The sequence below is a fragment of the Muntiacus reevesi genome, chromosome 10, assembly GCF_963930625.1.
Source record: "Muntiacus reevesi chromosome 10, mMunRee1.1, whole genome shotgun sequence".
Classification (NCBI taxonomy): Eukaryota; Metazoa; Chordata; class Mammalia; order Artiodactyla; family Cervidae; genus Muntiacus; species Muntiacus reevesi.
In genome coordinates this window covers 8,902,468-8,974,556 of record NC_089258.1, presented here as the reverse complement: position 1 = coordinate 8,974,556, position 72,089 = coordinate 8,902,468, and the positions used below count along the sequence as shown (strand labels likewise).

At 39.0% G+C, this 72,089-nt stretch overlaps 1 non-coding gene across 1 annotated transcript; it reads right to left on the bottom strand.

The window, feature by feature from the left end:
• Positions 1 to 29,989: 29,989 nt before the first annotated feature.
• Positions 29,990 to 30,062, bottom strand: TRNAC-GCA (transfer RNA cysteine (anticodon GCA)). Its single transcript has one exon. It is a non-coding gene; the product is annotated as a tRNA-Cys (tRNA).
• Between the last annotated feature and the right edge of the window lie 42,027 nt (positions 30,063 to 72,089).

Genomic DNA, 72,089 nt, shown 5'->3' with positions numbered 1-72,089 from the left:
TCTAACTGTTGCTTCCTGACCTGCATACAGATTTCTCAAGAGGCGGGTCAGGTGGTCTGGTATTCCTATCTCTTTCAGAATTTTCCACAGTTTATTGTGATCCACACAGTCAAAGGCTTTGGCATAGTCAATAAAGCAGAAATAGAATTCTGGAACTCTCTTGCTTTTTTGATGATCCAGCAGATGTTTGGAATTTGATCTCTGGTTCCTCTGCCTTTTCTAAAACCAGCTTGAACATCTGGAAGTTCTCGGTTCACGTATTGCTGAAGCCTGGCTTGGAGAATTTTGAGCATTACTTGACTAGCATGTGAGATGAGTGCAGCTGTGTGGTAGTTTGAGCATTCTTTGGGATTGCCTTTCTTAGGGATTGGAATGAAAATGGACCTTTTCCAGTCTTGTGGCCACTGCTGAGTTTTCCAAATTTGCTGACATATTGAGTGCAGCACTTTCACAGCATCATCTTTCAGTATTTGAAATAGCTCAACTAGAATTCCATCACCTCCACTAGCTTTGTTTGTAGTGATGCTTCCTAAGGCCCACTTGACTTCACATTCCAGGATGTCTGACTCTAGGTGAATGTGAGTGATCACACCATCATGATTATCTGGGTATTTTTTGTACAGTTCTTCTGTGTATTCTTGCCACCTCTTCTTATTATCTTCTGCCTCTGTTAGGTCCATACCATTTCTGTCCTTTATTGAGCCCATCTTTGCATGAAATGTTCCCTTGGTATCTCTAATTTTCTTGAAGAGATCTCTAGTCTTTCCCATTCTATTGTTTTCCTCTATTTCTTTGCAGTGATCGCTGAGGAAGGCTTTCTTATCTCTCCTTGCTATTCGTTGGCAGAGCTGAGTTTTTAATAAGGGACCAGGGGATTAGTGAAGGAGGTTGCTAATTTGTGTCACTTAGCTTTTTTAGATAACTTACTCCTTGGTGTTTGTGGTAAGCTTTTCCATAGGCAGCAGAAAGATCAAAGGATTCCAAAACCAGGGGCTGTCAACTTTGGCCCAAGGGGCCAAATTTGGAAACCAGCAGTTTTTACAAACAAAAGAATTTGGAATATAGCCATGCCCATTTGTTGACATGCCTGTGTCGGCTTTCTTGTGACAGTGGCAAAGTTGAGACATTGGACAAAGACCGTATATATGACCCACAAAATCTACTGCATTTACTGTTTAAAGTTTCTTTAAAACTTTCACAGGAAGTTTGTTGGCTTCTTTCTGAAACATTAGACTACCTGATTCCTCCACTTCCAGGGTAATTTCTATGGAGGGAGAACACTATGGATCCTTTTGCTCCTAAGTGTGAGATTAGGGGCTTAATTAGAACTTTTTTAAAATAATGCTTAAACTTTCTTGAAAAACAAAATGAAAAACTAAATAGTATCAAATAAAACAAAAATAAATTTTGGTTCTATTTGCCTATTCTCCCAGGTGTTTATGTAAATTATATGGCTGTAGAAACATGTTAGAAATTAATGGCAAGCTCATAACAGGGGTTTTTTATGTTTCACATTTAATACATATTGTTATTACCATTTTAAGTGTATATACTGAGTCTGCAAATTCAAATTTTCCTCTGGTGAAGCAAATAACCTCTTAATTATTTGTGGCTCACTTTAATTAAAGGTCATTATAAGGTTATGATTTTAGGTGTCAGACTTTCCAACACTGGGACAAATGTTTGGAGAAGGATGAAAACAAACAGAGTAACTCTTTTGTGGAGTTAGAGAACTCTTTCAAGAGACCTTTACTCTGCAAACAGTTGCTAAGGCAGCAACTCTAATTTCCACCGTAGCTTCATATTCACTAAACTGAGAAGGGGGAAAGTCCAGAATAAATAAGGATCCCCTGAGCTTTGGAGCCACGTGACTGTTTCTGAGCAGCCCTGTGTGGCTGCCACAGGCCAGAGCCTGTCAGGAGTCCCATTGAGAGAAAGTGGCTGAGACCTCCAGTTTGCCTGTTCTTCTAGGCACCCTCAGACTCTCCCTGATTTACATTCAGGCATTCAAGAGCTGAGTCTCCCCACTTTGCATTGTCAGCTCAATGGAATCTCATCTGGCCTCTGGACATTATTGGTTTCGATTGAGAAACAGCCCTGGGAGATTCATGCTTTCTGGAAGCTTGTTGTTGAGAACATCACACTTGACATTATACAGCCTCTTTCTGTGTCTCCCATGGGCAGGTCTTACTACCTGAAATAGTTGTGCTTCTCCTGACTCTTTTATTTTGTCTCATGACACTGAATTGTGTAATTGTGCCACTTTAGCTCTCTAACATGTGTAAAGGATTTGGTGGTGTTTTTTGTTGACCCCAAACGTGGCTTAGCAGTAAAGAATCCACCTGCAATGCAGCAGACCACCTGAAATGCAGGAGACACGGATTCGACCCCTGGGTAGGGAAGATCCCCTGGAGAAGGAAATGGCAACCCACTCCAGTATTCTTGGCTGAGAAATCCCATAGACAGAGGAGCCTGGTGAGCCCCAGTCCATGTGGTCGCAAGAGCTGAACATGACTTAGTGATGCCACCACCACCACCAAACAAATACACAGACTACCAGGTATTTCTCAGCAAAGATGAGTTTATTCGGAATTAGCAGAGAACTGCAGTCCAAGTTCTGCAACCACAGTAAGCCATGTGCAAGTCCCCACACAGCAAGGGGAAGAGACTGCTTTTATAGAGGGGGAAAGAGGCTAGGAGAGCTGTAGTAAACCAAGAGTCTGTGGCTTTTCATTGGCTGAGTCCTTGCCAGAAAAGGAATCTTTTTTCTTCTGGATGGGCTCTGCTCTTCTGGCAGGGTGTGAGAGCTCCCCCTTCTGGTCTCTTTATCCTATTTAACTGAGGCTTCTGGTTGTTAATTTTTCACATTATTTTGTTGACCAAGTATATTGCTAGCTCTGGTACGTTTTCCTATCCTTGTTTTCTCTTTACATCATTTTTTGTTTGTATATAAAATACTTTATACACTTTAAAATATTTATACCCTGTAATGTCTACAAGCCCTCATAAGCTGCCTGAATTTGTTTGGGACTCAGGCTTTGTAAAAAGCAGTGATCTTTAAACTTGATCATGAGTTTGACTTACCTGGTTATTGTTCAGTCACTAAGATGTGTCCGACTCTTTGCAGTCCCACAGACTGCAGCACACTTGGCTTCCCTGTTCTTCAGTATCTCCCAGAGTTTGCTCAAATTCATGTCCATTGAGCTGGTGATGACATCCAACCATCTCATCCTCTGTTGCCCCCTTCTCTTGCCCTCAGTCTTTCCTAGCATCAGGGTCTTTTCCAATGAGTCAGTACTTCATATCAGGTGGACAAAGTATTGGAGCTTCAGCTTCAGTCCTTCCAGTAAATATTCAGGGTTGATTTCCTTTAGAATTGACTGGTTTGATCTCGTTGCAGCTCAAGGGACTCTCAAGAGTCTTCTCCAGCACAATTTGAAAGCATCGATTCTTCAGCACTCAGCTTTCTTTATGGTCCATCTCTCACATCCATGACTACTGGAAAAACCATAGCTTTGACTATATGGACCTTTGTTAGTAAAGTGATGTCTCTACTTTTTAATATGCTGTCTAGGTTAGTCATAGCTTTTCTTCAAAGGAGCAAGAGTCTTTTAATTTCATGACTGTAGTCACTGTCCACAGTGACTTTGGAGCCCAACAAAATAAAATCTGTCACTGTTTCCACTTTTTCCCCATCTATTTGCCATGAAGTGATGGGGCTGTATGCCATGATCTTTGTTTTTGGAATCTTGAGTTTTAAGTCAGCTTTTTCACTTTTTCACCCTCATCAAGAGGCTGTTTAGTTATTCTTTGCTTTCTGCCATTAGAGTGATATCACCTGCATATCTGAGGTTGTTAATATTTCTCCTGGCGATCTTTTTTTTTTTTTTTTTTTTGGCCTTACGGCATGCTGGATCTTAGTTCCCTGACCATGGATCAAGCCGACACCCCCTGTGGCAGAAGCGTGGAGTCTTAACCACTGGACCACCAGGGAAGTCCTTCTCTGGGCAATCTTGACTCCAGTTTGTGATTCATTCAGTGTGGCTCACCTGGAAACCTTGTCAAAACACAGATGCCTGCCCTCCCCCATAGTTTGTGATTCCGTAGGTCTGGGTAGGGCCTGAGACTGGGCATTTCTAGCACATTTCCAAATGTTGATGCTGTTGGTCCAGGAACTACACTTTGAGTTGTTGTTGCTTTGCAGTCACTAAGTCACGTCTGATTCTTTGTGACCCATTCTATAGCCCACCAGGCTCCTCTGTCCATGGAATTTCCCAGGGAAGAATACTGGAGTGGGTTGCCATTTCCTTCTTCAAGGGATCTTCCTGACCCAGGAACTGAACTCACATCTCCTGCATTAGCAGATGGATTCTTTACATCTGAGCTACTTGGGAAGCCCTGAGTACCACTATCAAAAACAGTTTTTGATTATTATATTAGCAATCTGCTAATCAAGTAGTATGGTGTTTTTAATCTTATTATGTACCTGATCAACTCTTCACATCAGGTGACCAAAGTATTGCAGCTTCAGCTTCAGCATGAGCTCAAGAGTCGACTCATTGGAAAAGACCCTGATCCTGAGAAAAAGCAAAAGGAGAAGGGGGGTGACAGAGGATGAGATGGTTAGATAGCATCATTGACTCAATGAACATGAATTTGACCAAACCCTGGGAGATAGTAGAGGACAGAGGAGCCTGGAGTGCTGCAGTCCATGGCGTCTCAAAGAGTTGGACATGACTTAGTAACTGAACAGGTACAAAGTATTGAACTAGGTATTGTGGGGTAATGGCGCTTGTCTTGAGGAAATTTTCTCATTGGCTGCACAGATGAAAAATACATATAAATGAGAAAGAAGGACAATGTCTAGCCAATTGTTGATCAGGGCGCGAGCAATTCAATGTGAATATGAGTCTTTAAGAAGGAACACAGGATGACATAGGGCTTGAGCTACTCTTTCAAGTAAGGATGAGGTTTGAATGGTGAAATAAAGGTTGGTGAGGAGGGGCCTTGTGGTTAGAGGATTCACATGGGCAAAGGGCTAGTACTGGAGAAAAAACAAACCATAAAGCCATGACCTGCTGCACTGCACTGAACAGAGTTAGAATCTCTAACTCTGGAGAGCATGATACCCTTCTTAGCCACAGGGAAGAGCATTCCCCCAAGTTGGAACTACCCTCCAATGTCATCCGCTTGCTGCTTTCCATTTGGTCAGATTCCTCACTGTTCCCTGACAACTTTCTCTACTTTGCAAGGCCTTTTCTCATCCTTTGTCCCTTTCCTGGGCTCCTTCACCTGACCTACAATTTTTTTCCTTTTTCTACCATCCCATACATGGCACAGCTCAGATGCTCCCAGGGACTTTATGAAAACACTCTGGTTCCTCCCTAAACGCTCCATGAGTGATTAGTGAATAGCTTACATTGACGAGAATATCATTCCTTCCCCCACTTACCCGTGTCCAAGTTGTTCTGCATGTATGCTAAGTCGCTTCAGTTGTGCCCAACTCTTTGCAACCCTGTGGGCTCTAACCTGCCAGGCTTCTCTGTCCATGGGATTCTCCAAACAAGAATACTGGAAAAGGTTGCTGTGCCCTCCTCCAGGGGATCCTCCCCACCCAGGGATCAAACCCATGTCTCTTTTGTCTCCTGCATTGGCAGGCAGGTTCTTTACCACTAGCACCACCTGGGAAGCCCATCCAAGTTGTACTCATCATCTGTAAATTGCAGGTTTCTCAGTTCTTCACCTGTGACAACTCCAATTCTCAACATGTGGTCCAGAAACCAGCAGTATCAATCGGCCATATCTGAGGACTTGCTGGAAATGCACATACTCTGCATACCCCACTTAGACATGAATGGGAAACTCCGGGTTGGGGCCCAGCAATCTGAGGCTTCATAGGCCTTTGGGCAATTCTGACAAATGGAGAAAAGCTGATTGTTGGCAAATGGCCCCTGAATCCGCCCCAGAGGGCTGCCTCCCCCTTGGTGAAATCCCTATTCTCTCATTATTAACAGTCTATTTTAATCATTGAGATTTTGCATTTATTAGAAGATGTACAGTGATATTGGCCTATAGTTTTCTTTTTTTGTGGCATCTTTGTCAGGTTTTGGTATTAAGGTGATGATGGCCTCATAGGAAGAGTTTGGAAGTTTACCTTCCTCTGCAATTATCTGGAAGAGTTTGAGTAGAATAGGTGTTAGTTCTTCTCTAAATTTATGGAAATACAAAAAGCCTCAAGTAGCCAAAGCAATCTTGAGAAAGAAGAATGGAATTGGAGGAATCAACCTGCCTGACTTCAGTCTCTACTACAAAGCTACAGTCATCAAGACAGTGTGGTACTGGCACAAAGACAAAGATATAGATCAATGGAACAAAATAGAAAGCCCAGAGATAAATCCACGCACCTATGGACACCTTATCTTTGACAAAGGAGGCAAGAAATGTACAATGGAGAAAAGACAATCTCTTTAACAAATGGTGCTGGGAAAACTGGTCAACCACTTGTAAAAGAATAAAACTAGAACACTTTCTAACACCATACACAAAAATAAACTCAAAATGGATTAAAGATCTAAATGTAAGACCAGAAACTATAAAACTCCTAGAGGAGAACATAGGCAAAACACTCTCCAACATAAACCACAGCAGGATCCTCTATGACCCACGTCCCAGAATATTGGAAATAAAAGTGAAGATAAATAAATGGGACCTAATTAAAATTAAAAGCTTCTGCACAACAAAGGAAACGATAAGCAAGGTGAAAAGACAGGCTTCAGAATGGGAGAAAATAATAGCAAATGAAGCAACAGACAAAGAATTAATCTCAAAAATATACAAGCAACTCAGGCAGCTCAATTCCACAATAATAAAAGACCCAATCAAAAAGTGGACCAAAGAACTAAACAGGCATTTCTCCAAAGAAGACATACAGATGGCTAACAAACACATGAAAAGATACTCAACATCACTCATTATCTGAGAAATGCAAATCAAAACCACAATGAGGTACCATTACATGCCAGTCAGGATGACTGCTATCCAAAAGTCTACAAGCAATAAATGCTGGAGAGGGTGTGGAGAAAAGGGAACCCTCTTACACTGTTGGTGGGAATGCAAACTAGTACAGCCACTATGGAAAACAGTGTGGAGATTCCTTTAAAAACTGGAAATAGAACTGACATGTGACCCAGCGATCCTGCTGCTGGGCATACACACTGAGGAAACCAGAATTGAAAGAGACACGTGTACCCCAATGTTCATCGCAGCACTGTTTATAATAGCCAGGACATGGAAGCAACCTAGATGTCCACCAGCAAATGAATGGATAAGAAGTTGTGATACATATACACAATGCAATATTACTCAGCCATTAAAAAGAATACATTTGAATCAGTTCTAATGAGGTGGATGAAACTGGAGCCTATTATACAGAGTGAAGTAAGCCAGAAAGAAAAACATCAATACAGTACACTGATGCATATATATGGAATTTAGAAAGATGGTAATGATAACCCTGTATGTGAGACAGCAAGAGAGACACAGATGTACTAAACAGTCTTTTGAACTCTGTGGGAGAGGGCGAGGGTGGGATGATATGGGAGAATGGCATTGAAACATGTGAGTTATCATATGTGAAACGAATCGCCAGTCCAGGTTCGATGCATGGTACAGGATGCTGGGGGCTGGTGCACTGGGATGACCCAGAGGGATGGGATGGGGAGGGAGGTGTGACGGGGGTTCAGGATGGGGAACACATGTACACCCATGGTGGATTCAAGTCAATATATGGCAAAACCAATACAATGTAGAGTAAAATTAATTAATTAATTAATCTTTAAAAAATGAAAAATAAATTAAAAAAATAGATGAACAGTTTTGATTTCCTCAACAGTTTGCTTTAAAAACAAAATGAAGCTGTTTTCTTTGTAAGTTTAACATTTCATTGACTTTATCATGTAGTACAAATGACCACTTTTTAAAATGATTATAATTCAACCATAGATAATGAATGCTTTGGAGTGCTATAACAAATTAGATAATAACAATGATTTGATAGAAGTCAAGCTAGTTAACAGTAGAAAGAAAAACCCTGCTAATTAAATTCATTTTTTAAAAACTGTGTTCATTTAAAGTAAATTATTTCCATATCTAAAATCCTCTAATGCCTTAATTTTTGTCTAGTATTTGTCTACTTTCTCATGAGAAGAGTTAAAAAAATAATGAGAAATTCAGTCTAGAAAACTGCATTGTTCAATGATTTGCAGTGTATTGCTTATTGTCCAGTGAAATGGTAATTGCTTGACCATGCAGATAGAATATGTAAGAATGCTTTTTCTATATAAATTTGTGCATATATGTTGGGTTAGCCAAAAAGTTTGTTCAGGTTTTTCTGTAACATCTTATGGAAAAACTCAAATGAACTTTTTGGTCAACCTAATACGTAATTCAACGAGCTTTAATGGTTATACTCCTGAAACCACCATCACAATCAAGATGTAGAACACTTCTGTTACCTTCCAAAATTTCTTTGCATATTCTTGCATTCTGCCCCACCCTGTACCCCTGGTCTCAGGGAACGTGTTGTTTCTATGGATAAATTAACATTCTATAAAAATAGACCCATACAGTTTGTACTCTTTTATGTCCGGCTTCTTGAATTCGGCATGATAATTTTGCCACTCATCCATATTGTTGTATGTAGTAGTTACTCATTCTTTTTCATTGCCGAGTCATATTCCACAGTATAGAGGTACCATGTTTTGTTGATCCATTTACTTATTGGTGGACATTTTTACTTTTTTGACTATGGAAAATAATGCCTCAATGAACATTCATGTACAAGCCTTTGTGTAAATGCCTGGTGAATGGTAGGTCATATGCTACATGTAAAAATGTTAACATTTTTTCTAGAAACTGCCAGTTTTCAAAAGATTTATATGATTTTAAGTTTCTACCATCACGTGTAAGACTTCAGTTGTTTTGCACTTAGTGTCATCAATCTTTCTTATTTTTGGTCACTCTGATGTGTGTAGTGGTATCTCCTTGTATATTTAATGTGCATTTCCCTGACAACTAGTAGTATTGAACAACTTTTTACATGCTTATTGACCTTTTGTACATCTTCTTTTTTAAATTATTCAAATAGTTTACCCCCTTTCTTTCTTTGAGTTTTTTTTATTAAATTGAAAGAGTTCTTTATATTCTGGATATAAGTCCTCTAATGAGATACATATTTTACAAGTACTTTCTTCCACTTAGTGGCTCGTCTTTTTGTTTTCTTAATCATGCCTTTCAAACAGCAAAACTTTTTCATTTTGATAAAGTTCATCTTAATTTTTTTCTGTAATATATGTTTTTTATATCCTATCTAAAAAATCATTGCCTACCACTAGGTCAGAAAAATTGTTTCTTTATTTTTTTTTATAGAATTTTTTATAGTTTTAGCTTTTACATTCAGGTTGTCTATTCATTTTTAGATAATTTTTGAGTGATGTTCATTTTATTTCCATAATGATATCCATTTGTTGAAAGGACAGTCCTTCTCCCCTGTCCCTCCCCAATAGCCCCATTATCTTTACCAAAAGTCAACTGACCACAGAAGTGTGCATCTATTTCTATACTCTCTATTCTGTTTCATTAATCTATATGTTTATCCTTATGTTGATTCTGTACTATCTTCCAACTCATGAACATGGTTTATTTCTCCATTTATTTCACTTTTAAAAATAGTATTTCTCAGCTATGTTCTCAACATTTTATTGTACAGGTTTGCATTTGTTGTTATTTAGTCGCTAAGTTGTGTCTAACTCTTTTGCTACCCCATGGACTGTAGCCCACCAGCCTCCTCTGTCCATGGGATTTCCCAGGCAAGAAGACTGGAGTAGGTTGTGATTTCCTCCCCTGGGGGATCTTCCCAATGCAGCAAGGATCAAACCCATGTCTCCAGAGATTTGCATATCTTTTGTTAAATTTATTACAAAATTTGTTATCATTTTTGATGCTACTGTAAATGAACTTAGTTTTGTAAATTTTATTTTTCTAACATTTGCTGTTAGTAAAAAAAAAAAGCCTACAATTGATTTTCAAATGTGACATTGTGTCTTGTTACCTTTTTAAGTTCACTTTTATATAGGTATATAATACTTGTTTTTAAATTTCTGAGAATATAAATAATGATGTTATCTGAATATATAGACAATTTTGCATCTTCCTTCCAATATTTTTGCCTTTTATATTTAGTGCAGTGGGTAGGATCTTCAGGACAAAAACTAGAAATGATGAGAACATTCATTCTTGCCTTTTTCCCAGTCTTAGGGGGAAATAGCTTAATATTTTACCACTAATGTTGATTGTTGGTTTTTAGTAGATGACATTTATCAGCTTAAGGGTTTTATGATAAATTAATATTGCATTTTATCAAAGGCTTTTAATGCATCTGGTAAAATGATACAGTTTTCTCCTTTATTCTGTTAATATGATAAATTACATGGATCTCAGAATACTAAACCAAACCTTCATTTTAATATTAAATATAAGCACATCATGGTACATGATCCTATCCATTGAGTTCTTTTTTTTAATTTAGATATAATTGACCTATAATGCTACATTAGTTTCAGATGTGCTACATAGCGATTTGTATAGATTATGAACTGATCACCATGATAACTCTAGTAACCATCTGTCCCTATATAAAGCTATTACAATATTATTGATCACATTCCTTATGCTGTATATTCCATCCCTGTGGCTTATTTATTTTTTAACTGGAGATTTGTACTTCTTAATCCCCTCTACCTGTTTTACCCACTCCCCTCATCCTCACCCATTGAGTTCTTAACATTTTTTTCTTATCTTTCAGTTCTAGAATTTGTTTCCTTATCAAATCTGCTATATCATCTTTAAAGTTTCCAGATTCATTCTGAGATTTTATTTTCTGTTTTTTTACAAGATTTTGTTCATGTTAGCTCCTTATAAGCTTTGTTTTCTTTGATCATTTGTGAAATGTTGTTTCTGAAAAGTTATCTGTTGGAAAGTTTGAAGCCAGGTACTTTTATCTGATTCTGCTTGACCCCTGGGCTCACTACTAACACAGTATCAGCTTTACCCAGTTTCAGTGCTTGAGATTTTCTTGGCCACCTAGAAAAGTCCAAGTCCTAGACTCACCCTAGAATTCAGACTAAACCCATGAGTGACTGCCTTGGGAATATGTCCTGTCCTGATCCTTTCAGGACTGGGTGATTTCTTGTGATTCTGTCTATCCCATGAGACTGAGAAAATCTCTGCTTGACCTCTAAGCTGCCTTTGTTGGATGGGTTTATGCCTTAAGGAAGAAGGAGTTTCAAATGCTAGACTCTGCACTCTGGGTTATGGCTTTCCCAGGATTTCAGCAGGTAGTTTCTCACCATTTAGTTAGCTTTTTAGCACTTTTGGTAACTTTTAAAAATGGGTTTTACTTAGCTTTTTCAATTGTCTTCAGTGGGAGATGTGGTTTAAATTACCCAAAACAGATGCCCTGATGTTGCCTCCCTGACCCCTTTGAAAATACCCCCTAGGTGACGGTCACACTGTGGATTCTGTGTCTGTTCCCCATGTCGTGTGCTTTGACCTGCTCTTTGGAGGAAAGGAGTCATTTCCCAAACATAATTCTCCAGTTTTCTTCAGCCTGTCTCTCCCTTGAGGGCATCTTTTTATTTAGGGTTGAGTTGAGTCGATACAAATCCGTCCTGTTCTACACACTCCAGGATGAGCATCCAAACTCCTTGAGAAATCTTAAATTATTCCTCTCTAGGCTTGAGAGGAGAACTAAGTACATGGTTGTTACCCACAGTACATCAACAACTCTTTCTAAAGAAATTCTCTCAACTCCAACTTCCAGCCTCTTCAACTCCAGTCCTTTGATCCTCTCAAAGTAGATAGATGAGTGGCTAAAGGCTGCAAAACTGGTTTTCAGAAACTCCCCTTAATAAACATTTAGAGTCTGGGTGATTGGCACATATTGCCTTGGTTGCTGAAGGTGAAATATTTCAACATCCTATGATGTATGTTACAAATGTTTTCCCAGTTCATCATTAGCATTTTGATTTTTCTATGGTGTTGTTTTGGTGTAGCAATGTTAAATTTTAATATAATGAAATCTTTTTATGGTTTCTGACTCTGTTCTTTTTTTAAAACACACACACCTTTTGTACTTCTGACATTGTTTAAATGTTTACCTATATTTTCTTCTGCTACTCTTATGAATTCCTTTTCTACATTTAAATATTTAATCCACCTGGCATTTGACAAGTTATGGACTATATAATAACTTTTTTTCCAAATGGTAAACCACCCAAATACTTGTATGCATTTTTTTCTGAGTTTTTGTATTCTATTCCATCGATCTGTCTGACCATTCTTCTAAGGATAATGTAATGGATTAATTGAAACCAAAATATGGATGCATTTGTCTAAGTGTTAACACTAATCCAGTGATATTCTTTGTTAAACAGTTGTTTTTAATTAAATAGCCTTATTGAAAGTGTTTCTATGAAACTGTACTTTAAAAGTAAATCACAGATTCCCTTTGATTTACAGTGTAGTTTTGATTGTCCAGTGACAGTTGGTGATAGTATATGTGTGGGAAACTCCCAGTTTTCATGATGCAACCAAATGAAGCTTTAAGCCGTAAACAAAACATTTTGAGGTGGTGCCAATGTCCGGTGACGAGTTGGAATTTCACCTGCTACTAGTCAAAGATTCTGGTTTCTGTGACATTCTCATGGTGAAATTCAAAGCTAATAATTAACTGGCTGTGTTAACAAGACTGAATGACTGGAAGCAGCCTATTCTTGTGGCTCAGACACGGTGCATTCGTATTTTAAGTATCAGGAACATTGTTGTTAATAGTGAGCAGGACTCCTGGGCTAGGGTCCTGAAAATGAGCCTAAATACTTTGAACAGTTGCATGCTCAGAGCACCCAAGGGGACTGTGTGGTCATCTTTGAGCTATATTAGAATCTCCTTCATCTGAAATAGAATTCAACCTGCCGTGAATAAGAGTATTATTCATTTTGGGATATCCTGAACCGGTTATGTTTCCCTATTTGCAGGAGTGGATAAATATACAGAAAGGAGTTTGTACAATATTATCATGAATTTTCATTTTTATTTACTAAATTATATAAGAAGATAGTTTTATAAGTACTTAGAAGCATTTTGATACATTATTTATTTATTCCCTACTTTTTTCATAAAATGATTTGAGATATTTATAAAAATGTAAGAAATATAAGTTTCATTTTGTAAGATAGTAATATCAAAGCAAAAGAAAAATAAGAGTCAGATAGAAAAAGTCAAAGGGGAATAAATACAGAGAAATGTACACTCTTTTTTCATAATTTTAATGTCACTGCCCAATGGACTCTGAATTTTACTGGGCCGAGGGAAAAGAGGTGAATATGCCATATCATTAAATTCTCATTGCTCAGAAAAGAAAAACAAACCAGTTACTTAGAGAAACAGCTTTTCATAGGAGTATACTCTTTGTTTGGGAGACACTTCTGCAGTGTTTGTTTGTTTTTAGGGCAGTGATGTTACTGCCTATGTTCCTTTTTCTGATGCTGTTTAGGTTCTGTGTTTTATAAACAAGTTTTATCTTATATATGATGAATACATCCATCAGTCAATTTCACAGACACTGTTTCTAACACATATATATTAATCAATTATTTAATAAGTGCCTCTTTGTGCACACTATTGCTTCATACTAAGAGACACAAAGATAAAGACCTCCAGTTATCACATTGCCTTTTGAAATAAATCTGGATAGACAAATAATGACACTCATGGTGATGATGATGGTGGTGGTTATTACGGTGAAACTACAAAGGTAGTTCTCAAATGACTGAAGTTGGAGAACGTGGCTGAAGGTGATAGTGGTACTAATGAAAAGGTTTTGGTAAGGGATTAAATAATCAGTTTGTGGTTTAGAAAGATCACTTTGGTTGCCATGTAGAGAATAGATTGGCAGTGAAGAAAGATAGAAGTTTGGCCAACAATAAAATCCTGAATTAATGCAAAGACATTATTTGAAAAAAGGCCAACTCTCTAATGTGAATAGAGAAGGGAGGAGGATCAGAGGAAAGTTCCCAGATTCCTGGCTTGGGTGAATAGACCCTTGGATATAGCTAACCAGAATATGGAGTAGATAAATAAAGACCAACAGACTTTGGAGAAAAAGAGAAGTTCAGTCTTAGCTGTGTTTATTATTATCACTGAGGTGTCTGTGAGTCATAACAGTAATGTCCAGTAGGCAATTGGATTCATGGTTCTGGAGTTCAGTGGGAGCAACTGAGGCATGATATATACAGAAGACAAAATACATAAACGAGATATTGAGTATAAGATATATAGTTTAAAAAATGTGAATGGATTAAACAATCTAATACAAAGGCAGAAAGGTGTGTCAGAGTGGCTAAAATAAATAGATCCAACTGTATGTTATCTATTCAACATACTATAAATTCAAAGACATGACTTAAAGGGATGGAAAAGATGTATCATGCAAACCACGGTCAGAAGAAAGCAGAAGTGGCCTTACTCATATCATACAAAAAGATATTGAAGCTAAAAAATTACTAGAGATGAAAGTAAAGAAAGAAAGAAAAAAGAAAACAGTAAAAAGATGTACCCATCAAAGAAGATATAACAGTTATAAACATAAACACACAACAGAGCCCCAAATAAATAAATCAAAACCCAGCACAGTCAACGTGAGAAATAGACAATTTAGCAGTAAAAGTTGGAGACTTAAAAATTCCACTTTCAATAGTAGAATTACTAAGGAAAATATCAACACAGAAAAATAAGAACTGAACAACACTTACACAAACTATATTTCTATAAAGCAGTCTACTCAACAAAAGCTGAATACACATTCTTCTCAAGTGCACATATAAAATTCTCCAGAATATATCAGATATTAGGCTAATAACCAAGTCTGAGTATATTTAAAAGAACTGAAATAGTACAATGTATATTCTTTAACCACACTGAAACTAAGTGAATATAGACACAAAGATTGCAACAAAGTACTAGAAAACCAAGTCCAGTAACATCTAACAAGGATTTTATACCTTGACCAAGTAGGATTTACCAGAAAGGCAAAGTTGGTTAACACAAGAAAGAAAAATCAGTTAATACTATATACTGTATCAATAGAATAAAGACAATAGCCACATGTTCATTTCAATAGATGCAGAAAAGTGACTGACAAAACCCAATACCCCTCATGATAAGAAAAAACAAAACTAAAACTAGGAGTAGAACTTGCTCAATTTGAAAAAAGCGTGTCTATGAGAAATCCACAGTTAACATAATACTTAGTGATAGAAAACTGAATGGTTTTCTCTATGATAAGGAACAAGCCAAAGATGTCTGTTCTCACCACTTCTATTCTAACAACCAGAGCAATGAGGAAATAAACAGAAAAACCAGGCATCCAGATTGGAAAGGAAAAATAAAAACTCTTATTCACAGGTGACATGCTTTTGAACTTGGAAAATTTCAAAGAATTCACTTAAAATAGAAAAATAGAATTAGTTAATTCTACTAACTAATAGAATTAATTAACTAATAGTTAATTTCTATTAGTTAAAAAATAGAATTAGTTAATTCTATTAGTAGAACTACTAAATGAGTTTACTAATATGATAGGATACAAGATTAATATACAAAATTTAGTTTTACTTCTATAATCCTACATTGAGTAATCTGAAAGTGAAATTAAGAAAACAATTCCATTTGCAAAAACATCAAAATAATAAAACATTTGGAGATAAGTTGAACAAAAGAAGTGCAAAACTTAGAATATTACAATTATAAGACATTGTTGAAAGAAGTTGAAGAGGATCTAAGTCAGTGGAAAGACATCCTATATTCATGTACCAGAAGACTTGACATTGTTAAAATAGCTGTAATCTCTAAATTGATCTAGATTCAATGTAATCCTTGTTAAAATCTCAACCAGCTTCCTTTTGCAAAAATTAAGAAACTGATTTTAAAATTCATGTGGAAAATCAAGGAACACAATAGCCCAAACACTCTTGAAAAGGAACAAAGTTGGAGGACTCATACCTCCTGGTTTAAAAACAGGTGTCTGATTAAAAAACAAGATGGTGTGATAATGACATGAGGACGGACTCACCGTTCAATGGAGACCAGAAATAAGCTGTTACATTTATATCCATTTATATTTGACAAGGGTGTCAAAACAATTCAATGGAGAAAGAATTGCTTTTTCAGTCAATGGTACTGTGACAGCTGAATATCCATATGCGGAAGAATGTGTAGTTGGACTCCTTCACACCATACACAAAAATTAACTCAGAATAGATCAAAGATGTCACATAAGAACTATAACTTAGAAGAAAACATAGGAGCAAATCTTCATGACCTTAGACTAGGCGGTGGTTTCTTAGCTATGTCACCAAAAGCACAAACAAGAAAGAAAAAATAGATTAACTTGATTTCGTAAAAATTAAAAATTTATGCTTCAAAGAGTACCATCAAGAAAGTGCAAAGACAGCCTATCAGTTAAGAAAAAATCTTTTCAAGTCATGTATCTAATACAGGATTTGTGTCTAGAATACCTAAAGAACTCCAATCACAAAGATATAAAGACAAATTACTCAATTAAAAATGGCCAAGGGACCTGGCTATGTAAATAGCCAATAAACACATGAAAAGATGCTCAGTTAGCCATTGGGGTACTACAGATCAAAACCACAGTGAGATAACATTTCACACCCATTAGAATGGCTATAATTAAAATAAATAAATAAATAACAAGTGTTGACAAAGATGTGAGAAATTGAAACTCTTTTCACTGCTGGTTTTCCTCGTGGCTCAGATGGTAAAGAATCTGCCTGCATTGTGGGAGACCTGGGTTCAATCCCTCAGTCAGGATGATCCCCTGGAGAAGGGAATGGAAACCCACTCCAGTATTCTTGCCTGGAGAATCCCATGGACAGAGGAGGATGGCAGGCTACATTCCATGGGGTGGCAAAGAATCAGACACGACTGAGCTACTAACACACTTCACTGCTGATGGCAATGTTGGTACAGGCTCTTTGGAAAATACTTCGGCAGTTCCTCAAAAGGTTAAAAATAGTATTAATCTTACGATTCAGTGAGCCCACTTCTACATATATATTCAAGAGAACTGAAAACATACACCCACACAAAAATTTGTACATGAATGTTCGTAGCAGCATTATTCATAACAGCCAAAAGTAGAAACAACCCAAGTGCTCATCAACTGATGAGTGAGTAATAAAATGTAGTGTACCTATACCACTGAGTAAAATATTCAGTAATATAAAGGATTCCAATATAAAGTATTGATCCAACATGAATGAACCTTACAAACATTATCCTCCATCGAAGAACCCCATCACAGGGAATTCCCTGGTGGTTCCAAGGTTAGGACTCTGCACTTTAACTGCCAAGGCTTGGGTTCAATCCCTGGTTAGGTAACTAAGATCCAGCAGCCACAGTGCAGCCAAAAAATAAAAAACAAAAGAACCCTCTCATAAAAGACCATGCATTGTATGATCCCATTTGCATGACATTTCCAGAATAGTTAAATTTAAAGACAGAAAGTAGATTAATGGCTGATAGCTCTGAGGGAGATGTGAGAATGGGGAGTGACTGCTAAAGAATATTGGTTTTCTATCTGGGAATGTTAAGAGCATTCTAAAATTGGTTTTGGTGATGAGTGTGTACAACTCTACAAAGTTAATAACAACCTCTGAATTGTACATGTTACATGAGTGAGTTGTATGAGAATTATATCAATAGGGAAAAGAAATATAGGTGGTGTATCCCCAACACTTATAGAACACTTTTTTACAAAATGTTGCTGTGTCTAGCATCTCATGATCTTTTATCACCATCTTAGAAAGAGATTGATTATTGCCAAACTAACCAAGTTGCAAAAAATAAGGCCTAAAGACTTTCAGTGATTTACCTAAGATATTGGCTGGTTTATGGGGAAGCCAGGAAACAACAGCCCTCATCCCTAAAGCCAAGTCCAGTGTTATTTCCACGTGCTATTTTCTCCCCAGGGTTATCTGCTCACACATTTACTTTGCTTCAATTACTTTATTTCAGTTCAGTGTAGTCATTCAGTCGTGTCCAACTCTTTGCAACCCCATGAACCGCAGCACGCCAGGCCTCCCTGTCCATCACCAACTCCCGGAGTTCACCCAAACCCATGTCCATTGAGTCAGTGATGCCATCCACCCATCTCATCTTCTGTTGTCTCCTTCTCCTCCTGCCCTCAATCTTTCCCAGCATCAGGGTCTTCTCAAATGAGTCAGCTCTTCGCATCAGGTGGCCAAAGTATTGGAGTTTCAGCTTCAACATCAGTCCCAGTGAACACCCAGGACTGATCTCCTTTAGGATGGACTGGTTGGATCTCCTTAGGTCCAAGGGACTCTCAAGAGTCTTCTCCAACACCACAGCTCAAAAGCATCAATTCTTCGGCGCTCAGTTTTCTTTATGGTCTAACTCTGACATCCATACGTGACTACTGGAAAAATTATAGCCTTAACTAGATGGACCTTTGCTGATTAAGTAATGTCTCTGCTTTTCAATATGCTGTCTAGGTTGGTCATAACTTTCCTTCCAAGGAGTAAGCGTCTTTTAGTTTCATGGCTGCAATCATCAGCTGCAGTGATTTTGGAGCCCAGAAAAATAAAGTCAGCCACTGTTTCCACATCTATTTGCTATGAAGTGATGGGACCAAATGCCATGATCTTAGTTACCTTGTTTAATTACCTTACTTACTTACCTTATTTAGCGAATCATAAATTAGTCTAACTTTGTACCAGGTGCTTTCTAAGTCCTTCAGGTATGTTAACCACAGTTGTCTTCAGGTATCCATGGGAGAATGGTTCCAGAACCCCAAGTATACCAAAATCCATGGACTCTCATGCCCCTTGTATAAAATGGTGTAATATTTGTGTATAAACTTCACACATCCTCCTGTATCTCTAAGTTGCTTATAATACTCTAATACAATGTTAATGATATATAGATAGCTGTAAATACAGTGTAAATAGTTGTAAATACAGTGTAAATGCTATGCAAATAGTTGGCATGAGAGGGCACTCAGTCAGTCTGTCAGAATCTTTGTGACCCCATGGACTGTAACCTCCCAGGCCTACTTCAGGGGATCTTTGCTTCCCAGGGTTTGAACCCATGTCTCCTGTGTCTTCTGCATTGGCAGGCGGATACTTTACCACTGAGCCAACTATTTGGGAAGCCCAAATAGTTGACAATGCACAGCAAATTCAAGTTTTGCTTTTTGGAAAATTCTAGAGTTTTTTTTCCTGAATATTCTTGGTCCATGGTTGGTTGACTCTGTGGATGCAGAACCCATGGATACAGAGAGCCAAGTATAATTAAATTCTTCTAACAACCCTCTGAAGAAGGTGCTACCTTGACCCCACTTGCAGATTAGGAAAAGGATGCACAGAGATGAACTGTTCCAGGCCACACAGCTGGTCAGTGGCGAAACTAGGATCTGAACCCAGGGAGTTTGGCTCCAGGCTGTATTGCTCTCAAACGTCTACACTCTGCAGAGACCTGCTCTTCCTTGATGGTTGTATCTTGGATCTCAACCTCAGTTGTAGAAAGAGAGGAAGAGAGCCACTCTGTCTATGCAGGTGTACTGAGCTCTGACCCTGGTAACCCTACTTGAGGATGCTGGTGGCACTGGCTTCACCAACACTAGAGTCAAAGGCGGGTGGGATCACAGAATGAATAACTTGCAGGCCCAAAGCCTGGAGCAGTGTTTACTTTGCAGCTAAGCAAATCCTTCATCTGTCAGGTGATCCAGCTGCAATGGGGTGTGACGGGTAGGGGAGGGGAGGAGCCAGCAGAATTGATAAGTATGTACTCGATCTTAAGAAAATCCCACCTAGAAACATACCACCACTGAAGAAGAAGCCTGGACAAGAGCTATGAGACTCAAATCTCCCTCACTGCACATATGTGTGTGCCTGCGTGTATAAATACACACACATGCACTTCTTGTGATGGCAGTAATACAGTCCTCATGGTGTCTAACTGCTGACACGGCCACAGACTTGCATGTTATTTTACACTCTGGCTCCCAGGATCCTGCGTCAATGGGCAGCCCACAGCTAGTTCCTGGACTTGTCTTTCTGGTTGGTTGTTTAGAAAAGGCTTACGGGTATAATAGTGCTTTTCCTGTGACCTTCATCTCTATTAGCAACTCTGCGTGTCAAATGTAATTATGGATTCTTACCAGGTCACACAGGCTGCACCTGACCGTCAGGGGGAGGCCTAGCCACTCTTGTGTTTGCCTTGTGGACAAGGGCCAGTTTGCGTCTTTCATGATATGATGGGGCTCACAAACAGTTAAACGTGCAGCTCCAGGCTTGGCATGGAGGAATGGGCAGTCTCCTGGCACCGACTTGGGAGAGCAGAGCTTCACTCACCTGCGCTAGAAGCTGTCATACTTGCTATTCAGGTGGTGATTAAATCCAGGACCGTGCTCTTCATTCAGGGGACAGCATGTAGCCTCCATGAGGATTAGTAATGTGCCTTTAAGAGCATCCTTTTAGAGACAAGACTTTGTTTCTGTATAATCTGCTGTTTCTACAGTTTGTGTGCTTAGTCACTCAGTCGTGTCTGACTCTGTGACCCCATGGACTGCAGGCTCCTCTGTCCATGGGGATTCTCCAGACAAGAACACTGGAATGGGTTGCCATGCCCTCCTCCAGGGGATCTTCCCAACCCAGGGATCAAACCTAGGTCTCCCACATTGCAGGCAGATTCTTTACCATCTGAGCTACCACTGAAGCCCCCAAATACTGGAGTGGATAGCCTATTCCTTCTCCAGGGGAACTTCCCGACCCAGGAATCAAACTGGAGTCTCCTGCATTGCAGGCAGATTCTTTACCAGCTGAGCTACCTGAGAAGCCCTTTCCTTTTAATATACCTGAGCATATCATCTCCTTGATGTCTTCTTTACTCTTTATTTAATTTTGAAAACAACTAAAATTTGAGCTGTGATTTTATTTTAAGAAAAAACCATTTATAAGTGCTTCTGTACGGAAAGTTGAAGAGTAGCTTAGAAATGTTGGTAGAATGAAAGGACAATTTCATTTTATACTACTTCTAGTTTATCGTTGTTTCTATTGACTGCAGCTTCCACCACACTCTGAACTGTTCTCTTACTTTCATTTAGGTCTTAGTTAGCTAAGAGGAAGAGTGATAAGAGATAAAGTGACAGGTAAATTGAGCCAGTGTGTAAAGGTTTTATGACAACATTATAAGAGTTGTAGTTTTTAATGTGGAAGGAGATAAGAAGAAATTGGAGATTATTGAGCAGACATAAAAAAATACTTGCAATCCCATTATCATACCCCACAAATCAAGTATTAATAGCTATTAATAATTAATAAAAATTGTTAATTTTAATAAATTAAAATTAATAGTAAGCCATTAATATCATCACACACCCTACCAATATTCATACTTCTAATTATCCCATGTCACACTTTGAAGTTTTTTTTTAAATCAGTATCCAAATAAGAGACACACCTTGCAGTTGGTTGATATGTCTATTAATCCTTTTGAATCTCTGGGTTTCTCTCTCTCTGCATCTGTCTCTCGCTCATTCTCTTTTTATATTCTTAACCTTTTAGTTTATTTGTGGAAAATCCAGACTGATTTTGCTGGGTTGGGGGAGAAAGGCCTCTGTCATGCCAGGGGAAGTATGGAAGGCAGCTCAGGATCCCCATGATGAAGAAATGAAGCAAAAGGGGCCCCGGTAACTTGCAGTGGGTACAGACCTCCTCTGAGATTTTGACAACATAGAGATGGGGACAATTTCACAGTGCCTTGGAAATTTTAAAGTAAATAGTGAAAGTGTTCATTCGTGTTTGACTCTTTGTGACCCCATGGACTGTAGCCTACCAGGCTCCTCCCTCCATGGGATTCTCCAGGCAAGAATACTGGAGTGGGGGGGAGGAGGAGCCAAGATGGCGGAGGAGTAGGACGGAGAGACCACTTTCTCTCCTAGAAATTCATCAAAAGAATAAGGAGGAGGAGCCAAGATGGCGGAGGAGTAGGACGGAGAGACCACTTTCTCTCCTAGAAATTCATCAAAAGAATAACTGAACGCAGAGCAAACTTCACAAAACAACTTCTGATCGCTAGCTGAGGTCATCAGGCGCCCAGAAAAGCAGCCCATTGTCTTCGAAAGGAGGTAGGACAAAATATAAAAGATAAAAAGCGAAACAAAAGAGCTAAGGACGGAGATCCGTCCCGGGAAGGGACTTAATAGAGGACGTTCCCAGACACCGGGAAACCCTCGCACTGGCGGGCCTGGGGGAAGTGTTGGAATCTCGAATTTGAATCTGACTGGGAGGGATAGAATAAATAAAACCCACAGATTACGAGCCTAAAAGCAACTCCCAGCAGAAAAGTACCCCAGACTCCCGCATCCGCCACCAGCAAGTGGGGGCGGAACGGAGAGGGGCGGGCGGCATTACTTGGGGCAGGGTCCGGGCCTGAGCGCCCTGAGGACAATCGGAGGGAGCTTTTGTGAGTTGCCAGCTTGAACTGTGGGAGAGCAAAGAGAGAGAGAAAACTAACTGGCCCGAACACACTGCCGGCCGTTCGCAGAACAAAGGGACCGAGATTCTGGGCGACCGAAGTCCGCCGGGAGGGTCGCGGCGAAACGGAGGGCGCGGGCGCCTGACCGGCGCGGGCGGGAACTGGGGCTGGGGACGCAGAGGGCAGAGGGCGCGCACGCCCGACTGGCGCCGGCGGGGACTGAGACTGGGACCGCGCGGGGCAGAAGACGCGCCGCACCCGGGGAGAGAGCGCCCGTCAAGCGCCTGGCTGCCTGGGCCGCTCGGGCGGCGTGGGGACGGAGCACGGGCCCAGCTTTGTGTGCCGCGCTTTTGTGAATCGCCCGAGGGCTGGAGCCGCGTGCAGCGTGGCGCGCGCTTCAGACAGAAGAGCCTGGAGCCTGAGCAGCGCAGACCGAGAAAAGAGCGCAAGCCTCTCCCGGGAGCGCCGGCCCCTCCCCGCACGGCCCCTCCCCGCACAGCCCCTCCCCGCAGCGCGACGGAACTAGCTACCTGAATAAGAATCCACCTCCGCCCCGTGTCAGGGCGGAAATTAGGCGCGGAAGAGAGACCGGCAACAGAACCCAAATAAAGGGAACCGCTTCAGAAGGGACCGGTGCAACAGATTAAAATCCCTGAAGAAACCACCGACTGACTACACCGAAGGGCCTGTAGATATCGAGAAGTGTAAGCTGGAACGAGGAGCTATCTGAAGCTGAGCCGAACCCACACTGACCGCAACAGCTCCAGAGAAATTCCTAGATATATTTTTTCTTTTTCTTTTCTTTTCTTTTTTTTTTTTTTTTTTTTAAGTAAGGAAAAAAAAAATTTTTTTTTCTTTTTTCTTGGTTCTCTTTTATTTTCCTTGAAAAATTCCTTATTACTCCCCCATTACTCCTTAACTTTCATAGATTTTTACGATTTTTTTTAATTAGGCAAAACAATTTTTTTTTCTCTTTCTTTTTTCTTTTTTTTCTTTTTCTTCTTTTTTTTTCTGTTCTTTTTTCTTCTTCTCTTCTATTTTCTTTTTCTTTTTCTCTTATTTCTTTTAAAGCCCTCTAGCACTCCTTTTACTACGCCTTAATTTTCATTTTCAATCCACTATAACCTTACAGAAGAAAGGGAAAAAAAAAAAAAAAAAAAGAGAAGCCCTATTTTTATACCAAACTTCATATATATTTCTAAAATTTCTTTTGTGTGTTTTGGTTTTTGTTTTTAATATAGTATTTTTAAGAGTCTAACCTCTACTCTAGATTTTTAATTTTTGTTTTTCAGTATATGATATAAATTGTGAACATTTAAGAATCCAATATTCAGCTCCCATTTTTATTCACGAATGTGTTGATTATTCTCTCCCAATCTTGACTCTGTTTTCTACCTCAGAACACCTCTATTTCCTCCTTTCCCCTTCTCTTCCCAATCCAATTCTGTGAATCTTTGTGGGTGTCTGGGCTACGGAGAACACTCTGGGATCAGACAACTTCGTAGATCTGTCTCTCTCCTCTTGAGTCCCCCTCTTTCTCCTCCTGCCCATCTCTATCTCCCTCCTCCCTCTCCTCTTCTCCATGTAACTCGGTGAACCTCTCTGGGTATCCCTAACGGGGGAGAAACTTTCCACCATTAACATAGAAGTTTTATTATCAGTGCTGTATAGTTGGAGAAGTCCTGAGACTACAGGAAGAATAAAACTGAAATCCAGAAGCAGGAGACTTAAGCCCAAAACCTGAGAACACCAGAAAACTCCTGACTACATGGAACTTTAAGTAATAAGTGACCGTACAAAAGCCTCCATACCTGCACCAAAACCAACCACCACCCAAGAGCCAATAAGTTTTAGAGCACGACATACCACGCAAATTCTCCAGCAACGCAGGAACATTGCCCTGAACGTCAACATACAGACAGCCCAAGGTCACACCTAACACATAGACCCATCTCAAAACTCATTACTGGGCACTCCATTGCTATCCAAAGAGAAGAAATCAAGATCCGCACACCAGAACACTGACGCAAGCTTCGCTAATCAGACAAGCCAATCGTCTAACCCCACCCACTGGGTGAAACCTCCACAATAAAAGGAACCACAGACCTGCAGAATACAGAAAGCCCACTCCAGACACAGCAATCTAAACAAGATGAAAAGGCAGAGAAATACCCAACAGGTAAAGGAACATGAAAAAAGCCCACCAAGTCAAACAAAAGAGGAGGAGATAGGGAATCTACCTGAAAAAGAATTTAGAATAATGATAATAAAAATGATCCAAAATCTTGAAAGCAAAATGGAGGTACAGATAAATAGCCTGGAGACAAAGATTGAAAAGATGCAAGAAATGTTTAATAAAGATCTAGAAGAAATAAAAAAGAGTCAATTAAAAATGAATAATGCAATGAATGAGATCAAAAACACTCTGGAGGGAACCAAGAGTAGAATAACGGAGACAGAAGATAGGATAAGTGAGGTAGAAGATAAAATGGTGGAAATAAATGAAGCAGAGAGGAAAAAAGAAAAAAGGATCAAAAGAAATGAGGACAACCTCAGGGACCTCTGGGACAATGTGAAACGCCCCAACATTCGAATCATAGGAGTCCCAGAAGAAGAAGACAAAAAGAAAGGCCATGAGAAAATACTCGAGGAGATAATAGCTGAGAACTTCCCTAAAATGGGGAAGGAAATAGCCACCCAAGTCCAAGAAACCCAGAGAGTCCCAAACAGGATAAACCCAAGGCGAAACACCCCAAGACACATATTAATCAAATTAACAAAGATCAAACACAAAGAACAAATACTAAAAGCAGCAAGGGAGAAACAACAAATAACACACAAAGGGATTCCTATAAGGATAACAGCTGATCTATCAATAGAAACCCTCCAGGCCAGAAGGGAATGGCAGGACATACTGAAAGTAATGAAAGAGAATAACCTACAACCTAGATTACTGTACCCAGCAAGGATCTCATTCAGATATGAAGGAGAATTCAAAAGCTTTACAGACAAGCAAAAGCTGAGAGAATTCAGCACCACCAAACCAGCTCTTCAACAAATGCTAAAGGATCTTCTCTAGACAGGAAATGCAGAAAGGTTGTATAAACGTGAACCCAAAACAACAAAGTAAATGACAACGGGACCACACCTATCAATAATTACCTTAAATGTAAATGGGTTGAATGCCCCAACCAAAAGACAAAGATTGGCTGAATGGATACAAAAACAAGACCCCTATATATGCTGTCTACAAGAGACCCACCTCAAAACAAGGGACACATACAGACTGAAAGTGAAGGGCTGGAAAAAAATATTTCACGCAAACGGAGACCAAAAGAAAGCAGGAGTCGCAATACTCATATCAGATAAAATAGACTTCCAAATAAAGGATGTGAAAAGAGACAAAGAAGGACACTACATAATGATCAAAGGATCAATCCAAGAAGAAGATATAACAATTATAAATATATATGCACCCAACATAGGAGCACCGCAATATGTACGGCAAACACTAACGAGTATGAAAGAGGAAATTAATAGTAACACAATAATAGTGGGAGACTTTAATACCCCACTCACAACCATGGATAGATCAACTAAACAGAAAATCAACAAGGAAACACAAACCTTAAATGATACAATGGACCAGCTAGACCTAATTGATATCTATAGGACATTTCACCCCAAAACAATCAACTTCACCTTTTTCTCAAGTGCACACGGAACCTTCTCCAGAATAGATCACATCCTGGGCCATAAATCTGGTCTTGGAAAATTCAAAAAAATTGAAATCATTCCAGTCATCTTTTCTGACCACAGTGCAGTAAGATTAGATCTCAATTACAGGAAAAAAATTGTTAAAAATTCTAACATATGGAGGCTAAATAACACGCTTCTGAATAACCAACAAATCATAGAAGAAATCAAAAAAGAAATCAAAGTATGTATAGAAATAAATGAAAATGAAAACACAACAACCCAAAACCTATGGGACACTGTAAAAGCAGTGCTAAGGGGAAGGTTCATAGCATTACAGGCACACATCAAGAAACAAGAAAAAAGCCAAATAAATAACCTAACTCTACACCTAAAGCAATTAGAGAAGGAAGAAATGAAGAACCCCAGGGTTAGCAGAAGGAAAGAAATCTTAAAAATTAGGGCAGAAATAAATGCGAAAGAAACTAAAGAGACCATAGCAAAAATCAACAAAGCTAAAAGCTGGTTTTTTGAAAAAATAAACAAAATTGACAAACCATTAGCAAGACTCATTAAGAAACAAAGAGAGAAGAACCAAATTAACAAAATAAGAAATGAAAAGGGTGAGATCACAACAGACAACACTGAAATACAAAGGATCATAAGAGACTACTACCAGCAGCTCTATGCCAATAAAATGGACAACTTGGATGAAATGGACAAATTCTTAGAAAAGTATAACTTTCCAAAACTGAACCAGGAAGAAATAGAAGATCTTAACAGAGTCATCACAAGCAAGGAAATCGAAACTGTAATCAGAAATCTTCCAGCAAACAAAAGCCCAGGACCAGATGGCTTCACAGCTGAATTCTACCAAAAATTTAGAGAAGAGCTAACACCTATCTTACTCAAACTCTTCCAGAAAATTGCAGAAGAAGGTAAACTTCCAAACTCATTCTATGAGGCCACCATCACCCTAATTCCAAAACCAGACAAAGATGCCACAAAAAAAGAAAAGTACAGGCCAATATCACTGATGAACATAGATGCAAAAATCCTTAACAAAATTCTAGCAAACAGAATCCAACAACATATTAAAAAAATCATACACCATGACCAAGTGGGCTTTATACCAGGAATGCAAGGATTCTTTAATATCCACAAATCAATCAACGTAATACACCACATTAACAAATTGAAAGATAAAAACCATATGATTATCTCAATAGATGCAGAGAAAGCCTTTGACAAAATTCAACACTCATTTATGATTAAAACTCTCCAGAAAGCAGGAATAGAAGGAACATACCTCAACATAATAAAAGCTATATATGACAAACCCACAGCAAGCATCACCCTCAATGGTGAAAAATTGAAAGCATTTCCTCTGAAATCAGGAACAAGACAAGGATGCCCACTCTCACCACTACTATTCAACATAGTGTTGGAAGTTTTGGCCACAGCAATCAGAGCAGAAAAAGACATAAAAGGAATCCAGATAGGAAAAGAAGAAGTGAAACTCTCGCTGTTTGCAGATGACATGATCCTCTACATAGAAAACCCTAAAGACTCTTCCAGAAAATTACTAGAGCTAATCAATGAATATAGTAAAGTTGCAGGATATAAAATTAACACACAGAAATCCCTTGCATTCCTATACACTAACAATGAAAAAACAGAAAGAGAAATTAAGGAAACAATACCATTCACCATTGCAACAAAAAGAATAAAATACTTAGGAGTATATCTACCTAAAGAAACAAAAGACCTGTACATAGAAAACTATAAAACACTGATGAAAGAAATCAAAGAGGACACAAACAGATGGAGAAACATACCGTGTTCATGGATTGGAAGAATCAATATTGTCAAAATGGCTATTCTACCCAAAGCAATCTATAGATTCAATGCAATCCCTATCAAGCTACCAACGGTATTTTTCACAGAACTAGAACAAATAATTTCACAATTTGTATGGAAATACAAAAAACCTCAAATAGCCAAAGTAATCTTGAGAAAGAAGAATGGAACTGGAGGAATCAACCTGCCTGACTTCAGACTCTACTACAAAGCCACAGTCATCAAGACAGTATGGTACTGGCACAAAGACAGAAATATAGATCAATGGAACAGAATAGAAAGCCCAGAGATAAATCCACGAACCTATGGACACCTCATCTTTGACAAAGGAGGCAAGGATATACAATGGAAAAAAGACAATCTCTTTAACAAGTGGTGCTGGGAAAACTGGTCAACCACTTGTAAAAGAATGAAACTAGAACACTTTCTAACACCATACACAAAAATAAACTCAAAATGGATTAAAGATCTAAATGTAAGACCAGAAACTATAAAACTCCTAGAGGAGAACATAGGCAAAACACTCTCCGACATAAATCACAGCAAGATCTTCTATGACCCACCTCCCAGAATATTGGAAATAAAAGCAAAAATAAACAAATGGGACCTAATGAAAATTAAAAGCTTTTGCACAACAAAGGAAACTGTAAGTAAGGTGAAAAGACAGCCCTCAGATTGGGAGAAAATAATAACAAATGAGGAAACAGACAAAGGATTAATCTCAAAAATATACAAGCAACTCCTGAAGCTCAATTCCAGAAAAATAAACGACCCAATCAAAAAATGGGCCAAAGAACTAAACAGACATTTCTCCAAAGAAGACATACAGATGGCTAACAAACACATGAAAAGATGCTCAACATCACTCATCATCAGAGAAATGCAAATCAAAACCACAATGAGGTACCATTACACGCCAGTCAGGATGGCTGCTATCCAAAAGTCTACAAGCAATAAATGCTGGAGAGGGTGTGGAGAAAAGGGAACCCTCTTACACTGTTGGTGGGAATGCAAACTAGTACAGCCACTATGGAAAACAGTGTGGAGATTTCTTAAAAAACTGGAAATAGAACTGCCATATGACCCAGCAATACCACTTCTAGGCATACACACTGAGGAATCCAGATCTGAAAGAGACACGTGCACCCCAATGTTCATCGCAGCACTGTTTATAATAGCCAGGACATGGAAGCAACCCAGATGCCCATCAACAGATGAATGGATAAGGAAGCTGTTGTACATATACACCATGGAATAGTACTCAGCCGTTAAAAAGAATTCATTTGAATCAGTTCTAATGAGATGGATGAAACTGGAGCCCATTATACAGAGTGAAGTAAGCCAGAAAGATAAAGAACATTACAGTATACTAACACATATATACGGAATTTAGATAGATGGTGGCGATAACCCTATATGCAAAACAGAAAAAGAGACACAGAAGTACAGAACAGACTTTTGAACTCTGGGGGAGAACGTGAGGGTGGGATGTTTTGAAAGAACAGCATGTATACTATCTATGGTGAAACGGACCACCAGCCCAGGTGGGATACATGAGTCAGGTGCTCGGGCCTGGTGCACTGGGAGGACCCTGAGGAGTCGGGTGGGGAGGGAGGTGGGAGGGGGGATCGGGATGGGGAATACGTGTAACTCTATGGCTGATTCATGTCAATGTATGACAAAACCCACTGAAATGTTGTAAAGTGATTGGCCTCCAACTAATAAAATAATATTTAAAAAAAAAAAAAAAAAAAAAAAAAGAATACTGGAGTGGGTTGCCATTTCCTTCTCCAGGGATCTTCCCGACTCAGGGATCGAACCTGGGTCTCCTGCATTGCAGGCAGATGCTTTAACCTCTGAGCCACCAGGGAAGACTAAAAAAGTAAAAAGTAAATAAAAAGTAAAAGTAAATAGTGGGTTCCCTTGAATGCACAGGGAACAATAAGTTTCTCATAAGCAATAACATGGTCAAACAGGAAATGTCTTTATTGGGGTCAAGATCATTTAATAAATGTCATGGGGAGAGCAGTAGGTCTGACGTAGAGAAAGGGGGAATGGGAGGTGGTAAGGGGTTGTCTAGGATATGTCAGGGGAAGGGATGATGTTCATAATAATATCTCACTGTGAGTGAGTGAGTGAGGGAGTGAGTGAAAGTCACTCAGTCATGTCCAACTCTTTGCAACTCCATGGACTATAGCCTGCCAGGCTCATCTGTCCATGGAATTCTCCAGGCAGGAATACTGGGGTGGGTCACCTTTCCCTTCTCCAGGGGCATCTTCCCAACCCAGGGATCAAGCCCAGGTCTCCCACTTTGCAGGCAGATTCTTTACCATCTGAGCCACCAGGGAAGCCCAATATTTCACTGTAGGATAGAAAACTGACTGAATTTACAGCAGTTGAGTTATAACTGATAAAATTTGCTTTTCATTTCCACTGTATTTTATACTGCAAAACAAGTTTTCTGAAGCTGGTTGTGTGTGTGTTGTGTGGCAAGATTAAGCAGCACAGAGTCTTTTGATTAGGCCAGAGTAGAAAACTGGTCCATTCCATTCTCCAATGGCCTGTTTTATTTTGTTCTGAGTACATCATCACTAACTTCAGTGGAAGGAGTGTATGTAGCTAGCAAGGTTTAGTCTTGTTAACAGTGCTAAAGTTTTCTTATCTCTTTGTCACAGCTGACACTTTTAATGCTGCACAAGGGATTGGGAAGATTGACAGGAAGTAAATAAGCAGAGTTTCTGAGTGATGCTTCAGTTACAGTTTCCGTTGTGTATGTATGTACATACATATTCAGAGAATCAAGTGGCCTTCACTGATCATTTTTAGTTTGTTATAACATGAATGTGAAATTCCCAGGAATGAACCATAATGACACTTTAAAAATTTTATTTTTAATTGGAGGATAATTGCTTTACAGTATTGTGATGATTTCTGCCACATATCAAAATGAATCAGCCATAGGGGTATATATGTCCCCTCCCTCTTGAATATCCCTGCCACCCCTCTAGGTTGTCACGGAGCACCAGTTTGAGCTCCCTGCACAAAATATGACACTTTAAAGGGAAACTATTGGGGGGAGGGAAGTCCTATAAAAAACAGTTTCATTTTAGTTCTATACATGAAGAACGATGGTGAACTTATAAGATGAATAGTGGCCTGGGAGGGAGAAGATGTAGATTCAAATCCTGACATCTTCTCTGAAATAAAGGCTCATTTTCAGCCTGAGCTTCCATAGAATGAGGGGAGTAAAGCAGAGAGATGGTGTGTAAGGCCCCTTCAAGTTCTGAATTTTGAATCTGTGATTCATTCGGATGAATGGAGAGCAAAATGCTACTTATCCTGGAACTATCTATCCTTTCTGTAGAATTTTAGAGCTAAAAGACAACTTTTGGGACAATCTCAGATGAGTTAAATTATTTTATTGAGGCTACACGTTTGGTTTTTCCTAGAGCTGGATTTAAGTCCAGGTAATTGATTCCTAGCCTACTGTTCCTTCTAGTCCATCTGATTTCCCATCATTTTGCAATTATTGGGCACCTACCACGTGTGAGACCCTGTGTTTAGGCACTGGGGATGTTAGAAAATCCAGTCCTGTTCTCAAGGAGATCCTGGTCTAACTGGGGAGAAAATACACCTGCCTCAGGAGGGAGCCATTGACACAGTACAGGTGGCTTCTGTCTTGTCTTGGTTATAGTAATACCATGCTTTCCTGGTTTTCTTCTATATCTTCTGGCAGCCTTCCTGGACTTCTTGAAACCATGCTTAATTTTTTTAAAAATCTGTTTCTAGAGAAAAGAAGTCTGCCTTGCTGCCTTCATACCACCTGCTCTTTAAGTCTAAATTCCAGCTGTCCCAGAGACTGTGACATCTGTAGGCAGTTGTTCCCTGGTGTGGCAGAGTGACAAGCCTTATGTTTCTTTTCAGCATCTCCAAAGGATGGTCCTAAAATGCAATTTGGCTGAGTTACTGGGTGCACATAATGAGCCAAAAATTAACCCTAGGTCTTCTAACTTGCTTTGGAAAAGTGATGGAACCACTTTGGTTTTCCAGTTGCAAACTGGAAATAATATTTGGCAATGGATCCTCTTTTAAATATTAAAGTCATCATGATTGAGAACAAATGATTGAGAACAAATGCCTCTCCCCAGGCAATTGCATCCATTCTTACGGCTTCAGTCCCCCTCTACATACCAGTGAAATAGCCATCCCACTGGGTATCCCCTCTGAAATGCTAGGGTCTAGAATGCCCTTCTTCCTGCCCCACCTGCATATCCGCATTGTCACCAAGCCCTAGCATCTAACACCTACATCTCTCTCAAATTCACCATCCCAGTTAAATCTCTATTTTCTCTCCATGGGCTTTTTTCCTAGTGGCCTCCTCCACACCACTGGCTCTCCTTCAATGCATCTTTCACACCAGTAGTGTCCCGAGCACCGGGGGAAAGGGAAGATCTGCCCAGGTGCAGTCAGTTGCTGGATGATCTGACTGTAAAGGATTGAAAAACAATAATTATGTATTAAAAGTCAGTCTGTTGTTTATTATCACCATGCACAGGAAATTCTAAATAATTTTGGCAGTGAAATACTAATCCCTGAAAAAAATCTTTTTAAGATGTAAGTTCAATTGCTGTGGTAGCTGCTGAATTTTAATAATTTTAATAATGATTATATAAGCTTTAGTTAGCCATTTTAATACTTATCCTCTAATAAACATTCCATTCTATTGATACATGGAAATTACTCAAGACATGTCCTAGTTACATAGTAGTCTCCTGAACACAGTGGACACTTCAGACCAATCTGCATTGATTTGAAAGTTGAGTTCATGACGAATCAGGATCAGAAACTGTGGATTATTTCTAGTTTATGTCTCTAGTCCTTATGTGGCTACGCATGCAAGCATTTAACCAGTAGATCCAAACTAAACAATAACATAGGGATTATAAAGATAAGGAAACAGAACTTGAGTTACTTCAGTTCTATTATTCTATGTGACCTCATGGAGACATCATACTTTTAACATTTAAAACAGCAAAACATTGATGCATGTACTTTTTTGTTCATACACAAAGTGATTTACTACATTTCAATAATGTCTTTATAATGGAAAATACATTTTTAAAGCTATCGGGGCTTCCCAGGTGTCGCTAGTGGTAAAGAACCCGCCTGCCAATGCAGGAGACATAAGAGACGCAGGTTATGCAGGAGACTTAAGAGATGCAGGTTCGAACCCTGGGTCAGGGAGAGCCCCTGGAGGGGGAAACGGCAACCCACTCCAGTATCCTTGCCTGGAGGATCCCATGGACAGAGAAGCCTGGCAGGATATAGTCCCTGAGGCAGCAGAGAGTTGGAACGTCGGAGTGAGTAAGCACAGCACACAGCACAGACCTAAAGCTCAACAAGTCCAGAAAATAATAATTACTATAGAAAATAATTTTGCCCTGTAGAGGAGGAGCGGTTGTTAAAAATGATTTATATAACCACTGTGAGGTAGGCAGAGTGACATTTTTTTAAATTCAAATCTGATCCTTGCTTAATCCCATTGAGTTCAGCCTTCATCGTGCCCTGCAAAGCACACGCAGTGTGACCTGACCTATCTTACAGCCTTGTCCTGGGTCACTCCTCATCACTGTCTAAATGCTAGTCACCCCAGCCTTTATTATTTTCTCCGTGCCAAGCCTTCTGGCCTCAGAGCCTCTTTCAGTGGACCCTCCCCTTTTGACATGTGAATTCCCTCCTCCTCCACTCAGTATAAATCTCTCTCCACCCCTCCTCTCAATGTAAGTATCTCTTCCTAGGGAAGGCTTCTCTAACTTTCCAATGTCACCTTGTGATATTGTGAGTTGTAAGAAATGTATATTTGGTCATTCAGATGGGCAAAATATGTTTATTATATATTTTTGTCTTTGTCCATGTTCCTGGCTCACAGCTCCCCAAATCCTTGGAATGTCCTGAGCGATAAGAGCAATGGGAATATATTTTGTTATCATATTTGGTCTCTTGTCTTCAGTTCCTGAAAATGCTTCAGAGCCATAAAGGTGGAACAGGTATCTTATTAGTCATAACTTTTCCATCACAACTGGTTTACGTTAATGAATGACTTTTGGAGACATGTACAGATAGGGGCTGGGTGCAGAGAAACTAACCGTACAACTTGGAACTTCCAACCCGTGACCTCTGGAGAGGAAAGAAGGGCGGGACTCTGAGCCAGACACCAATGGCCAGTGATTTAACCAATCATGCCCTTGTAATGAAGCCTCCATAAAAATCCCAAAGGTTTTTTCAGAGAGTTTCCAGGTTGGGGAACTGGATCTCTTCCAAATACCACCTGTTGGGCCTCAAACTGCCCGAGGACAGAGCTCCTTTGTTCAAGACTTCGTCCTGTGTATCGCTTCATCTGGTTGTTGATTTGTATCCTTTGATGTCCTTTGTAATAAACTGGTAATCTAGTGAGTAAAATGGTTTCCTGAGTTCTGTGAGCTACTCTAGAAACTTAACTGAGCCCAACGAGGGGTTCATGGGAACCTCTGATTTATAGCCAGCTAATCAGAAGCAAAGGTAGCCCCTGGCCTTGCAGTTATCATCTGATGTCAGGGACAATCTTATGGGACTGAGCCCTTAGCCTGTGGGATATGACACTGCTCCAGATAGTGTCAGGACTGAGTTGAATTTTAGGTCACTCAGTTGGTGTTGGGGAATTGCTTGGTGGTTTGGGAACTCTCCCAAACACACAGTAATTGGGTTCAGAACCCTGACTCTCCTAATATAATCACCCAGCGTCTTATACTTTAGCATTTATCAGGGTTGCTAATTCAGTTTTGCATGTGACCACCTGATGAAGGCCAGCCTCCTGGCTAGTCTCTGGGTGGCCTGAGGGCTGGTACCATTTCTGTGTGGTTGCATGTTCTCCGTTGCCTGAATTCCTGACACATGTTGGTGGTTAGGAACCTTTGTGGCATGAGTAGCCCTTTTCTGCGTTATTGTTGAAGGGAAGGCTTTGAAGGTTTATTTATTATTGTTTTTTAGCGCCACCCCCCCAACTACCTCCCCAGGAAAGCAGGTCCAGATTGCAGACTGCTGTGTCCTGAAGAATCACTGGCTGGTGGCTCTGGTTCACCACCAGCCCAGCTCTCTCAACCCTGCACCGCTGCCCCCATATTGCCCGGGCTATGATGGACCAGGGCCTGAAGTGACTTTTCCAGCACTTCGGGGGTGTTCTTAAAGTATCACCACAGGCCCCCTTGTAGAACAGTTTTTGCCCTGCAGGGAATTGCATGGATTGGATTCTAATGATTTTCTACCCACTTTCCGCCTCCCTCCCCATAAAATAGTATTTCTTTTGTGTGGAGTTATATAAAAATGTAATATAGTGAACATGCCACTACATTAACTCGGTTTAAAAAATGAACATGGCATAAAAAGGCATCCTTTGAGAAGTTTCACTCTCATCCACATTGTATTAACTTGCTTGTGCTGTGTGTGCTGTGCTGGGTAGCTTCAGTCGTGTCTGACTCTTTGCGATCCCATGGACTGTAGCCAGCCAGGCTTCTCTGTCCATGGGATTCTCCAGGCAAGAAGACTGGAGTGGGTTGCCATGCCCTCCTCCAGGGGATCTTCCCAACCCAGGGGTTCTTCACCACTAGTGCCACCCCAGAAGACCATTAATTTGCTTAGAGCTGTTTTAGCAAAGGTCTGTAACTTGAGTGGCTTCAGCCACAGAAATTTATTGTCTTATGGTTCTGGAGGCTGAAAGTCTGAGATCAAGATGTCAGCAGGGATGGTTCCTTCTGAGGCTGTCAGGCAGAATACGTTCCAGGCCTCTTTTCTTGGTTCTGATGTTTGGTTGATAATCTTTGGTGTTCCTTGGCTTGTAAAGCATCACCCCGATCTCTGTCTTCATCTTCACATGGCGTTCTCCCTATGTGCACGTCTTCCCGACCCAGGAATCGAACCGGGGTCTCCTGCATTGCAGGAAGATTCTTTACCAACTGAGCTATCAGGGAAGCCTTATAGGTATTCCCTCCCAAAACATTATGGGAAAGACACACATGTTTATGTATATTGTTGGGGATGAAGAAATTTTCCTCTACCTTTCTAAGTTCTTCTGGCTGCTCTAAGAATTAAATTGGCATTAGATAGAGTAATAGGAAGACAATCACATAAAATTATAATAACATGTATACATGGGAGAGGCCCAGAAAGACTGAGTAACTCACCAAAATGACTAAAACCCTCACCTTAAAAACCATCTTCAACTAAAGAAAAAACAGGATGTTGAAGGTAGTGGTTTGGGACTTCAAAGGGGAGGAAGGTAAATTCCATAAAGATGGAAAAGCAGATGTTTGCTGGGCCATGAGAAACAATGGGACACAGAGTGGACTCAGATCTCTAAGAGTCCCCCCACCACACCCAGCCCATACTCACTGCAGATGTCTCTGGTGACAGCTCTGTTCTGTAAGAGATCACAGCCTCTTTCTAAATTCTTCAGGCAGTTAGGTGGAAGGTTAAAGTTCCTTCCTGAGTTTTTTAGGCCTTGATTATTTTCAACTCAAAATCATCTGCAAGTCAAAGAGAAATTTTAGGTGGCAAATTTTGTTGCCCTATAATATACACACCCATACATACATATATATAAATATATATATATGCTATATATATGATATGTATATAAAGATACATATTTGTGTTATCTGGGAGGTGCTGAGCATAATGACATTATAAAATGTCTTGGAGATTCTACTATAACCATTTAAAATTCCTTCTTAGATTATTAATTTTTTGCTAGTCTCCCTTCATTTATTCTCATTCAGTTACTGGGGGCTGTGCCTTTTCTGCACAATATTGCCCCAAGTTTTCAAAAGCCCAACACATTTTAGTTATGTCTTCAGTTAAGGGTTTTTAATAGTGGAAAATATGCCTGGGAGTTTGAACACAATGTCCATTTAAAACAATGGGTTCTTAAGTGCCTTGTTTAGCACGTGCACCTGTACACAAATTGGTTTGAAAAATTGTCTGACAGAAACTGTCAACAAAGAGTTTTGAATATTCAAGAAGAGTTTCCAGGCTTTATCTAAGTTCAGAGATAAACAGTTTAGAAGGACAGAGGGTGTCTGCTCTCTGTTGACTTTCATGGATCATTGGGTGTGCAAATACTGGACTCTTTCTGGCTATAGTAACAGGCAAACAACAGCAAGTCTACTCTTCAGAATAGCAAAATGATAAAATACTCACTCAGAGGGCATGTGTGTCTTTGTGTGTGTGTGTGTGTGTGTGTGTGTGTGTGTGTGCATGTGTGTTTAGAATTCTTTTTATCCAGGAAACAGCACATAGAACACATAGTAGGAGCTCAGTAAGAATTTAATCAAGAATTACAAACATTTTTTCAGAGCTAGTAAGACATCTCTTAGAGATTATCTAGGTTATTCCATCTCCTTATCAGCTCCCCCCCTTTTTTAAAATGATGAACCTGAGGCCCTAAGAGATTGACTGAATTGCTGGTGATTGCTCAAATACTTGACATGTTTTGAGGGATCTTATAAAAAGCAGTCGTCTTGCATTTTTGTACCGATGTCTTTGAGGATTCAACTTGTGAGTCTCTGTGTGGCTCCCCAAGGAGTATCACTCTCAAGAATGCTTTGCTTTTTGCTTGTTTAGCATTTTATTGGCCCTCTTCAAATTTCATGGATTATTAAACTTTCAAGGCAAAATATTCTTTATAGCTATGTTACAAATTGTCCTCTTTATAAGGGTTGTGAAATAAATTTCTCAAAAAACTCAGACTGAGGAATATTTGTCATTCTTCTGACTAACTTGTTTGTGTTTACTTTATGGAAGTATGATTATGCTTTCTTCTTCAACTTTGCTGTAAGGAAATCCAGACTCAGATTTGTGAAATTAAACATGTTTTTTAATGTATTAAGTATTTGTTTTGTGTATATGGTAGTTCTTAGACCCTGTAAGTGAAATTAAACATCTTAATAAGACATAGCATGTTATGACCTTATATTTTGTAAACTAACCTAAAACTTTGTCCTCAGTTTTTTCTGCCTTTTTTTCCTGTTTATTCTTATTTTCTCCCTTCTTGTTTTTATCTTATCAAACTATGGATATTTTGAAGCTGTATGAGATCCTTTTCAATATTATGCTTAACAAGCATCTTCTACTATTTATTGCACATCAAAGTATGTGAGACACTGTCAATAGACCAACTGTAGAATTTGTGGTGAGACAAATTTAAAAGATGGAGAATCCAGTTACACTGTCTTTTTAGTAATGGAAAAAAAAATTGGGAGCCCTAATAGGTGGGGTCGCAAAGAACTGGATACAACTGGGTAACTGAACAACAACAATAGGCAGAAAGAATATAAACAGAATAGAGGGTTCTTTCAACTTTAAAGGGGCGCTAAATGGGAAAATAAATACTGTATTAAACACATTTTTAAAATATGGCATACTTTACAAATATACAGTTGACTGAGAGTGTGGGGATGGAGCAGGAAGCTGGATAGTTTGTAGAATCAGGACTCAAACCCTAGTTCTTTTGATTCCACATATTGTGATCTCTAATCAAACACAGACTTCCCCCCACCACCAGTTAGTTAAAGATCTGTAAAATGAAAATACAGGTGAAATATTTACTGGAAAAAAAAAATCCTCATGTAAGTGGGCCCATACAGTTGAAACCTGCTTCAAAGGTCACCTGTAATCTATTAATAGTGAACATAACCCAGGATTCCTTCAAGTGGTTTAGTAGCCCTGAATGGCAGTTATAGGCTTAAGTCTGACCTGAAAATTAAATTATGGGATGACTCAACCCCAGAAATGTGGAATGTTTCAGTATCTCTTCTGTAAGTTTTATAGTCCTTGTTAAAGATATAAATAGGGCTCTGTCTCACCTGTTTTTTTGAACAAGATTTCAATATGCATTTCAGCTAATCATTCCAGTTGTTAGGGATTTTTACAAAACCGAGGAAGCAGCCCCAAATATTGATTGGAAAAGTAGTTTGGGATGGTTTAAATTGTTTTCTTTATGAGTTAATAGATTTTCATCTTAGAAGTTAAGACTAAAATGCTGATGAGAATCAAGCCTATATTTTGTGTAAAAAATCGGTAGATATTTGTGCTATAAATTTTTAAGGTTTAAGAGGATTTGACTTATTAAAATTTCAACAGATGATCTTATGATTTTAACTGAAAATGTACAACTGAATACATGCTTTATTAACGTAAGCTAGGATTTATATTCTCAAGACTCTGAGACCTCTTTTTTCTCTGCCTCCTTGCAAATCACTGTAAGAAAATGATTAGTGTAACTCAGTTACTCACCAGTGTACAGCTTAATGCTTAATTTCTAGGTGGTGTTTCCTCTTGTGTAGCAGCTGTCTTATTTTCCCTGGAGGTACTGTGCACTTTCATACGTATTGTGTTTCTTCAGGCTGTTGGACACTCCCTGTCCCGTTTCTGCTTGGAAAAACTTAACCCATCCTTGAAGGCACAGTGGAAAAGTCTCCTTGACTGATGTCTTCCACCTCCTCCTCTACAAGAAGGATTTCCTACATCCTCTATGTGTTCTGGTTTCCCTGCCCTGAAATAAGTATGTTTGACTGTCAATGGTGTGCTCATGCGTACATGAAGGCACAATATCTGGTCTATAATAATCACTTAATACATATTAAATTGAGCTAACCTAGTGAGTTAGATTGGCATAAGTTAAATATGCTGACAAGCTAGATAATAGACCATTTATTACTCAGCCAACTCTTATTTAGGATCTCATAGAATCACGGAGGGCTTTCCTGGTGGCTCAGTGGTAAAGAACTGCCTGCAGGAGGTAGGAGTTCAATCCCTGGGTTGGGAAGATACATGGAGAAGGAAATGGCAACCTGCTCCTTGCCTGGGAAAGCCCATGGATAGTGGAGCCTGGTGGGCTACAGTCCATGGGGTTCACGGAGTTGGACACAACTTAGCGAGCACAAGCAAAATCATAAGTATTTGAAAGATAATCTAGTTCTAGCTCATATTTTGTGTTCGATGGAGAATTTAATTTGAAGGAAGGCTTCTGAAAACATGGAACAACATGAAAGCCACTTATTCTGGACAAACTATTTTCTGATGAATAAACACGATTTTTTAATATGAAATCTAGGTAGTTTGATTTCTTTTGAAAAATTAAAAGTCCCAGCAACATGGATTCAGTGTCTCATTCTTGAAAAGTGTCAATCTTCTTGGAACCCCTGCCACAGCCTTCACAACTCCCTGATGCAGAAGTGAACTATCAAGAGCAGTACTGAACCCCCCAAACGCTGACTCTGGCACCATAGAAATACACCTGGCTTCTTCCTTCATGTTATTTGACTATCACTGAAGGCTATTGAACTTGAAGCTCCAGAGATTTGCAGTAGATGTGTTTGGCTATTGAACTTGAGGCTCCAGAGATTTGCGGTAGATGGGTTTCTATGAAGTATTGGGGGAGGAGGATATTGTTTACAAATTAAACTCCTTCTGAAATGCATATACTCTGCTATTTAGAGGAATCAGTTATAACTGTAAACTAACTTCATCAGATGAGCACTGCTGCTGCTGCTAAATCGCTTCATTCGTGTCTAACTCTTTGTGACTTCATGGACTGTAGCCTGCCAGGCTGTTCTGTCCATGGGATTCTCCAGGCAAGAATACTGGAGTGGGTTGCCATTTCCTTCTCCAGGGGATCATCCTGACCCAGGGATTGAACCCTCAAATGAGAATTTCTTTTTACCTTGACAAGAGCTACAGCTGTGTTTGGCAGACAATTCTGAGAGGTCAATTTGTCCTATTAAAATTCTATAAAAATTTTTTCCTTTTATTGTTTACTTTTGCACAGGGGAAGCTTGGGTTTAGTGTGATTGTTCTTCCTGTGCAGTAATCTGTTTGTGTGGCTTTCTTTTCCTGCATGGATAAGGTCATAGTTCTTATACAGTTTTTGGCATGAGAATAAAATGGTTGGCAAGACAAGTTGGAGTCTGAGCAACAATAATTTCTGCCAGGGGCATGGTGAGCTCATTAGAGTTATAAATTCAAGCTTTTTTTTTTCACCATAAGAAGTTTTCCTTTTTATATATGATTTTTTAAAACTTTTATTAGTGTATCAATTTCATATAAAATTTACACATGCTTAGTGGTAAAGAGTTCAGTGATTTTTGGCTTCAGAACATTTTCATCATCCCTTAAAGTCCCTTTGTCCTCACTTGCAGTTAATCCCTTCTCCCTCCCACCCACCAAGTCCTAGCAAAGCCTGAGCTAGGAACATACTCTCGCCAGTCCTGACCTCATCACTTCCACCACCAATGCTACTGGACAAGGGTGTTCCCATCACTCCAAGTGGAGCAGGGCACAGCCTGCCCCCTGCCTACTAAGCTGGAGGGGCTCCAGGCAAGAATGCTTCAGACTCCCACTGTTCCTACTTAAAGGTCAGCTCTTTTTTTAAGCACAAATGTTTCACAGATTATTGTTTAATGCTGTTGGGGGAAAAGGCTTTGTTGACCTCCTCACTCAGCCTTTAGCCAGAAGGCTCCCTTTTGTATTGTTTTTCTGGATGATATCAACAGCCAGCTGATTGGAACTTTGTAATCTATTGCTGTCTGTTTTTATGTTACCATCTTCATCTGTTTCCTTTCCTGCGTACCATCTTCAAGATGGGCTGTTGTCAGCTATTGCAACACTAGATTTATTTATATTTATGTCATTTCCTTGCTTTCTACCTTTTTATATCAGCCTGGTATCTCAGTTCTGTTTTTATTGGGTTTTTCCTTAATTTTGTGAAGTTACTTTCTTCTGTGTTTCTGAAAACAGATATGCTTTTAAAATTTTTACTTGATTTTATAATATTAATAATTTTTCTCTGTATTTTTACAGCAAGAATATTCTTTGGTTTGCAAATGCCCCATGTTATATAACTTTCCAAAGTACTCAATTTGAACAAAGAAGAGTAGGTTCCAGTCTGATATTTGCCCGCTAAGAGGACCCATATTCTATTTGGATTCTCTTGTCATCTACCAATGCACCATCAGAATTCCTTTTTGGGAAATATGCTAGAGGTCAACCAGATGCACACATTCCTAGCATTTAAGTTTTTAATGTCTAGAAGACATTTAGCCTGTTCAATATTACTTTATTGAGGTGTGACTACTTTTGTTCCTATTACCTGGTTTTCTAACTATAGTGTATGTATTACTGAAAACTTTGAATCAACATATAGCTCATGCTTTGTTGGAAATAGAACATCCAGTCTCCCAAGTGGATTCCTTCCTCTTTCTGCCCCCATCTACTCAGATCTTAACCCAACAGAGTATAATTTTGATGGGCCCTTGAGCGGTGGCCAAGTTCAAATACTGGTTGCTGTTAAGTTTCCCTAGGAATGAAACACTGAAGAATCCTCCAGGGAGAATTCTTTTAGGGAGGAAGATTCTCCTCAAGAACTAGGTCTCTAATACAATGGTTATTTTTTACTTCTGTGTTGCTATCTTTCAGAGACCTTTATATATGAGATCACTGGCCATCATTTCTTGGTATGACTCATCTACATTATGGTTAGAACTAATTCCTATTGGTGATTTTAAAACATCCTTTATATTATTGATTTAGTTTCTACTGCTATTTTATTTTCTTACCAAATTGCTATTTTAAAGTTGAAGTGGAAAATTAGCAACCTGCTACCATGTAATAAAAGTTTCCAAATACTGGCTAAACTAATGAAATGTTTTCTTGTTCAGGGGAAATTTTTTTCTATGACCCTTAATATTTTTAGTTTAAGTTCCTCAAAACTTTGCATTTTCTGCTCTACTTTGTATACAAAGAAGTATCTTGGAGAAGTGTGTACTAGAGCAGCAAATCTCAAATTTTAATATACAGGGCATCTGAAACTGTGTGCACAGATCCCCTGGGGATGCTGTTAAAATGCAGACTCTGCAATTATCACAAGCTCCCTGGTGATGTAGATACAGCTATTAAGAGCAGTAAGGTGCTGAAAGGGCTGGCCTGATTTGGAGCCAGCTTGGATTTGGGTTACCATTAAGGAAGATAAAAAAGGGAAAATCCTGAAATATCTCCATTTCCAGACTCACCAAGGGCCCAGTGTTCTATAACCTAGTGTTCTATGACCTCTCCCCCCAAAGCAGAGACTGTCTGCTTTGTGATTACTCTGTGATTACTCTGTCAATAACGTGTGCCATTTCACATTCAAATACTCATGGCCTTTCTTTTTTTAATCTGGGAGGAGATTGTTAGAGGAAGGAGGTGACAGCCACAGATTAGACATCATTTCCATGACACCAATCATATGTTATTTATTTATTTATTTATTTAAAATGCCTGAGAGTTTGAGTTTGTTGTGTAGCAAGTGATGTTGTAAAACTTCAGACTGTTCTTTGAGGAGCAAGAGATTACATAGCTTCACAAAAGGATTTCTGAAAAGAATGTAATCTTCCTAGGAAAATAGCCAAGGTTGTGTTTGGAGATATGGTTTAGAAAGTTGGCTCTGCTCTAGAAGAACTGAGTTGTGGCTGTTTTAACATTCCATAAAAGTAAATAGCCTTGTGTTCAGATAACATGATCCTCTACATAGAAAACCCTAAAGATTCTACCAGAAAATTACTAGAGTAAATCAATGAATATAGTAAAGTTACAGGATATAAAATTAACACAGAGAAATCCCTTGCATTCCTATATACTAACAATGAGAAAACAGAAAGAGGAATTAAGGAAACAATTCCATTCACCATTGCAATGAAAAGAATAAAATACTTTGGAATAAATCTACCTAAAGAAACAAAAGACCTATATATGGAAAACTATAAAACACTGATGAAAGAAATCAAAGAGGATGCAAATAGATGGAGAAATAGCCCATGTTCATGGATTGGATGAATCAATATAGTGAAAATGAGTATGCTACCCAAAGCAATCTGTATATTCAATGCAATCCCTATCAAGCTACCAACGGTATTTTTCACAGAACTAGAACAAATATTTTCACAATTTGTATGGAAATACAAAAAAAACCTCAAATATCCAAAGCAATCTTGAGAAAGAAGAAGGGAAGTGGAGGAATCAACCTGTCTGACTTCAGTCTCTACTACAAAGCTACAGTCCTCAAGACAGTATGGTACTGGCACAAAGACAGAAATATAGATCAATGGAACAAAATAGAAAGCCCAGAGATAAATCCACGTACCTACGGACACCTTATCTTTGACAAAGGAGGCAAGAATATACAATGGAAAAAAGACAACCTCTTTAACAAGTGGTGCTGGGAAAACTGGTCAACCACTTGTAGAAGAATGAAACTAGAACACTTTCTAACACCATACACAAAAATAAACTCAAAATGGATTAAAGATCTAAATGTAAGACCAGAAACTACAAAACTCCTAGAGGAGAACATAGGCAAAACACTCTCCAACATAAATCACAGCAAGATCCTCTATGACCCACCTCCCAGAATATTGGAAATAAAAGCAAAAATAAACAAATGGGACCTAATTAAACTTAAAAGCTTTTGCACAACGAAGGAAACTATAAGCAAGGTGAAAAGACAACCTTCAGAATGGGAGAAAATAATCGCAAATGAAGAAACAGACAAAGGATTAATCTCAAAAATATACAAGCAACTCCTGCAGCTCAATTCCAGAAAAATAAATGACCCAATCAAAAAATGGGCCAAAGATCTAAAGAAGATCTTCTTTCTCCAAAGAAGACATGCAGATGGCTAACAAACACATGAAAACATGCTCAATATCACTCATTATCTGAGAAATGCAAATCAAAACCACAATGAGGTACTATTACACACCAGTCAGGATGGCTGCTATCCAAACGTCTACAAGCAATAAATGCTGGAGAGGGTGTGGAGAAAAGGGAACCCTCTTACACTGTTGGTGGGAATGCAAACTAGTACAGCCGCTATGGAGAACAGTGTGGAGATTCCTTAAAAAACTGGAAATAGAGCTGCCATATGACCCAGCAATCCCACTGCTGGTCATACACACCGAGGAAACCAGAATTGAAAGAGACACGTGCACCCCAATATTCATCACAGCACTGTTTATAATAGCCAGGATATGGAAGCAACCTAGATGCCCATCAGCAGACGAATGGATAAGGAAGCTGTGGTACATATACACCATGGAATATTACTCAGCCATTAAAAAGAATTCATTTGAATCAGTTTTAATGAGATGGATGAAACTGGAGCCCATTATACAGAGTGAAGTAAGCCAGAAAGAAAAACACCAATACAGTATACTAACACACATATATGGAATTTAGAAAGATGGTAACGATAACCCTATATGCAAAACAGAAAAAGAAACACAGATGTACAGAACAGATTTTTGGACTCTGTGAGAGAAGGTGAGGGTGGGATGTTCTGAGAGAACAGCATTGAAACAAGTATACTATCAAGGGTGAAATAGATCACCAGCCCAGGTTGGATGCATGAGACAAGTGCTTGGGGCTGGTGCACTGAGAAGACCCAGAGGGATGGGATGGAGAGGGAGGCGGGAGGGGGGATCGGGATGGGGAACACATGTAAATCCATGGCTGATTCATGTCAATGTATGGCAAAAACCACTACAATATTGTAAAGTAATTAGCCTCCAACTAATAAAAATAAATGGAAAAAAAACCAAAAACATTTTTAAAAAGTAAATACCTTTTTGACCTGGAAGATTTAACAGTCAATAAAAATAAATGCCCTTGTCGATTTGGATGATATGTTATAGAAGTCCCCTCAAAATAGATTCCATTGTAGTGTCTGTTTGCCAGTTTGGACATTTCCATGGTGTCGGACTTAGGTCAGAGTTAATTTTCAGGGTAAGACTGCTTTGATCCCCCTGCCTACTTGTCATCCGCTATTTCCTAGACCTCTCCTCCAGCACAATTACTTCCTTCTTCTAGTATTTTCTTTAGAGAATCTTCTTAATGATTGACAGTTTCAGTGTATGGGTTTTATATATATATATATATATATATATATATATATATATATATATATATATATATATTTTTTTTTTTTTTTTTTTTTTTTTTTTACCAGTAGGTCCTTTTTGGTTATCTGTTTTAAATATAGCAGGGTGTGCATTTCAATCCCAAAGCCCAGTTTATGGGTTATGTTGTGGCTGAGAATTACAAGGCAGTTGTATGGAAATGCCTAAAAAGTGGGTTTGGCTTCTTTCACTTAGCATCATGTTTTTAAGATTCATCCACATTGTCGCATGGATCAGTATTTCATTCTTTTTTTATGGATAAGTAACTCTTTTGTTAATTGATGATACCACATTTTGTTTATCCATTCATCTGTTGATGGACATTTGTATTGTTCCCACTTTTTGTCCACTATGGACAATGTTGCTATGAGCATTTACTTATGAATTTGTGTGTGGATATATGTTTGTTTTCAGTTCTACTGGCTAGGAACCTGGTCATCTAATTGCTGAATCATATGAGAGCTCTATATTAGATATTTCTGGGAAACTGCTAGACTCTTTTCCAAAGAAGCTATATCATTTTACTGTTTCATCGCAGTTGGCCTTTCCTTTCTTCTTTCATTTAGTTATTCTTCTATAGTGGGCATATATTACTTTAATAATTAGGAAACAAGAAGGACTTTTAAAAATTTGTAAACCCCAATCTGTAGGTCCCAGGCCTGTTGCAATGGGCTTTTAGTCCATTTGGGTACCAGTTTTGTCTTTAAATTGAGCAAAGACCCACTTATGCTGTATGTAGAAGTTATTGTGATCAAAAGGAAACAGATTCTTTGTTGGAGGAAAGAGTCTGCACCCAATCAACTTATCCAAAATTACAGACTTGTTGCAAAGAGGTGTGAGCTAAATGTTCTTCACAGGATTTCTCTGTGTGAGTTATTAAGGTCCTATCCTGAGTGTTCTCTGTTACACCTACCTGTGAAAGTACACTAAAACCACCTCTGCTGATGAGGAAACTAAGGGTAGGGAAGGGGAGAAGAGGGATGGGGATACCTGTGAGTGGAAAAAATCCATTTCAGTACATTTGGGATAGGTTGCTTTGTCTATACAACTATCTGCCTATATACGCCTGTCTGTATGCCCATGTTTATGTCTGTAACTATATCTGTTGAAGTTGGCTATCAGAATTTGACTCATTCAAAGTCCGGAAGTGATTTGCTTAAATAAATACTATAACCTATATGTAAAAGTATGTTTCTGAGTAGCATGGGAAAACCTAAACCAATATAAGCATCAGTTTCTTGTCTGTCGCAATCATCATGCGTGATAAACTGGTGGAGCTCAATTTATGTGACTTTTAGGGCTCAGTAACTGTTCTGAGCTGAGCTATACTGGAGCCTGGAGGTAAAAAGAAAATCAGTAATACTGATCCTGACTTTGTTGAAGGTTTTGATGTTTTCTTCATCATGGATTTTGTTTGCATTAACTTTTATTTTTTTGAAAATATCGCAAAAAATAATAATAAAAATATTGCACTAAATGTTGTGTATCTTGATAACTGAAATTTTTGGTATTCTCTTAAATTGTGTGCCCAAGGGGATTGCCTCATTGGCTTCACCTTAGTCTCAGCTCTGACACTGACTCTATTTAGAGTTCCTTAGGTAAAGGAACTAGAAAACTGAGTGGCGATTTATTCATGGAGAAAACAAGACATAGATTAGATTATTTGCTGTAGTCATGCAGTGACCTAACTGGGGATCAGAAGAATTTTTCCTCACTCCTAGTCTTGTATCAAATCATAGGTGATACTCCCTTGTTATATATTTACTGAAGTCTGATCTCTTCACCTCAATTCCAATTTCACATATTCGATTAGAAAAATTAAATATTTCTAACTTTTTCAATGTTCCCTCTCCAATTTTTTAATACTCACAAAATCAGTACAAATTTCCCAATCATTAACCATTTAATCCTCATTTCTGACCTTTCAGAATTTTCTGTACAGGAGAAGCACTCTATTTTAAAACCAAGAAGGAAATTAATACTACATTGGAATGGAATTTGGATTTTTTTCTGTATAATTCCTTCATTCCTCTCAGAGAGATTAGGGACCAAAACCTCTGAATCTTTCTTTTTAGCCTACTTCTAAGAGCTTTTCAGTTTAAAAGTAAGACAGAAAGGCCAGAGGGTTATGGAAATTTAGTGCATCGAAATGTTTGTCAAACCTATTGGAAGAACAAACAGCACATCCTGGAGCTATTATTGGCAGAGCAAATAATGAGTGACATTCAGAGTTTATGCTGTTTGCTCTCTGATACTGCTGGAACAAGTTTACATCACGCATGGGAGTTACCAAGTGGTGACTCTTTCTGGGCTGACCAATAACTATTTGTTCTTCAGTTTATTATCACAATGAAATAAAATCTTTACTTTTTGTAGTTCAGATTACTGGGGAAGAAAGAAGCAGACCCTTGAGAGACCATCATTTTAGCCCAGCATTTTCCAAGGTTATCCCTTGAGGGTAATTATAAAAATGGTGTTTTGGAAAAAAGAACTGGAAAATACTGCATACTAAATGCCAGTCTTGAAGTGTACATCCTCATTAGCATAGGAAGGCTCTGAGACAGTATGAAAAGGCAAAAAAATAGGACACTGGAAGATGAACTCCCCAGGTTGGTAGGTGCCCAATATGCTACTGGAGATCAGTGGAGAAATAACTCCAAAAAGAATGAAGAGACGGAGCCAAAGCAAAAACAACACCCAGCTGTGGATTGGACTGGTGATGAAAGTAAAGTCTGATGCTGTGAAGAGCGATATTGCATAGGAACCTGGAATGTTAGGTCCATGAATCAAGACAAATTGGAAGTGGTTAAACAGGAGATGGCAACAGTGAACATCAACATTTTAGGAATCAGTAAACTAAAATGGACTGGAATGAGTGAATTTAACTCAGATGACCATTATATCTACTACTTAGAAATGGAGTAGCCCTCATAGTAAACAAAAGAGTTCAAAATGCAGTACTTGGATGCAATCTCAAAAACAGAATAATGATCTCTGTTCGTTTCCAAGGCAAACCATTCAATATCACAGTAATCCAAGTCTATGCCCCAACCAGTAATGCTGAAGAAGCTGAAGTTGAACGGTTCTATGAAGACCTACAAGACCTTCTAGAAGTAACACCCAAAAAAGATGTCCTTTTCATTATAGGGGACTGGGATGGAAAAGTAGGAAGTCAAGAGATACATGGAGTAACAAGCAAATTTGGCCTTGGAGTACAGAATGAAGCAGGTCTGAGGCTAACAGAGTTTTGCCAAGAGAACGCACTGGCTATAGCAAACACCCTCTTCCAACAACTCAAGGGAAGACTACACATGGACATCACCAGATGGTCAATACTGAAATCAGATTGATTATGTTCTTTGCAGCCAAAGATGGAGAAATTCTCTATAGTCAGCAAAAATAAGACTGGAGGCTGACTGTGGCTCAGATCATGTACTCCTTATTGCCAAATTCAGACTCATATTCAAGAAAGTAGGGAAAACCCCTAGACTGTTCAGGTTTGACCTAAATCAAATCCCTTACATGTCTAACTCTTTGTGACCCCATGAACTGTGGCACGCCAGGCTTCCCTGTCCATCACCAACTCCTGCAACTTGCTCAAACTCATATCCATTGAGTCAGTGATGCCATCCAACCATCTCATCTCTGTCATCCCTTTCTCCTCCAGCCTTCAATCTTCCCCAGCATCAGGGCCTTTTCAAATGAATCAGTTCTTTGCATCAGGTGGCCAAAGTATTGGAGTTTCAGCTTCAGCATCAGTCCTTCCAATGAATATTCAGGACTGATTTCCTTTAGGATGGACTGGTTGGATCTCCTTGCAGTCCAAGGGACTCTCAAGTCTTCTCCAACACCACAGTTCAAAAGCATCAATTCTTCGGTGCTCAGCTTTCTTATGATCCTCTCAAGCACTCTATTTTTTGGTCCTGTTCTTTGAGTTTGGGGACAGTGAATAGGAGCAAATGGCAACTCATCTAAGAAATATTGGGGTGTACTATCCACCACAAGCAGGTTTGGTTCTGGCTGAAAGGTACAAAAAAAAAAAAAAAATAGGGAAATCATCTCTAAATTTGTTTCCATGAGTCAGTGGCTCCTGCAGACTTTGGGTTATGCATCTCAATAGACTTGCCGGGTTTCCCACATCCTTGCTGTTATTAATAGTATCCTGTTTCATGCTCCCAGACAAAGGGTCACCTGTAAAAGTGGTCACACCCCCAGATCAGGACACGCTGTAACTAACTCCCATCAGCAGTGCCTTGGAAGTGAAGTTTCTTTTTGTTCCAGTCTATCATTTCACTTTTGTCCCTGCCTTTTCTTTCTCCACTCTTCCTGCCAGCACATTTACAACACTTTTATTCACATGGCTAGCATTGTTCTACTCTGGCACTCACTCTCCCAATCTCATTATTCTCTGAGACTTTTTCTCACCCTATTCCTGCTTTTCCTTTCCCAGCTTACTTTAACAGAAAGATAAATAAAGTCTCAACTAGGGGACTCTTAACCTGGGGTCTCTGAATAGAATTGAAGGGGTTTTGAACTTCGATAGGGAAAAAAATCATTTGTTTTCATTTCTACCCTACAGTTTGTTTAGCATCCTTCTACTATGACTCTAGGCAACTGATCATGTATTAGCAAAATGTGTGATTTGATCACCAACAGAAATCATATTTATTTTCATTCATGTTAAAATCATTGAAGAATCTCAAAATATAGTTTATGTCTGTCAGTACTTCAAAACTATGTTAGTTATTGTACCAGGTGGCTAAATCACATTGCATATACTATTAATAAACAGGCAAATATGTTAGATCACAAACTTTTTCAAGTTTTTATTACTGTATTTCAATATAATTGGTTTCCTTTGCAATCCTACACATTATAATTTATTCATTTGCAAACATTTTTCAGGCACAAGCTCATGTACGCTGTCAGAGGTGTGCATGGCAAAAAAGGGCTAAACCCTTCTGTGAACAAATAGACAGGGTGAGAATCGATGCATGATGCTTTTGTGTCTGAGGAAAGCCCCAGATATCATTTAAAATAAGAATATAACATATCAAAACAAAATTAATTTGGTGGTCTTTAATTAGAACACCATTGTGCATAACTCTTTTGATGCTGATGGTGAACACGTAATATCTGGTAGTGTTGGTTATTTGAACTCTAAAAAGCTAAGAACTGCCATCCAGGTGAGGAGGCAGCCACTGGGAGTCCTCCCAGGGAAACTGTGGCGCTGTAGGTAATGTTCCAGCTTCCAGTCCTTAGCACTATTAGAGCTGGGATAGGAGTAGAAATCAAGTTGAGTCTCTCAGTCAATATTATTTCATACGATTCAGTTTTAACTCAGCCTCTCAAAACTTTTAGGTTCTACTGGTAGAAAATTTCTATTGCCTGGGATGACAAGCTTCTAGCCTAGAAAGATTGATTTCTCTGTTCCTTTTTTACATCAAATGACAGTCACTCCTGTTATGTGTGGAAACAATGAAAGCAAATGTGAACTGGTAAGTCAGTAAGGCCACCATTCTGGAGAATGTGTTTAAGATGATCCAGATTCTAGGGGTTTGGTGAATCCAGTTCGGCTCAGATAAAAGTAATAGAGTGACATATCCAACTGACAATAGTCTCCAGTTATTTATTTCAAATGAATAACCTTTTAATAAAAAAGAACACTTACATCCAAGTATCAATTTAGAATACTTTAGATTTTAGAATTCTAAAGTAATTTAGAATTACTAAATTTAGATAATTTAGAATGATAATTTAGAATTCTTAGTTTTCACCAACTGACTTTATCAAAGGTGGGCAAACCAGTAACTCTCACCTCCATCATTCTAGTACAAAGCTCTGGTATGGATTGAAGGACACACCAGACTTAGGTTTTGGTTGCATTTTCCCATCATTTTGTAACGAAAAGTTTAAAATATGTTTAAAAATTAAAGAAATTGTATAGTTAACATCTATATTCACCACCTTGACTTTATCATTGGGTGATTGTATATTTACTTTACCACAGTTCTATCAACCCATTCCTTTACCTGCCCATCAATCTATCTTCATTTTCTTTGAGTTCATTTTCAAAGTTATGGACATCTGGTATACTAAATACTTCAACATGTATATCATTAAAATTCCTTTTTTCTTTTTGAGATAAAATGTACATATAATGAAACACACATATTGTAAGTGTACCATTTATGGAGATTTGACAAATGCATACACCTGTGTTACCCATCCCATCCAGATGCAAACATTCCCACCATCCCAGAAAGTTGCCCCATGCCACCTTCCCACTCAGTCCCCACCACCATCCCCCAGAGCAATCACTCATCTGGATTTTTCCATTGTAAATTGACCTCGCCTTGTTTATAAGTAACATTTTTTAAGCTACAAATCAATACATATTATTTAAAGGCATTTTAACACATTTATAGAAATACTGGAGATTATAAAAAGTATAAAACATTTTGTAGTCATCATTTTCATTTAAGCATTTTCTCAATTAATTAAAAACTCTTCAGGAAAGTAATTTTTAATGGCTACATCCATCATCATTGGCTGTTTGAATGAGCTCCATGATAATCCTGTCTCGGTAATGCAGTTATCTCCCCTGTTGTCAGGAGGAAAGTGTGGCAGGTTCAATAAGCAGGCCAGAAGGAAGTTGAGTTGATTGAACAGAGACATACTGAGTAGTTTTAATTGTTCACCTCATGTTTTTCTTCCTCCTTTGCTGAGCTATTTATATCTCAGCTGTTGGCCTCTGTGTTGATTTCTCTTACTCCCTAGTACTCTTAGTAAAATCTCCTGATCATGCCCTATTCTGAAGGGATTCAGAAGCATTTCTAATGAAGGCTCACTTGCTTTTAATCCATGCAGAAGCGGACTGAGACAAGCAGCAGTGGCCGTGGGCTTAGGGGAGACAAGGTCCTGCTCCATGCAGGGGCCTTTACAGCAGGTTGACAGAAGTGGATCGAAGTTGGTCTGGGGCCACAGATGCGGGCACTCATACAAGGAGTTTCAGGGTAATGCAGCAAAAGTTGCCCTGCCATTTCCCCATTAATTATTTGACAATATATTTTTTAAATAAAACTTTTCTTGTTCCTATTATATGCAAGCCACTGTTCTAAATGTTATATCTGCATTATATTAATCCCTAGAACATCTCTATGAGGTTCAGTTCAGTTCAGTTGCTCAGTCATGGTCTGACTCTTGTGACCCCATGGACTGCAGCACACCAGGCCTCCCTGTCCATCACCAACTCCTGGAACTTACTCAAACTCATGTCCATTGCATCAGTGATGCCATCCAACCATCTCGTCCTCTGTCGTCCCCTTTTCCTCCCGTCTTCAATGTTCCCCAGCATCAGGGTCTTTTTCAATGAGTTGATTCTTCTCATCAGGTGGCCAAAGTATTGGAGTTTCAGCTTCAGTGTCAGTCCTTCCAATGAATATTCAGGGTTGATGTCCTTTAGGATGGACTCGTTGGATCTCCTTGCAGAACAAGGGACTCTCAAGAGTCTTCTCCAACACCACAGTTCAAAAGCATCAATTCTTCGGTGCTCAGCTTTCTTTACAGTCCAACTCTCATGTCCATACATGACTACTGGAAAAACCATAGCTTTGACTGGTAAAGTAATGTCTCTGCTTTTTAATATGCTGTCCAGGTTGGTCATAACTTTTCTTCCAAGGAGCAAGCGTCTTTTAATTTCATAGCTGCAGTGATAATCTGCAGTGCTTTTGGAGCCCCAGAAAATAAAGTCTCTCACTGTTTCCATTGTTTCCCCATCGATTTGCCATAAAGTGATAGGTATTATTATTTTCCTCATTTTACTGAGGAGGAAAGCCTAGACTCAGTGAGGTTAAGTAACTTGCCTAACTTCACACAAGTAGTAAGTAGTAGTTTGAACTGGAACCTAAACAAGGGGATTCAGATTCTGACTACCCTCTGCCTCATGTCTATTTCTTACAGAAATAAAACATGAGGATGTTTCCTTCAGGATTTAATGTTTGGCTCTAAGCATGCCATCCATGATTTTTGTAGACTTGGCCTGGGTAGGCTCAGTTCACAACCAGGAGTGCCAGGTTTCCAGATGGACCAGAGTCAGAGCAGGGATCAAACGCTTTGTCTCTCAAGTGCCAGGTAGTTTATATTTCAGACTTTGCAGGCCATACAATCTGTCGTAACTACTTAACTCTGCCTTTGTAGCTTCCCTAGACGGTATGTAAATAAACTGACACAGTCCTGTTCCAGTAACACTTTGTTTACACAATCAGATGGCGACTGCATTTGGCTGATGGGCCATAATTTGCTAACTCCTAGTCTTGAGAAGTGCTTAAAATACTATGGGTAACAACTTCTTTGAGACTCAAATGAAAGTAATGCATTCCTTACCCATAAATGAGCCACATAAGCACATGCATAAAAGCTTTTGCGTATATTGATATGTAGGTCAATATTTACAAGTGTGTGTGTGTGAAAGTCACTCAGTCGTGTCCAACTGTTTAATATTTATGTATATGTATATATGTATATGTATATACATATGCATATATATAAATGGTGTGATGTTTTTTACCTATACTGATGTTACCTTGAAAATTTTTTTTTTCTTATTTGCAGAAAAATCAGAATACAAAATAATCTTTGAAGTACTTTGAACTGAAGTCACTCAGTCGTGTCCGGCTCTTTGCAACCCTATAGACTGTAGCTTACCAGACTCCTCCATCCATGGGATTTTCCAGGCAAGAATACTAGAGTGGGTTGCCATTTCCTCCTCCAGGAGATCTTCGGGACCCAGGGATTGAACCTGGGTCTCCCACACTGTAGGCAGATGCTTTACAGTCTGAGCCACCAGGGAAGTATTTCATAAGAAAATTAAATATATCCCCAACAAACTGAAGTAATTCCAACTTGTATGTTGTATATTCAAAGCATAAAGCAAAGATTAAAGAGAAGGAAAGAGAAAACCAGGCATTTGTAAACAGTCATCCCGATACCAAAATTGATCTTCACTAATCTTTTAGAGTAGAATTATGGCCAAAGTGGTTTTAGTTTTCCACCTGCCTCTCTAACTACCTAATGCCCAGCTCTGATGAAGTTAATGGTAGCTCTCTGGCAGTAGGCAAGGCCTCCTTCAGATATTTTAATAGAATCTCTGCAGTATATCAATATATATCAGATGCCAAAGGCAATGAGTCATTATGGCTTTCCGTCCAGAGTCGCAAAATCAGGTGTGTTGTCAAGCATCACAAATATACTTTCTGCACCGTATAAGAACTGTTTGGGAAACACATTTAGTGTCATGTTAAACACATCATTGTCTTTGCTGTGCTTAATCGCACAATCATTTCTGACTCTTTGCAACCCCATGAACTGCAGCCCACTAGACTCCTCTGTCAGTGGAGACTCTCCAGGCAAGAATACTGCAGTGGATTGCCATGCCTTCCTCCAGGGGATCTTCCCAACCCAGGGAATCTTCCCAACCCAGGGATAGAACCCAGGTCTCCTGCATTGCAGGTGGATTCTTTACCATCTGAGCCACCAGGGAAGCCCAAGAATATTGGAATGGGTAGCCTATTCCTTCTCCAGGGGAACTTTCTGACCCAGGACTGAACTCGGGTATCTCCTGCATTGCAGGTGGATTCTTTACCAGCTGAGCTACCAGGGAAACCCATGTCCCACTATATGTAGTGGTAAATCTTAAAAGAAATGTCATGTAAGACTCACTGTATTTCATTTCTTTGTCAATTTCTAACTGAAGCTTGGTGTTGAGCAAAAAACATAAGTGTAATGATCATGATGTCATTGTATGTTTTCCTTTATTTATCTCCGTAGGAAACTATTCTTGGTTGAATAGCATGATGGTGATGATGGAAACTATACTTTAAGTGGCCACACCCAGGAGCATTCCATATCCCTTATACAACCATGTTCTTTGGTCACAATAACGAAAATAATTTGAAATGAAAATATGTTTCCCCCAAAGATGAAATCAAGGCAACAGAAAAGAAGTTCAAGAAATAAAGATATATATTTGTGTCTGACTTATTGAGCCTTCCAAAGCTGTCAAACCAAAATTAGAGTGCATGGTTTACCAAAACAAAATCTTCTTTAGATATTTTTTTGCAGCTATTTGAATAACTGGTGAACTGCAAGCTTTTGGTATGAAATTCTTCTTTTTAAGTAGAGATATTACTGGCATGTAATTTCTTTTTCAGCCTGCAAGGACTCTTATTAATGGATGCCAGATCATAGACAAAGCCATTGAAGCTTTAGTTAAAAAGCATGGAAACAGGTAAATAATGATAAATATCTCATTTACATGTACCTTCCATTTATGTATGTTTGTATTTCTCTACTGATGTTCTTATCAAGCACTCATTGAGGTAGGCATTACCTACAGTTGTCTGTCAAGTAATCTGAGACCCAGAGACAGTTAGTGACCTGCTAATTGACACACAGTAAGTTACAGAAGTTAGACCTTCCAATCTCAAGCTTACTGTTCTTTGTGTTATAGCACAACTCAAGGAAACATCTTGAAAAGATTTTCCCTCTCTCCTCTTATTCAGAACTTCAAGGCTAATCACAAAATAACCAGACTTTCCCATCATGATTTTATTTCCAGTCTTGGATTAAAAGACTTGACACTGTGCATTTACCCCACCATTCTGGAAAGATTGTCAAGTAACTATGTTTTCAATAGCTGTCTTTCCCTCACACTTTGGGGAAGGCGTTGTCCACACACTGCAGTAAAATGGCCCAGTAGCTGATGTCACCTGCAGGAAGGGCCCAGCCTTACAGGATTTCTAAGGTTCTGATAAGTTTGACTTCTGTGATCTGAATACTCACCAAGCAAGAGCATGAGGAGTCCTCAGATATGGTGGCATTAGCGCTCGATGTCTTTCTCAGGGTAGCTGGCACTGCTCCCATAGCTACCAAAACCATTTAGAAAGAAGCTTCATGGACTGCTATATGGGTGTCGTCCATATTTCTCAGGTGAAGTGATTTGGAGAGTGACAGATTTTTATTCCTCTAATTTGAGACTGCTTCTCCTTTTCCCAAAGGAATCTGGTGAGTTTGCCGGGTAAAAACCACAGCGTAGTTTCTGCATATACAACCCCATACAAACAGAAGTTTTCTTCTGGTCACTCTTTTCTTCTACTTTTTGTTTGCTTTAAAAAAAAAAATTCCCAATGCCATCAGCCTGGGAAAGTCTAATTGGTTAGTACATTCGATGTGATGATGTGTAAAAATATCACATGATGACTCCAGTGTAAATTGGGAGTCTGACATATTCTCAAGACTCTTTGTGAAGCATCCTCACTTCTATCAGCTCTCTTCCTTACTGTTTTTTAAATCATGAGACATAAAAATCAGTTTATATTATGCTTTTGGAAAGAGTAACTGAGAGACTAAATATTTGCTTAAGCCTGTGGTTATTTTGCGGAGAAGGCAATGGCAACCCACTCCAGTACTCTCACCTGGAAAATCCCATGAACGGAGGAGCCTGGTAAGCTGCAGTCCATGGGGACGCTAAGAGTAGGACATGACTGAGCGACTTCACTTTCACTTATCACTTTCAGGCATTGGAGAAGGAAATGGCAACCCACTCCAGTGTTCTTGCCTGGAGAATCCCAGGGACGGGGGAGCCTGGTGGGCTGCCGTCTATGGGGTCGCACAGAGTCGGACACGACTGAAGCGACTTAGCAGCAGCAGCAGTGGTTATTTTGATGCCTTAGACTTTTGACTTTATAAGCAGAACAAATATTCTACTAAACTGATCTGAGGAATTGGTCAACTTGCTATGAGGAAGAAATATTGTTTTCATCATAATTTGTTTACAGATTAACTATCCTTCTATCAATTGATATTGTACTCATTTTTCCTCTCAAATTCTTACTACTCGTTGAAGCCTTCTTTGAGTAGTAAGTGAAAAAAAAGTGGAAATTGTATAGACTTCTTCATTAGTTATGTGAATTTGGGAAAGTTCTATACTTTCTGAACCCTCATCAGTGTTAGTCACTCAGTTGTGTTCGACTCTTTGTGACCCGAGGGACCGTAGCCCACCAGGCTTCTCTGTCCATGGGATTTCCCAAGCAAGAATACTAGAGTAGGTTGCCATTTCTTTCTCCAGGGGATCTTCCCAACCCAGGGATTGAATCCAGCTCTCCTGCATTGCAGGCAGATTACTTACTGTCTGAGCCACGAGGGAAGTCCATTCTGAACCCTGGTTACTTTATTTATAAAATGTGGGTCATAATAATCATCAAGGAGAGCTGTTGTAAAAATTAAAAGATAGTATACATAAAACCTTTAGTGACTAGTACTTAGTACGTGCTCAATAAATTCCACTTTATTTTATTCCAGCCTCCATTGATTATCCCCCACTCTGAATGCCTACAGCACACATTCCCAACAGTTTCTATAATTATAACCTTGTCTCCTTAACCTTGTCTCTTTTAACACAAGAATACTTTTAACACCTGCAGGGTCTGGCACAATGCAGGAAATAATTTGGGGAGAAACACCTCAAATCCTCCCAAGGTCAACAGCTTGTCAACTGTGTAATATCTTAGTTGGTAGAAAAACAAACCAAGGAGTGTGGCCCCTGTGATGTTAAAAAAAAAAAAAAAATAGCCTGGAACTGGACAATAAAACCTCATCAAATTGAAATCTGACTGGCAAAGTATTTAAGTAAATTAAGAAGGCCAACATTTCTTATGTAAGTTGGCAGCAGCTTGTGGTTTCTCTGAATTATCTCAAATCTTTTGAATCCTAGTCCTTGAACAATTTTGCCATAGTCAACATTGAATGGAAAGATAAAACTAGAAATGAAGTGTTGGCATTGAAATCCAAAATGGTCCCTTTTGCCACAGTTTCATATCTCATGGTCACTCACTTTGGAATATTAATACAATGCTTTGGTTCAGAAAGTTCCAGTGTACTTTTTCTTGTTTCTTTGTTAAAACTATTTTGAATATATTTGCTTTGAATTATTTCTAATGCATCGGTTTTTAAAAAATAGTTGTACAGAACCTTTGTCTTTAGCATTTTAGCAAATATTTTCCTACATTATTGAAAGCTTGCCATTAGCGTCATTTTAACATTTTCAAAATGTATTAGCCATCTGTTAAATTTTGAGCAGTTAGGATGTTCCTAATGTTTTGAAGTACAAAGCTACACCAATGATATATCTTTTTGCATGGAGATTCCCATCTCCCCTTTAATGACTATTAAGGCTAGATTCTTCAAAGTGGAATTTCTGGATTTAACTTTTCTTAATTTACATTTCCAAATGTTCTCAAGGACTGGATTAACATATACTCTATCAACAGTGGAAAAGAATGCCTATTCATCATACACTTGCCAGTCTCTGTCCTTTGGCGGTGGGGGTGGAAAGTTGAGGGGTAGGAACAAAGTGAACTTCACTGATTTGATAAAGAAAAAAGTTTATTCTCTTGTAAGATTACTTTATTATTCTTGTCTTTGATTACTTGGTTTTATCTTTATTTATCTGTTTGCTATTTGTATTTTGTCAATTATAAATTTTCTGTTCAAGTCCTATTGAAGGCATAGTGGGTTTTGTAACAAAGAAATTTCATTAATTTTAAGACAGCACAGTACTTTTCTATCTAGATGTCAGAATCTTCTATGTTTTATTTTACTTCTTATATATTTGCTGAAACAATGTTCTTTTTTAATTTAAAGCATACAAAGCTAAAGGAACAAATAAAAACTGCCATTAATTTTTAAAATTTATCTTTAATTGGAGGATAATTGCTTTACAATGTTGTGTTGGTTTCTGCCATACAATAGTGTGAATCACCCGTAAGTATACATATATCCCTCCTTCTTGAACCTCCCTCCCATCCATCCCCCATCCCACCCCTCTAGGTCATCACAGAGAACTGGGCTGAGCTCCCTACGTTATACAGCAACTTCTTACTAGCCATCTGTTTTACACATGGTAATGTGTATGTTTCATTGCTATTCTCTTAATTTGTCCCACCCTTTCCTTCCCTCGCTGAGTCCAAAAGTCTGTTCTCTATATCTGTGTCTCTGTTCCTACCCTGCAAATAGGTTCATCGGTACCACTTCTCTAGATCCCATACATATGAGTTAACATATAATATTTGCTTTTCTCTTTCTGACATACTTCACTCTAGGTCCATCCGTCTCAGTTCAACTGACTCGAATTTGTTCCTTTTTTGAAATTGCCCTTAATTTTAATACTCAGTGATGAGCACTGTTTACATCTTATTAGTTCCTTTCAGTCTGTATTCTAAATGTGGGGAAATGTTTTAAACACAACTATAATCATAAGGATAGTTTTTGTAGTATTTCTTTTCATTAAGTACCTGGAGAGAATACTCTCAATTCATTAAATACCCTTTGAAAGTATAATTTTTAATGATTGTGTAAAACAGATGCACAACTTCACTACAGATCTTTGAATAATTACTAAATGTTTGCTGTTTTATGTAGTATGGGGTTTCCTTGGTAGTTCAGCTGGTAAAAGAATACTCCTGCAATGCAGAAGACACCAGTTCAATTCCTGGGTCAGGAAGATCCCCTGGAGAAGGAAGAAGCTATCCACTCCAGTATTCTTGGGCTTTCCCTGGCTCAAACGGTAAAGAACCTGCCTGTGGTGCAGGAGACCGGGGTTCAATGCCTGGGTTGGGAAGAGCCCCTGGAGGAGGGTATGGCAACCCACTTCAATATTCTTGCCTGGAGAATCCCCATGGACCAAGGAGCCTGGCAGGCTACAGTCCGTGGGTCACAAAGAGTTGGACATGACTGAGTGACTAAGCATATATATAATATGATGAAAATTCTAAGCTAGAATCTTAGAGGTGGAATTATTGTATCAGAGGGTAAGAATACAAATACTGCAAAACAGCTTTCTAGAAAGGGGTCACAATATGCATTCCAATAGAATTTAACAATGTAATCTAACCTCACTTTGCTAGCATTGACCACTATTATAATTAAAAAAAAAAAATTTGCTTCTTTAATAGACTGGAATTATATATTACCAATTTGCTTTACTGCTCTTTGATAGCAAAATTGAACATCATGTTTATTATTTGTCTCTATTCTTCTTTGGAGTACATGTTTGTACTCTTTTCACAGTTAAATATTTATTATTTTTTGAAATATTTTATTCTTGGATATTACTCTTTTTTTCATTTATTTTTAATAGTTGGAGGCTAATTACTCCCATTCTTTGGAAACGAAAAACATAATAAATATAACTATGTATTTTTAACACTCCAATTATCTGTTATCAATATTTTAAAATTTTTTCAGTCTTCTTTTTCCTTATCTTTTCAAGGAAAAAGTCTTTAACTTATGATTTATATGCCCATTATACATAATTTATTTTGTTTTTCTTCATATTTGAAGGATTGATGAGAATTCTCAGCATTTTACTGACAGCTTGAATTCTGGGTGTATGGGTGGGGTAGGAATTAAGTCATCCTAATCCTTCTTTGATCCAGAATTTCTTTCTTTCCTTTACCCTCAGATCAGTAGTATAAACTAAAAACCAATTGGTTTTATACTATCATTGGCTCAGAGAATCGTGAAGAAGTTTCTAACGCCCTTTAATCCAGTGCTTCTCAGACTTTTATGTGCATACAAATCCCCTGGGGAGTTTGTTAAAATGCAGATTTGACTCAGGTGGTCCAGGATGTGACCTGAGAAACTTCATAACTGGCCAGTCCCCACGAAGCGCTGATGCTGTAAGACATGCTTTGAGTAGCAGGACTCATCTAGTAATCATTATGGATGTGGTTTAGAGAAGAAGGCATCTAAGGCTGATGGTGGTGCAAACTCAGAGAGAAATGAGATATTTATGAATGAAATGGATAGAAGTTGCTGAGAAACTGGAATAGTACACGAGGAACAGAAGATACCTAGAATAGCTTCCAGAGTTCGGTCTTCTAAAATTAGATAAATGATGGCAGCTCTAGATATCTACCCAGATTATTATCCAACTCTGTATTGCTTATGGCCTTGAATCTTTTGCAGCCACTTAAGAAACTTAAGAATTTTGGTTCCTACTGGAGCCACATAGATTTTCCACCATCCTTGTGTCCAAATTTTCAAGATCTGAATACTCTTCATCTTCCTCTATTGGGTTCATTACAGATTTTTTTCTCAAGAAAGGCCTGTACTCTTCGTGTCATTATGAGTTAGTTCTCATGATGTTACCTAACCATTTCTGCTTTTTAAAAATTGAAGTATAGATGGTTTGGGCTTCCCAGGTAGTACTAGTGGTAAAAAAACAACAACAACAAAAAAAAAACACCTGCTAATGCAGGAAACATAAGAGACTTGGGTTTGATCCCTGGGTTGGGAAGATCCCCTGGAAGAGGGGATGACATCCCACTCCAGTATTCTTGCCTGAAGAAACCCATGGACAGAGGAGCCTAGAAGGCCACAGTCTATGGAGTCTCAAAGAGTTGGACATGTCTGAAGCGACTTATCATGCATAGCTGATTTACAATGTTGTGTTAGTTCCTGCTATACAGAAAGGTGACTCAGTTATACATGTACATACAGACTCATTTTTGTAGTCTTTTCCACTATGGTTTATCACAGGATATTAAATATAGCTTCCTGTGTTGTAAAATAGGTTGTTCATCTATTTTGTATATAGTTGTTTATGTATCTGCTAAGGCCAAACTCCTGATTTATCCCTCCCCTAGCCCCTTTTCCCTTTGGTAACCTTAAGTGTGTTTTCTATGTCTGTGAGTCTGTTTCATAAATAAGTTCATCTGTGTCTTATTTTAGATTCCACATATAAGTAATATCATATGGTATCTATCTTTCTCTTTCTGACTTACTTAGTATGATACTTTCTAATTATGATAATTTCATGTTGCTGCCATTCATTTTATGACTGAGTAGTATGCTATTCAGAGAAGGCAATGGCACCCCACTCCAGTACTCTTGCCTGGAGAATTCCTTGGACAGGGGAGCCTGGTGGGCTGCAGTCCATAGGGTCGCTAAGAGTCAGACATGACTGAGCAACTTCACTTTCACTTTTCACTTTCTTGCATTGGAGAAGGAAATGGCAACCCACTCCAGTGTTCTTGCCTGGAGAATCCCAGGGACGGGGGAGCTTGGTGGGCTGCCATCTATGGGGTCACACAGAGTTGGACACAACTGAAGTGACTTAGCAGCAGCAGCAGTATTCCATTATAACCACCTCTACTTCTATGCAATAAATATTGGCATAACATTTGCTTTTAGATCATTAACACATTTTAGGGCTTATGATCTTCAAATGGACCCATATCCATTATATCCTCCAATGCCACTCTGTTAAGTATACATTCAGTTCCATTCAGTAGCTCAGTCCTGTCCGACTCTTTGCGACCCCATGAACCGCAGCACGCCAGGCCTCCCTAGCCATCACCAACTCCCGGAGTCCACCCAAACCCATGTCCATTGAGTCGGTGATGGCATCCAACCATCTCATCCTCTGTTGTCCCCTTCTCCTCCTGCCCTCAATCTTTCCCAGCATCAGGGTCTTCTCAAATGAGTCAGCTCTCCGCATCAGGTGGCCAAAGTACTGGAGTTTCGGCTTCAACATCAGTCCTTCCAATGAACACCCAGGACTGATCTCCTTCAGGATGGACTGGTTGGATCTCCTTGCAGTCCAAGGGACTCTCAAGAGTCTTCTCTAACACCACAGTTCAAAAGCATCAATTCTTCAGTGCTCAGCTTTCTTTATAATCCAACTCTCACATCCGTACATGACCACTGGAAAAACCATAGCCTTGACTAGATGGACCTTTGTTAACAAAGTAAAGTCTCTGCTTTTCAATATGCTGTCTAGGTTGGTCATAACTTTCCTTCCAAGGAGTAAGCATCTTTTAATTTCATGGCTGCAATCACCATCTGCAGTGATTTTGGAGCCCAGAAAAATAAAGTCAGCCACTGTTTCCACTGTTTCCCCATCTATTTGCCATGAAGTGATGGAAAAACAGTGGAAAGTGGCTGACTTTATATATTACTTCACCCTTACAATAGTTAGAGGTTTTTATAAAAACATGTGATTTTATTGATGTTCATCTCTTGCTTCAGCTTGCCCACAATCGTCTCCAGGAGCTATTGTTCACAACAACTCATGTTCATGCATGGATTATCTCTTCAGTGAGTTCAAACACACACATATTATTACTTATTTAAATACTTCATTTACACAATGATTATGATTACTCATCCCATAATTTATAACAAGCCCAGCCTAAATTAGTAGTAGTGAGTTGTACAGCACTTTTGCCTAGGAGAACCTTTCTACCCTTCCCTATAATTCCAAAGCCCTGTTCTCAAATCTTTACATAAATTACATTACCAGTACAGTCTTTCTTCTGTCTTAAAAAAGTATGTGTATTTGAAAAATTCCTTGCATATTAAATATTTTAACACACAATTTAAAAGGTAATTATAAAGTATAAAGAAAACTAATAAAAAATCACTCATATATTTACCACCTTAAGAAACAGAATATCATCCATTGCATATAAACCTATGTACATTACCCTGCCTCTATAATAGAGACCATCAATGGCCTTGACCTTGTGAGAACCATTAATCTTGTTTTTATTTATAATTTTACCACATAGGTATGCATCCTTAAAAAATAGCTTAATTTTGCCTGTTAAAAAATTTTGTAACTGAAGTCATTCTATAAGTATTATTTTGTGACTTCCTTCTTTTGTTTAATATTTATGGTGAGATGAACTGATGCTAAAACATATGGTTATGGTGCATTCATTTTAATCAATATATGGTATCTCATTGAATTAATATGTCACACTTTTTATTTCACTTAAGTTGTCCAATTTTTGGTTTATTGCAAACTATACTTCTGTGAAAAGACAGAGAAAATTTGGAAGTGAATGCTATTTTGGGGAGGAAAAATGTGAGTGTGTTCTTGGCTATATTGAGTTTGAAGTGCTTGAGGATATATAAGTGGAGATATTAAGCAGGTATAAAGATAGAGGTAAACCATTCATATATGACTAGACCATTCAGGTATGACCTGAATCAAATCCCTTACGATTATAAGTGGAAGTGGCAAATAGATTCAAGGGATTCGATCTGATAGACAGAGTACCTGAAGAACTATGAATGGAAGTTTGTGACATTGTAGAGGAGGTGGTGATTAAGACCAACCCCAAGAAAAAGAAATACAAAAAGGCAAAGTGATTGTCTAAGAAGGCCTTACAAATAGTTGAGAAAAGAAGAGAAGCAAAAGGCAAAGGAGAAAAGGAAAGATACACCCATTTCAACGCAGAGTTCCAAAGAATAGCAAGCAGAGAAAAGAAAGCCTTCCACAGTGATCAGTGCAAAGAAATAGAAGAAAGCAATAGAATGGGAAAGACTAGAGATCTCTTCAAAAAAATCAGAGATACCAAGGGAACATTTCTTGCAAAGATGGGCACAATAAAGGACAGAAATGGTATGGACCTAACAGAAGCAGAAGATATTAAGAAGAGGTGGCAAAAAATACACAAAAGAACTATACAAAAAAGATCTTCATGACCCAGATAACCATGATGGTATGATCACTCACCTAGAGCCAGACATCCTGGAATGCAAAGTCAAGTGGGCCTTAGGAAGCATCACTATGAACAAAGCTAGTGGAGGTGATAGAATTCCAGTTGAGCTATTTCAAATCCTGAAAGATGATGCTATGAAAGTGCTACACTCATTAGGTCAGCAAATTTGGAAAACTCAGCAGTGGCCACAGGACTGGAAAAGGTCAGTTTTCATTCAAATCCCAAAGATAGGCAATACCAAAGAATGCTCAAACTACTGCACAATTGCATTCTTCTCACATGCTAGCAAAGTGATACTCAAATTCTCCAAGCCAGGCTTCAGCAGTATGTGAACTGTGAAATTCCAGATGTTCAAGCTGGATTTAGAAAAGGCAGAGGAACCAGAGATCAAATTGCCAACATCTGTTTGACCATAGAAAAAGCAAGAGAGTTCCATAAAAACATCTATTTCTGCTTTATTGACTACACCAAAGCCTTTGACTATGTGGATCAAAATAAACTATAGAAAATTCTTCAAGAGATGGGAATACCAGACCACCTGACCTGCCTCCTGAGAAATCTGTATGCAGATCAGGAAGCAACAGTTAGAACTGGACATGGAACAACAGACTGGTTCCAAATTGGGAAAGGAGTACATCAAGGTTGTATATTGTCACCCTGCTTATTTAACTTATATGCAGAGTACATCGTGAGAAACGGTGGACTGGATGAAGCACAAGCTGGAATCAAGATTGCCAGGAGAAATATCAGTAAGCTCAGATATGCAGATGACACCACCTTTATGGTAGAAAGTGAAGAGGAACTAAAGAGCCTCTTGAAGAAAGTGAAAGAGGAGAGTGAAAAAGCTGGCTTAAAACTCAACATGCAGAAAAATAAGATCATGGCATCAGGTCCCATCACTCCATGACAAATAGATGGAGAGACAATGGGAACAGTGACAGGCTTTATTTTGGGGGACTCCAAAATCACTGCAGATGGTGACTGCAGCCATGAAATTAAAAGATGCTTGCTCCTTGGATGGAAAGTTATGACCAACCTAGACAGCATATTAAAAAGCAGAGGCATTACTTTGCCAACAAAGGTCTGTCTAGTCAAAGCTATGGTTTTTCCTTGGACTATAAAAAAAGCTGAGCACCGAAGAATTGATGCTTTTGAGCTGTGGTGTTGGAGAAGACTCTTAAGAGTCCCTTGGACTGCAAGGAGATCCAACCAGTCCATCCTAAAGAAAATCCGTCCTGAATGTTCATTGGAAGGATTGATGCTGAAGCTGAAACTCCAATACTTTGGCCACCTGATGCAAAGAACTGACTAATTGGAAAAGACCCGGATGCTGGGAAAGATTTAAGGCCGGAGGAGAAGGGGATGACAGAGGATGAGATGGTTAGGTGACATCACTGAGTCAATGGACATGAGTTTGAGTAAACTCCAGGAGTTGGTGATGGACAGGGAGGCCTGGTGTGCTGCAGTCCATGGGGTCACAAACAGTCAGACTTGACTGATTGACTGAACTGAACTGAACTGAAGGATAGAGGACTCTGTAGCTCAGAGCAGGACTTGCCTAGAGATGGACACTGTAGAAGCTGTGGCCATGGCTGACATCTAGAAAGAGATTATAGTGTGAGGGGAGAAGAGGGTCTTGCGCTTAGCCTTGAGAAGCCCCATTTGTCAATGATTACATAAAGGAAGCTGAGACTGCAAGAGGAATGAGAAGGAAAAGCTAAAGAGATATGAGGACAACCAGAAAAATGTGTTATTTTTAGAAATGGAGAAAAATTTTAAGAACTAGGCAGTGGTTAACAGTGTCCAGTGCTACTTGAAATGTATATAAATTGGGGATTTTAGCATATTTATTGGATTTAGCTACTAGCAATCATTAGTAATCTTCGTGAGAATTGTTTTGGGGGCATGGCAGAGTGAAAAAGCACATTGGCATGAAATGATGAATGAATGGAAAATAGAAATTTTGCCTAGAAGGGTAGGAAAAAAAGTAAAAGTGATGACTGGATAGCAACATGAAGTCAAAGGAGCCTTTTGGTTTTTCAATGATGAGACTTGATCAAATTCTGGTGAAAAGGTTCCATTTGCGACTCTCTGAGACTTCATATCAAGGCTTGCTGCTGGAAGATCTAACAAGTTAGTTGGAAGCAGCTGATAGTCCTGGGTCTGGTAATTGGGTTGGAGGTCAAACACTTAAAAGAATAGAAGAAGGGGACAAACAATGAGGTCAACAGCATGTGAAAGACATCATAACTGAATAAAAATTGGCAATCATTCAGTTATCTTGATAGCTTCCCAAGGTGGGCTGAATTCTGAGGAATTATATTTTTCTTAGATATGAATATCACCTCAAATACATTCCCCTAAGACTGGAGGAAGGCAGTATTCTCTCGAATCCTGATGTTGAACCTTCCCCAGTATTTCTTCTCTTAGGCCACCATGCCTGCTGGTCCAGCATACCTCATCCAATTTTGCAGTAGTCAAGAGTAAAGGGTTATATCTGAGATTTTCAGTACCTGACTCTACCTCAACTGTTTCCTCTTCTCTGAGACTCTAGTTCTCAAGCTAACTCTTGCATTTCCAGCTCAGTTTCCACCTTAGGTAGAATGTGAGATCAGACACCACGGACCCTTATAAATCCAACATCCTCATTTTACATATGAGGAAATGAGTTTCAGGGAGGTAAAGGACTGGTTCTAAGAGCATCAGTTGCAAAGAGGTGTAGGCTTTTTAACACTAAAGTACACATTCTTTCATGGTGTTGATAGGTTTAGTCACTAAGCTGTGTCTGACTCTTGCCACACCATGGACTGTCTTGCCAGTTTCCTCTGTCCTTGGGATTTCTCAGGCAAGAATACTGGAGTAGGTTGCCATTTCTTTCTCCAGGGGATCTTCCAAACCTAGGGACTGAACCTGGGTCTTCTGCATTGCAGGCAAACTCTTTACCGACTAAACCACCAGGGAAGCCACTGTGTTAACTTTTAGTAAAACCTGACTTCTTTTCAATAACAGGTTCTAGTGGACTATGAGTAACTTGGCTGTAACACTATCAAATCAATAGAACAAGTACGTATTTAAATAACTGGGAAATTAATCATGTCCTTAGAAAAAAATGTTCTTATAATGGTTTGTCATATTTTATTATAATGGTTTGTCATATTTTATTATAATACTTATAATATGCTGTTTTTCTTTCTGATTTTTGCTTTCGTGTACACAAATGTAGTCACAAACACCCACAGACACACAACATATACTCACCCTACACCTGAATACTTTCCTATTGTCTTAAAGAAAATAAAAAACAAACAAAAAACTCCTTAACTGAAATTAACCTATCTAGATGGATGGGGCAATAAATTAATAGTTCATGTGTTAAAATACCACACAATAACTCATTCATTGTAATATGAATTGATTTTGAAATAATGTCCTAAAAATACACTGTCAGTTTAAAAAGGTATTTTATTACATTGTGCTGGTTCTGGGAAATATATGATTAAAGCTTCATTATTCAGTAGTGAATTCAGTTATCCAAGATGTAATCATGGACTCAGGACCCATGTGCCGGTGCTAACTACTCAAGTGACCTGGCCATAATTAGGAAGATTCCTGGGGTCAGTGATTCTCAAATTAAAGAGGCCTGGGAATCACCTGTGGGGCTTGTAAAACCACAGGTCACCGGGCCCCACCCTCAGAGGTTCTGGGGTGGGCTCCAGGCATTTGTATTTCTAACAGGTTACTGCTGGTTACAGAACCACATTTGGAGAGCTGCTGCTTTAGGTAATCATTCAACTGAAAGTCACACAAAAAGAGGGACTGGTGGGAGTTTCCTGATTCCTTTAGAATCAACGCAAGGGCTTGCAGTCTATTACCAAGTACCCAATGTGCTCTTTTCGTTCTGTTTGCTTTTAAATATTTACTTATTTATTTGACTGCGTTGGGCCTTAGTTGTGGCACACAGGATCTTCGTTGTGTCATGCAGGATCTTTCCTTGTGGTGCCTGGACTCTCTAGTTGTGGCAAGAGGGCTCAGTAGTTGTGGCCAACAGGCTTAGTTGCTCCGTGGCATGTGGGATCTTAGTTCCCTGACCCATTGATTGAAGCCACATACCCTGAATTGCAAGGCAAATTCTTAACCACTGGATGACCAGGTAAATCCTCCAAGTAGACAATATTATTACTTACTATCTTCCCTGTGCCCTTACTATGACCTGAAATTTTCTAGGTCATAGTAGTGACTCAGGTCAGACAGATATGTGTGAAAAATATACCAAGAGCACCAGCTGCTAGAGCAGACACAAATACCTGCGAGTCTTCATGCTTTCAAACAATCAGACAGGATTTACATGTCCTGTAATTTGAGAGTGAGGGGTGGTTTCATATTCCTTAATACAATCAATTTATGAGAAATGTGAAAATATTTTTGATAAACCTCCACTGCCATTGAACATGGCTATCCTATAATGTAGGTGTCACTAGCATAAACTAATGGAGAAGGAAATGGCAACCCACTCCAGTGTCCTTGCCTGGAGAATCCCAGAGATGGAGGAGCCTGGTGGGCTGCCGTCTATGGGGTTGCACAGAGTCGGACATGACTGAAGTGACTTAGCAGCAGCAGCACAAACTAAGGTAATGCTATTTCTACCATAAGCTGCCTTTGACCATATATACTATTGCTGAGTTTAATGTGTTGATATTGTATTCAGTGTGCATGTGTTCATGCGTGCTAAGTCGCTTCAGTTGGGTCTGACACTATGCAACCCTGTGGACTATAGACCCCAGGCCCCTCTGTCCATGGGTATTCTCCAGGCAAGAATACAGGGATGGGTTGCCATGCCCTCCTCCAGGGGATCTTCCGACCCAGGGATCCAACCCACATCTCTTCTGTTTCCTGCTTTGGCAAGCATGTTCTTTACCACTAGCGCCACCTGGGAAGCCCCATTGTATTCAATAGATCCTCATTATTCATAGATTCCATGTTTGAGAATTTACCAACTTGCTAAAATTTATTTGTATCCCCCAAATCAATAGTGTGGTGCATTTCTGGTCATTTATGGACATTTACATAGTGGTGAAAAATTGAGTTGCCCAAGGTGCATGTTCTCAGCTGAGATCCAATAGGGTGAGGTTCTACCCTCTTGTTTTAGTTCTACTGTATGGAGGTATCCTTTTCATGGTCCATTTAGTGCCATGTTTTCCCCATGTTTGTGCTTTTTATTAGTGACTTGTTATTAAAATGGCCCCCAAATATAGTACTGAAGAGCTGTTTAGTATTCCTAAGGGTAAGAGGTCTATGATGTGCCTTGGAGAGTAAATACACATGTCAAACTAGCTTTGTTCAAGTATGAGTTATAGTCCTGTTGGTCATGAGTTCAGTGTTAATGAATCAATAACATACATTAAATGAGGTGTTTTTAAACAAGCGAAGTGAAGTCGCTCAGTCGTGTCCGACTCTTTGTGATCCCATGGACTGTAGCCTACCATGATCCTCCATCCATGGGATTTTCCAGGCAAGAGTACTGGAGTGGATTGCCATTTAAAACAAGGTTATGTATTAATCAGTTGACAAAAACATTATGACCAGAAGCTCACAGGAATCTAACCCTGTGTTTCCTTAGGGGCAATGATTGAGGATTTGCTAATCCAGTGTTTGAGCAGCTTCCTAGATCACAACTACCATATATAAGGCAAATCAACATGACTTGGATTTGCTGAGGGTACCACACTTAGTGAATTTTGTTCATCTGTTGATCAGGTTTACCAGTTCATTTCATATTATCAGCACTATATGTTCACTTCTCAAATATAACAAAATGCAGACTTTCCACCATGAAAAAGTAAAAATGTCACTCAGGTGACTTCGGGAATCTGCTCAGATACAGTGAATCAGGGAGTACAGTCTAATATTTTACTTTTATTTTCCTTCCATAGTATCCACAAAATAGAACTATTTGACTGCCTTGCTCTTACTGCCAGGAGTGTGGGCTCCCTGGCCTCGCAGTGTCCACACCTTCAGATCCTGAATATTGGGAGAGTCCCCAAGGTCTCTGAGGACTGCCTGGTCAGGAGCCTGGAGAACTTACAAGAGGTGACTGCCCTTAATGTTGCTGGCCTCAAAATGATGAGACTTCTTGGATTCAGACTGACATTTTCCTTGGTTTCCACCTGCCTAAGTTTTTACAACATAAAACTAAATAATGCTTCCATGTCTTTCCCACCTCATCATGAAATAGTGCTCTGAAATGTACATTTTACGGGGGACAGAATCACAGAGTACCAGTGTGATAGAAAGGGTTTGGATAGTGGAC